At 55.5% G+C, this 71,083-nt stretch overlaps 2 protein-coding genes across 2 annotated transcripts; both read right to left on the bottom strand.

Moving 5' to 3' along the window:
- Positions 1 to 29,161: 29,161 nt before the first annotated feature.
- Positions 29,162 to 37,811, bottom strand: LOC119104522 (protein Flattop). Its single transcript, XM_037228240.1, has 4 exons — positions 37,734 to 37,811; positions 30,569 to 30,797; positions 29,753 to 29,871; positions 29,162 to 29,565 (listed from the first exon to the last, which is right to left on the bottom strand). Exons 1-4 carry the CDS (start codon positions 37,758 to 37,760, stop codon positions 29,500 to 29,502), a joined length of 441 nt encoding a protein of 146 aa, XP_037084135.1. The 5' UTR covers positions 37,761 to 37,811; the 3' UTR covers positions 29,162 to 29,499.
- Positions 37,812 to 45,763: 7,952 nt separating this feature from the next.
- LOC119104502 (transcriptional-regulating factor 1) lies at positions 45,764 to 65,694 on the bottom strand. The gene is made up of 8 exons (XM_037228219.1): positions 65,561 to 65,694; positions 58,073 to 58,276; positions 57,554 to 57,657; positions 56,207 to 56,371; positions 50,184 to 50,390; positions 49,039 to 49,110; positions 48,366 to 48,523; positions 45,764 to 48,056 (listed from the first exon to the last, which is right to left on the bottom strand). The coding sequence occupies exons 1-8, from the start codon at positions 65,673 to 65,675 to the stop codon at positions 47,825 to 47,827; spliced, it is 1,257 nt and encodes a 418-aa protein (XP_037084114.1). The 5' UTR covers positions 65,676 to 65,694; the 3' UTR covers positions 45,764 to 47,824.
- Positions 65,695 to 71,083: the final 5,389 nt, after the last annotated feature.

Here is a 71,083-nt window from a genome sequence, read left to right as displayed (position 1 = left end):
TGCTCAGGGCTGAAGAGGAGATTTGGCGCGCCATGCCACTGGCGCGCTGGCTCACTTCTGCTCGTTCCGCTGGTGCTGGGCTGAAGGCAGTGCAGCGGTAGATCATGCCCCGGGACAGTGCCAACATGTAGCCGAGTGGGGCGATGATTCCTGTCTGGGTGAGAACAGTCACGGCTCGGGGCGGTGCGTTACCCCGTAGGCACACCGGCAAGGGTGCATCATGGTGACGCCGGCCAGTCGCGCGCAGATCGTGTTGCGGATATAAGTCTTGGAAGAAGTATAAGAGGTGCTGCTCGGGCGCGTAGGGGAGTCTCTCCCTGTCGGCGTCGTGTCCGGTAGTTCACCGTTGTGTGTGGAACAGTCTGACCGATAATTCTTTTGATCATCGAATACAGGCTATTTCGACAAGAATGCTTGTATTCGGCAGTTATGTTCGGGAGCGGCTGCGGGCGGCGTGACGACGTCCATCACGGCTGGTGGCGGAACGATACCAGTGTCAGTCAGCGGGAGCAGGGCTTCGCGGCGAGCAGCAGGCGTGGACGGTCACCTGGAAGTGGACGGACGGCACAGGTCCAGAATGTCTATGCAACGTGGTGACCTAGTATCCTGCGCGCGCGGACGCGCAGCAGGCGTGCGACGCAGAGATCGACGCATGGATCAGCAGTGGCTGGCTGACGCCATACGACAGACAAGTGGATGGACCACCGCGCGGTCTGGTGCCGCTGATGGCGGTGCGGCAGGTAAACCAGGATAAGGTGAGACCTGTCCTGGACTATCGCGAGCAGCAGAACAGCTTCGTGACGGCCCACACGGTGGACGCCGACGTCTGCACCGACCAGCCCCGAAAGTGGCGGCGACGTTGGACGCTCGTGGCCGTGGTGGTCCTGCGCAAGGCGCACCTGCAGCTGCGCCTGGAACGCCGACCGTGGCCCTACCAGACGGTCATGGTGCGAAGACAGCGCCACTGCCCTACCCGTCTGGGGTTTGGGCTCAACGTCGTCCCGCTCATCATGAAGGCTGTCATTCTCGCAGTGTTGGCGGAGGACGCCGACATGCAGCACGACGTGCTCCCGTACGTGGACGACCTGCTGGTCGACGAGGACATCATGAGCGCAGACCGCGTGGTGCGTCACTTCGTTCGCTTCAGCCTGACCTGCAAAGCGCCTGAGCGTGTAGCGGACGGCGCGCGCCTGCTCAGCCTGCGCGTGCAGCTGGTGGATGGGAAACTGCACTGGTCGCGCGACAATGGCGTCGCTGCGCCACCGGAGCAGGTCACGCGGCGCGCTGTGTTGGCATGGTGCGGCCGGCTGGTGGCTCATCTGCCCGTCAGCGGCTGGCTTCGCCCTGCTGTCGCTTGGCTGAAGCGCAGGATGAATGCCGTCACGCACGGATGGGACGACGCCACCACGGACGTGGCACTCCTCTCCCAGATCTCTCAGACCGCAGATAGACTGAGGACGAACGACCCGGCCCGCGGCCCGTGGCGCCTGATAGGTAAAAGGGTCATCGCTTGGACAGACACCAGCGACATCGCTGTAGGTGTGGTTATCAAGAGCCCGGGCGACGGCGTGGTAGAGGATGCCTGCTGGCTGCGCCCTGAAACCACGATGTCAATACACATCAACATGGCGGAGCTAGATGCGGCAGTGCGCGGGATCGACCTGGCCATCGCCTGGGAGATGAAGATCATCGACTTCCACAATGACTCCGCTGCGGTCCACCGGTGGATTGACGACGCACTGAGTGACCGCGCGCGTGTTCGCACCAAGGCGCATAGCGAAATGCTGATTTGACGGCGCATTGACGTCATCCGGCAGTTGGTGGATGAGCTGAGCCTGACGCTGGCGGTCGCGCTAGTGCGGTCAGATGAAAGCCGGGCGGATAATCTGACCCGTGTCCCAAAGGAATGGCTGCGCGGGACGCAGGTAGACGACAATGTGCCAGCTAGGATCCCGGCACGCACCGAGGGTGCAGGCGCCGTGGGACGTGGTGAGAGCACGCGCATCGGCTCCGGGGCGGCAGCTGTCGCCGTACATGATGGTGCTGACGCGGCGAAGGGCGGCGATAGCATGGACATCGAGGCGTGGATCATGGCTGCACACGGGAGCGCCGGCCACCCAGGAATCCGCCGGGCGCAGTACTTCGTGATGCGCGACTGAGCCGCCGTGCGGTCGGTTGTGGGTCGTTGGGATGTGTGCCGAGCCATCGACCCAGCACCAACGCGGTGGCAGCATGGCTCGCTGCACGTCCCCGACACATGGACATAGACATCTCGCGATAGACGTGACCCACTACCAAGGTGGATCGAACCAGTCCCTGATTGACAGCGGCCCGTCCCGGTACAGCTTGTGGCGGCAGCAGCTTGTGCCGACGCAACGGCAGTCATCCAACATCTAGAGGCGGTCTTCCACGAGCGCGGTGCGCGGGCAGAAATTCTGACGAACAACGACACGGTCTTCCGTGGAAGTCAGAGGGCTGCTTTGGCGTCAAAGTGGAGCAGAGCTCTTCGTTTCCAGGCCGTCCACGAGCCAGGCCGCAACGGCATCGTGGAACGGAGTCGTCGCACGACAAAAGTGATCGCTGCAAGACGACGTTGCGCCATTGCAGAGGCCGTGCACCTGTGCAGCATCACCCCGGGTTCCGGCCACTCTGCCGCGGACGCACCGACCGCTGGCACTTACCAGTACCAGAAGCGAGACTGCGTGCAGCCCAGCCAGCGTGACCCGGTCGACGACTCGCAGCGGCCACCGCCGACGCCAGACGAGGCGCGGCAACTGCTCAGCAGCTCCACGTTCCAAGCTGGCGACCTCGTCTAGATGCGCTGCCGTGGTACGCGATGTACGGCAACATCTCGTCAGGGCGTCGTCACGCGGATCGTGTCATTGCAAGTGGCCGAGGTGGATGGCGTACTGTGACAAGTGCGGGACCTGCGGCCTCGGCACAGCGATCCATCACGATTTGACGCCAGTGACAAGGGAGACGACAAACCCCTATATCTGGCCGCGGACCCGTCACACCAGGACGCCTCCGGTGCAGTCACTGACAACCCGGACAGCGCAGAGGACGCACCAACGGCGACTGGGACGGAATCGGTGGGCTACCTGGCCTGTCCTGGCCAGCCGGCGGAGGAAGTCGCGACGATGCCGCTGCGACGCAGTCAGCGTGTGCGCCGGCAGCCGAGCCGACTTTATGGACAGAGTGTGTCGAGTGACTGGATAGCATGAACGTTGGTATGACTGTATGATCTTTAAGATCAGGGGCGGGTGTAGCGGTAGATCATGCCCCGGGACAGTGTCAACATGTAAGCAGAGTGCGGCGATGATTCATGTCTGGGTGAGGAGAACAGTCACGTCTCGGGCGGTGCGTTACCCGTAGGCACGCCGGCAGGAGTGCGTCACGGTGTAAGTCTTGGAGGGAGTATAAGAGATGCCGCTCGGGCGCGTAGGGGGAGCTTCTCCCTGTCCACGTCGTGTGCGACAGTTCACCGTTGTGTGTGAGGCAGTCCGACCGAAAATTCTTTTGATCACCGAATACAGGCAGGCAGGCAGCCGCTGCTGCCGGTTTTACAGCCTCCGTGCTGCGACGCTCTGCCCAGCGCCTGCTGTCTCCCAGTCGGGCCCTCGTCTGTGTTCAGCCGCCTGCGCTGGCCGGTGGCACTGGACGGCCGAATATAAGCAGAGATGGTGGCCTGCTCGTCTGCTGCTGGCGTTTGGTGGCGCCTGCTCGTGTCTGCTGCTTGCGCCTGGTAGCACCTACTCGTCTGCCACTGATGTTTGGTGACGCCAGCCCGTGTCTCTTGCTGGCACCTGGTGACGCCTGCTCATCTGCCACTGATGTTTGGTGACGCCTGCCCGTGTCTCCTGCTGGCACCTGGTGACGCCTGCTCGTCTGCTGCTGATGTTTGGTGACGCCTGCCCGTGTCTCCTGCTGGCACCTGGTGACGCCTGCTCGTCTGCTGCTGATGTTTGGTGACGCCTGCCCGTGTCTCCTGCTGGCACCTGGTGACGCCTGCTCGTCTGCTACTGATGTTTGGTGACGCCTGCCCGTGTCTCCTGCTGGCACCTGGTGACGCCTGCTCGTCTGCCACTGATGTTTGGTGACGCCTGCCCGTGTCTCCTGCTGGCACCTGGTGACGCCTGCTCGTCTGCTGCTTGCTTGGCTTGCTTCCCCAGCAAAAGTTTTCGCTGAGCCTGGCCCCCACGTTTTGAAACATTCCGCTTATTATGACGAACTAAAGCACCTGTCGTTAACTTCTAGGCCTCATTTTTGACTTCTAAAAACCACATGATCACGCACCCCCTGCCCAGCGGCAGCAAATCTCCGTCTTCTGCCAAATGTGAGTCGTGTCCCCTGGTCGCGGGCCGATGGTCCAGCAAGCCCCGTCCACTGACAGTGGCCCTGGAGCCTCCGGAGCCCATCCACTGGCTGTGGCCCTGAGGCACACGAGCCCCATCGGTGGGCGGCACCATGACAACAGCCGTTACATCACGCACCGACCGTTTCGCGTGCTCCGCAGTCTCGCTTGCTTTTTGTTCACCGCGCGCGCTCGTTACAGCGTCACGTGACCGGAGGTGGAATCTGGCGTAATGATGATGGTCGCCCAGTACCCGTGCGAAATGGTCGGCGGCTCAGAAGGTAGACGGTTGTATGGGAGGGGAGGAGGAACACCTGGCGGTGTCACGACATATACCGCTTAACTTCACTATATTGTCGTTACGGTTATGCCCGCTAAGAGGACTTGGTATTTATGACAACAGGTGTCAATTTCAGGTTCTGTTCGGCACGGACAGAAATCAAATATGTCTCATGATTTTTTAGAAATTGCTGGTGAAACTAAGGTGCAGACCGTGTACAGGGTAAAGTGCACCTGAATCCGCAGCTAGCAAATCCAAACAGTTTTGGCTGTTCACTCCGAACCTGAGCATCACTGTCATCTAACTCATGCAACATACTGGTGCCAAAATCTTTCCAGAGCTTTCACTTCCCTTTACTCGTCAGTCAACAGCAGGGTCCGATTTAAGCGCTAACAAGCAGGCTGTTTAAAATGATCTTCAAAACATCGCTAACCATTCTTAAGATGTGACTTGAACGTTGCCCTCGTCCTCTGTTAGCAATCACGGCGTGAAACATATTCCCCTGGCCATGTCTGAAACGCCTCGGCTCCAGACTGGTCCGGCTCTAGCTCTCCCAGCTTCCCGTTCTCCGTGGAGAGCCGTGGCCATGCGCCAGGTGGAAGCAGCGGCGAACCATCAGCAGACGCCCGCAATACGAGCAGGGCCGCCATCCTGCCCGGGTGCTCGGTGTCCCTAACGTGGTGTGTGCGCGAACGTGTGTGTGTTGGTGTGTGCTTAACCTAGAGTTTCCTTGATAGTTTTATGTCATTCGAGTACTTCATTAGTAGGTCGGGCAGATCCGGGTGGTCATCACCGAGGAGCACCGCCTGGGTGAGCTGTACGTTTGCCCGACGCAGCAAGTAGGCGGTGCCGGTGACAGCCAAATTATTTGCATTCTAGCACGGTGTGCCTTACGTTAAAGGGAAGTTGCACATTTGTAGGGGGCGGTTGAACTGAAATGACCATCTTGAAGACCATTCGGTGCAGTTTACAGTAGTTAAGAGAAAACTCGTCTCGTTTCTGTGCTACAAGCCTGCGAAAATGTGCAGACTTTCATGCAGACTGTCAAGGCCACCAAGGCATCCGTGGCGTCATAATAACGTCATTCAAATTTTCCATTCCATTGGTCAAGCGGCGATCAAGGTAAAAAATAAAATTGTTGAGTCATTCACATCTGTCATTTGTGGGCACAATTTCCAGACAAAACGGCTGTCAGTTGGCTCTCTATGAATGCTGCGCGAGGTACCGTGACGCAACGAAACAATGGCGTGTTAAGGAGCATGTTTACTAAGCAGAAATATTGCGTTGTCCTGAACAGTCTTTCCACTTCAAAGTATACCACTAGTTGCAAGTGAGCTTATTTCATCGTAACTCATACTGTCAGAATAACTCACTGAACATACACTTGCAACTATTCATTTCCCGGCCAGCTTCTCTCTCCCCCTCTCCCTCTCGGCAGCGCATTCACCTTTCCGGACGACCCACCCCAGGGAGGTTTCTTGTGCCACGGGTCCCCATCCAGCCTCATCTCACCTTGTTTCACAAGATCCCAGCAGTCGTCCAGCCCCACCAGCATGTCCACCGCCAGCTAGCTGCCTGTCTGAGGGCGGGTCAGCCAGCTCCAAGTGGCGGGAGGACTGAAGGACTTTAACAGGCAGGACATGGCGCTGGAGAGGGGTGCAGATGACAGGGATCCTGATGGCCTTGATGGAAAGGACAGAGGGTGAGGCCATGTTAGAGCTGAACATGTCAATAGGGTACATATCCTGTGCTCAACTGATGAGCCAGTGCCCCCAAACGCGGCACACGATGCACTTTCAGATCCTACCCACACAGGCTCTGCTCGCTTCACAGGCCTCCCAGCGACATAGGTCCTGTCACCGCCTGTGTCGACAGCACTGTGGCCTCCACACACTGCCCTCATTGACCTATTACAGTCGCACGAACAATTTGCAGCACTGTGCATCTCGATGATGATGAGGATTTGGGCTTTGGGGCGCACCGACTGCGATGGTCACATGGCGCCCTTAACTTGCTTTTTGTCTAACACGTGTGGGAATGACATTGGCGCAGGAAGTGAACTTTTTGGCGCTCAACTGGACTCTACTCAACTGGACTGTGGCGCTCAACTGCACTGTTTTGGCTTCCGTTTTGGCGCCGTGCGAGGACCAAATCGTAAGAGTGTGTGCTGTGTCCCGACAAACCACTGTCTTGAATGACAGCGACCGTCTTCAAAGTGTCGTACTCGACAGCATCCCTTTAACACGTGCCTCTTGGTTTTGTCACATTCGTTTAGCCCATGAGATAAGAAAGACATTTGTTGGACTTTGGCGCCGTAAGCGTCCACAAGACCTTTGTGCCAACATAAATAATAAATTCCGTTTTTCGCTTCGGGCAAGCAAATCAGTTGGTATAAGCGTGCATAAAATTGTGCTGTCCTTGTTTTAGATACTCTTAACTATTACGTCGCAATCATATGCTCTCATATTCTTGTAGCACATGTCCCATTTTCGAATTCCAAGTTTTCGGTGAAGATCCATGAGGATCATATAGCTTTCACTTGCTCTCACAAAGCATCTTCAGTTTTAGGTTTTGGTACCAAAGAGCGTACGGACAACCACGAATCTTTCAATACGTGGAAGAATAGCTTGACAGCATATCAGCTCAGGACAGTTACGTTTACTTTGTGATGGGAATGGGCCAGAAATTGGTATTTTCCATTTTATGAAAGAAATACGTCCGGTCTCGGCGCCATTACGGCGCGTTCTTCTCCTCCTCGCACGGCGCCACTGAGGAGCGCCAAGGCACCATTGTGCTCTGTTATGCTGATTGTTCACTGACAGCGCCTTCAGAGAGCTACATTTGGCGCCGTATGTGGAAAGCATCCGAGGGTATTTTGTTAGAGCAAATAAGTGCATCTAAAACAGCACACGGATACCCATGAAACTTCAGCATTAAAAAGAGGATACTATATCGCTTGCGTGAAAACACTGCCTTCATTTCGAAACAGCGCAAATTGCCGGTGCCAGAACTACCGTCTGGGGAGTCAAAATCTAGTTCGTTTCATTTCTTGTCACTCTGTTGACCTCTTTTGGCGCCCGATGATGAAATCCTAGTTACAGGTAATGAAACAGCAAGCAGATAAGGCCACATCCATATGTGGCATGGAGTTGTATGTATTCAAGACAACACACTGAACATCTCCTTCCAGGACCGCTACTCTTACAAGACAATGACAGCTGCTGTGCTAGACCTGGGTCACTGATGGGGGTCTCCTGCTTGGTACCTCCTGTGAGGCCTGTACGCTCTGCGCTCCATCACCGTGCAGCTTTAAGCAGCACACAACATTGTGATGTCCTTCGCACTCAGCACACAATTTGCCACACCTGCGAGCCATAAATACGAAAAACTAAGTGTAATACGAAGCCGTCTTCTCTGAGCTTAATTTATTGACGATGATCACTGGGTAGCTATCTCCCCTAATCATGCATAACAATTGGCACTCCTCTCCTTATGCCACCATCACATGTTGGGTTGGGCCCGCTCAATACTGATTCCTCCCCTCAGCTACCATTTCTAGCTGGAAAATTACGAAAAGATAGGAGAAAAACTAACTATGGCACACAGCCATCTTCTCTGGACTTAATTTATTGATCATGATCCATGGGTCGCTATCTCTCCCTAATCATGCATACAAAATTGCCACTCCTTCATTTTGCCACCACCACACAAACTACATTGATTTTTACTGCCAATATAGACTGCACATAAGGTAGGCTGTCTGCCTTCACAGTTGTGCTTAAATGAATACGGCGAATATGCCAATGGTTCCGTCAGAATAATTTTAAAATTCACTGCTAGCAAAAACAGTAATGAAGCATACCATATTTGCATCCATGGAATGCTATGCTCACAAGTGCAAAGAAAATATGTACATGAATGAGCACTGCAGAATGAATGACTCCAGAGATGTCTTGTTGCAGTAGGGGTGCCATTATCAGCAAAAAGCCAACATTGTCCTCAGAGACAACAAAATGCAAACCTTTCACTGACCTCATGGGACAGTTGGACCACAACACCATAAAACATCATGCTACTTAAAGTTAAACTCTTGGTGAAGGGGACATGCCAATGAAACTTGCACCCTTCCCCTCCTCATTACCTAAATTTCCTACGCCACTCCACGTCTCACTTTTATCACCTTCTCATGGCCTACATCAATGGGTATCATATAGATTTCTAGCAACCATGATTCATGTTAACAAAATGTTGAACTGTGAATAATTGCCTAGAACCTATCAAAGCATTGCTGAAATAATTGTACTTCAAGCAGGGGCATAGTTTTTGAAGACAGGTTAGGGAGCGGTAAATATGCAATGTACCCCAAAATATGGATGTCTCCCAGATTAGCACACTGCTTTACACTTAGGGGGTGGGGGGTGGGGGGTGGGGGGTGGAGCACTGAACTGAATAAGAAGTAAGGAACACCACTGATTTAAAAGCCTATGTGACTGGTAACCATCCCAGATCAGGACAAGCACAAAAATGGCATAAATTGGCATTTCAGAACTATTATCACCTGTTATTCTCCTTAATGAGGAGTACCAACAGGCTTCAACATCAAATCCACGGCTCTTTGAAAAGGAAAAAGGCTGGTTGCTTGTGACTTCTTCAGTGAGTCAACAGCCAGTTCTGTGTGTTGAAAAGGCGGTTTGGATAATCACAGGTCAATTTCTACCTTGATCGGATCATCCCGCTGACTTACCCTGAACTGTCAATGCCTCTCGTCGCTGAGGACAGGATGCTAAATTACGGTTCAGTCAACGAAATATGCATGGTCAGAAATTAAACCCTAGGCGGGTATTCATGGCACTGCAATACGAGTGCCACGTGCAGAGTTGGACTGCATTGAAAGCCACCGCCCACCGGATGCGTATTAAAACGCCCAGAGCTCATAAAGCTCAGTGGTCAAAAAGTCCATGATCGCAGCATCCAGCGGTCACAGCATCCAGAAACCGTCCAAAATCCCTGGACAGAGGAGAATCGTACATTCCAGGCTCGCAGCACCTAGAGTTCATCAAGTCCAGTGTTCATAAAGTCCAGCGTGTGTGAGGGCCACGGCTTGGGACACTGCCCACTTCCTCGCAACTCTTCACCTAATGGTTCAGATATTGCCCGATAGAGGGCTACCGGAGCCGATTTTGTCTACCTCAGCCGACAAGTGACGTCATGCGGTACAGTGCTGCCGAGTTAAACCACTGTGCATGGATATGGACAACGTTTTATTTGAGCGCACAGACTTTGCCGCGTCAGCACGCCCTTGGCAGCAGGAGCATTAAATAAATCAAAACTTTGGTCCCTGGCTCATGGCATCGGAAATAACTGGTTACTCCGCAGTACCTGCACGGTAATCGTGGAAAGAATATGTCGGGGTGTCTGCTGCTTGGTATTGTGGGCTATGGGCAAAATTCTCCGCGGTATTTAGTTCCGTTATCAACTGTATGTCTTGGTGATGTTTTTCATATTTTGAAGAAATTGATGACTGATGTGTAAGGCGTCAATGACTGGCACGGTAACCTACATTGTTAGTGATTTTATTTGGCTGATTCCCCTCCCTGACCCAATTCCAAATTCTTTCACACGCTTCTGCAAACGGGGCGTTAACGAGAGGGGGTGGGGCTGTCTCATCAGCTGAATCCGGATACTACTCCCTGGTGAGACACGTTTAATGGCACAGCATACAAACAATTCGTCTCTTCAATCAGGTGCGTTTTAAACTGATGTGGCTTACCAAAATAAGTCAGTTAACTGATAAGGGAACCGCACTCCTCGTTGCAAGAAAATGGGAAGTAAAAAAGCAAAAGTTGACTACGAATGCATCCAACTGACTGCCAAACGTCACACAAAACACTACGCGCGTGCCGCGCTTTAAGGCACTGTTGGTTCACCATCTGAACAGCGGAGCCGAGTGTATGTCATTGAGCTGGCTTGCGATACATTATCTGAATGAATTGGGAGAATCGTGGGATTATATTCGTATTTCCACTTCATTAATCTTGACGTACTTTATTCCTTTTTCTAAAACCTCGCGCGTATAGAATTTGGGCTCCAGCAACACCTGTCTGGAATTTATCGAGACGGGTACAGTTTGCGCTGCAGAGGGACGATTGAGGTCATGGTGGTTAGTGGTTAGCGTGCTCATCTCTGGACTTTTGTATCCTGGGATGGAGTCCTGGCCACATCACTACCGTATCCCACGTACCTAATGCCTGATGCGTACGTAACAGAGGCGTTCCGCCTCGAAATAGCCATAGCTGCCGGTGAGACGTAAAGCCCCAATCGGATTACAGCCCGTCTCGACAAACAAACCGCCGTCCGCCAGATTTGCGGGCAATGCTTCCGCTCAATCACTGTATATATCTAAGAGTAATTATGTGCAATGGGCTGGACGCGAGGTTCGGACACACACGCCAGTCCAGAGGCTGCCCAGCTCCACGGTCCGGCCGGCAGCTACACCAGCGGCGGGCCGGCGGACGAGGCAGCCCGGCCGCCAAATAAAGAATGCATTCACGCGCGCGCCGTCCCTCGCCCGAGAACGAAACCCCGGCTCACGCGCGCGAGGCCTGTCCGTGGGGCAGCCCGTCCGCGGTCGAAACACTGCTAGCTCAGTCGAGCACGCCGCCATCCTGGCGTCAGAGCCCGAGGCCCCTGACTCGGTTTCACTTGGTTCGCCGCGGTACGCACCCCGGCGGACCTGACATCCGAACATGTCGGACATCACGGGATCTCGCTCATGCTGGACCGGAGCCCCCCCCCCCCTTCTTTTTGACAGGCGCATTAATGGGAGAGCCTCGTGTCAGTCAGCAATCAGCACCGGACAGGGCCTCTCTGCCTTTTTTTCTAGGGCCCAAATGCGTCGAACTGGGATCCCAGTGCTATTTATTAAACCCGCTACGCTTGGGACGTTTTTGGGTCGGTGAGTGGCCCCGCGTTGATCCAGGGTCAACCATTCCGGTCAGAGAGCCTTCGGCGTCAGAGAGGGGACCAATGTACCACGTGTATTAATAGCAACCGATTGAAAATCTGAAGGGGGACGGAAAGGGGTCTTGGCTGAAAACTCTACTGGGGTCTGGCTGTTGAAGGGGGAGGGGGAAAGGTGCGAGGGATCCAGGAACCCCTGGGAGGAGCTCTTTACTGAACCATGAAGTCCAAAAAATGACCATACTGAATGAGAAGGGCAAAAATATTGCTTAATACAACTTCTGACAATACCGTAGCAGCGTCTAGCAGTCTAGGAAGCCCCCTTTGGTAAACTCGTGGATTCCCTCTAGCCGCTCAGTCGGGACTTCCTGGTCGCCAGGGGTACATTGGTATTTAAGGGCCCTTACAACTACTAAGACCTCTGTTGCCCTTCAAACTATGGACACTAAGGGAACAGGAAGAGACTTCTAGCATACCCGGGTCGCTCAGGGGTCGCATTCACCGCTCAGGTACCTCCAGTAGCGCACACAGGAGATGTACAGGGACCCGCGCCCCTGTATATACCCTGTACATCCGCTCTAGGCTGGGCATTTTGCATTAGTCACCGAGAGGGCTAGTAGTGAGTGGTTGGAAGACTGCGTCGGGCTAGTGGGTGAGCTGGTAAAGGGTGTGGATAGGAGGGACACTCCTGAAAAAGCCCGGCGGCATCGGTGGATACGGTGGGGATCGGCAGAATGCCCTGACAATCGGGGTGGCTCCACGGTCCAAGGCAAGGATGGGTGCTGCCCCGGCCAGGCGGGAAAGCCGGGCGGAAGACGGAAGCCCAGTGACGAGGAGCACGGGCCCAGTGAAGGGAGCGAAGCGAGGGGTGCCGGAGCGGGAGGGGGGGTCTCTGCCGAAGCTGCGGTCGGGCACGGCAGGGTGAGGGAGTCGGAAGCGGCGAGGCTCTTTGCCGAGATGCGGTCGGGCACGCAGGGGTGAGTGGAGCGGGAAGGTCGGGTCTTGCGAGATGCGGTCGGGCCGCTGAGGGTCTTTGCCAAGATGCGGTCGGGGCACGGCAGGGGTGAGTGGAGCGGGAAGGTCGGGTCTTTGCCGAGATGCGGTCGGGGCACGGCAGGGGTGAGTGGAGCGGGAAGGTCGGGTCTTTGCCGAGATGCGGTCGGGGCACGGCAGGGGTGAGAGGAGCGGGAAGGTCGGGTCTTTGCCGAGATGCGGTCGGTGACGCCGTTCCAGTATATCGGCCGCCTGTATCCGCGCATGCGACAAAGCTCGCCATGCATGCTGCCTCTCCATGCAGCGCGAACAGCGCGGGGTTCGGGCGGTGCACGACCGTTCCCTTTGCACGTAACGGAGCAGCACCGGCAGCGAAGCGGCAGCGAAGCGGCAGCGGGGTAGAGGTGCGGATCGGGAACGATGCGTAGCCGGCCTTTGCGTATGACGTCTGTGTTGTGTTGGATGTGAGTGTTGGGATGCCCTGGCGGGCGCCGGCGGTGCGTGATATTGTTGCGATGTTGTACGGTGCCAAGAGCTCCCAAGGTGTTCAAGCTTTTTGTTGCAGACGTCCGTTACGAGGAAAAGAGCACGCGTTGTGATGAGTGTACGGTGCAGCTCGATGCTCGGCGGCCGTCCAAGAAACGACCCGGCGTTGAGAAGGCCTTCTGTCCATTTGTAGTAGTTGCAATACGGATAGCTTGGCCAGCGGTAATATTTTTTAAAACTTTTCCTGCTCGTAAGCTTGATGAGCTTGCTCTCACCTTGAATCACGATTTACGGCGGATGCTGGGTCCACCGATGGAGGATTCTGTTGCCTAAGTAGCCAGTGACCTTCGAGTTTTTTGGGATCGGGCTTGGCCCCACCGGAATGAAGCCTGGTATGGCACAACTGGTCGGAGCGATAGGTGTGACCTTTAACGGCGATCGACCGGCGCACAGACACGCTCAAAGCTAGGACAGGGTTGTCGCGCGTCGGAAAAAAACTGGCGGAACCGCCGCCCTGGACCGGTTTTTTGGTGGTCGGGTTTCCGCCCTGCGTTAGGTGTAATGTGCGTGGGCCGGGACATTTCTATTCGTTTCGATTCCTCTACTTACTCTTCCTCGCTCAGCTTGGCTGGGGCAGCGCTCCGCCGTTGGCATGCACCGTCCTCTGCTGTCGGGCATCCCGCCGCTCAGCCCCACTTCACCTTGGCGTCGGAGCTGTGAGCTGTCGTGCCTCACGCAACGGCAGGCGCCCGTGGGTCCCGTGACTGTGACATTTGGTGCCGTGACTCTGACGTTTGCGCATGCTCGTACCAATACCGTGCGTGACGGCGGGCGTGGGCGCCGCGGCGTCACGCTGCCGCGGCTCACGCTATCGCGATGGCCACCAGCATAAACACTCAGCGTATTGCGTGTGTGCGTATAAATATTGCTAGATGTTTACAGTTCAGCCACGCTCGCCGCGCAATTGGAACCGGTTTTCTGATGCAATTTGGCGTAGTTTCTGGCCTACTTTGAACTGGGGTCTGCAGTGAATTATGGATTCCAACAGAAGGTTAACATTGTCGGCCGCCGCGTGCTTACTTCACCGACTTTAGTGGCCAAAATAGCCCCTCCCCACCACTAGTCCTGGCCCTACATAGGCGTCTGCATGCATGCATGCGTGCGTTTGATGTCTGACTTAAACTGCAGTCATTATCAGCCGTTGGCCGACTACTAAAGCATTGATTTTAACTGTCGCCTGCAATCAGCCGCATATCCTTATGTCTTAACATTGCTTAACAATGTCCTAGCAGTCATGTGTTGAGTACGCTGTAAAATAATGTCATAAGTATTTCTTCGGTGGCACGTTTGATTCAAAGCTGACCACATGCGGCGAGGGACCCAGGCACTGCCGTGGCCAAGGCTCGTCATCCACTGGTCAACTCGTCTCTGGAGTGGGCGGGAGTCCCCGCGCTGGTTGAAGGAGTGGCGGGAGTCCCCGCGCTGGTTGAAGGAGTGGGCGGGAGTCCCCGCGCCGGTTGAAGGAGTGGGCGGGAGTCCCCGCGCCGGTTGAAGGAGTGGGCGGGAGCCCCCGCGCCGGTTGCAGTTTGGAGGTGGGTCATATACTGTCCCGAAAGGTCTTTAGATATGGAGACGGCATCCGCCTGAAATGTCGCGCATCACTTTTCATCAGAAAACGTACCCATGCACCAACCAAAGCTATCAAATGTATTGCTGGCAGTGGATTGTTAGCATGCACGGTCTACATCGCACTATAAATCACCGCTAAACAGCTGGATAATGCAGATATTTCCCTCCAGTCTTTAACTTGATCACATCACGGACATTGCGAAGAAAATTGGAGAGACAACACGGTATGTTATCAACGTCATGCTTCATATTGCTGCATCTTCGTATTGTCAACCACACGACATATAAGGGAGTTTGAAAAAAGCATAAACAGCATGAAAGCACTTAAGTGTGACTAAAACCTTTAATGCGCGCCCGGGTGGCCGGCTAGATATCCTTCGCTCGGGTAGGGGGGGGGGGGTCAATTTGACCCCCTCTGAGATCTTGGGAACTAAGAATGCTGGAGACACCATATTTACGAGGTGTGTTAGCCTACATGTGAACTCACTTAGATCAAAGTTTTAGGCTCCCAAGTCATGATCTTAAGGTAAAAAAGGTCAAACAAGGTCAAGTTCCAGGCTGGTCTCCAAAGTGCCCACAGAACCTAGATAACCGTTTCCTAAGCAAAAGGTCACATTCTCATTCATTATCAGTGACTTTGGTGGACATTTTGAAGGTTCAAGGTGACCAAAATCATACACGATTGCTTTGAGCTTTGCCATTTGACTAAGCGACACAGATTACGTTAGACAGTATGTTCCTAAAACAAAGCGTTGACCTGGGTCATTTAGTCAATGACCTATTCTGACCTCTAAGAAGTCCATGGAAGATATACAATGCGGTTCCTGCTATCAATATACTCGAAATAAGCACTAGAAACTATCCTCTTCATCAAGCCCTAGAGTAACAAAATAGGTTGATTTTGACCTTGGTGTGACCTTTTACCTGATCTGAGGTCAATGTAATTTGTTCACACAACTGTCGTGTTGCCTAGGAAAGCATCTCAGAGATGGATGGCTTTGCCTAACACTCCGTTGTTGGATCAGATTGAATGATCCCCTAGAAATTGCCTTCGCTGAAACCATGGCCTGAATTTAACGTGCCATAGGTCAGCGACCGTACAAGGTGCATCTAAGTTGTTTGATGCCAAACGATCCGCTATTCAATTGTCTACAGCTATGCAGAATTTGGCGCGGCTTCTCCGCGCCGTTCGGAAACCTTTTTGGACAAACCTTCGGGGTGGGGGGGGGGGTCAATTTGACCCCTACCGAGCGCGTGTTAACGGTGTTCCAAATAAGGTGATTTAAACTGCCCAATGATCATCTACGAACCTGAGAGTTGGAAGCCTACCCGTAATTATTCGTACATTAGCGACACGTAGTTAAACGCGAAACTATTTATTGCCTGCCAGATCGCAAATACAAAAGTTTCCCTTTGGCTGTTTATGACCGTAGCAATTTCCCTTCCGATGAACCGCAAGGCATGCAGCTCAAAAATAATTCAAAGCTAGACTTACACAGATGCGTGGTTTTAGTCCCCAACCATCTGTCATTTTGGTTATGTCGGCGACATTTTGCTCAAAGGTGATAAGTAACACATACTTGTCGCAGCAAATGCTCTTTGATGAGGTTTTCTTAACTGCCTTCCTTGACTTTAGCTCTCTGGTGGCTTGTTTAGTTTTTGCTCTAGCCGGACAGGCCAATGCAAAAAACCTTAACACATTTGACCTGATATGACATCAAGGGTCGCACTCGTCGATGTTCATTAGAGCTCACCTAACGGAGTTTCAGAGCTATCCAACACCGTCTTCCGCGTTGTGCTACGCCCAGTTCTTGAAATAACAGGGAGGGGCTTATATGAGACCATTTCGACCACTTTGGGTTGATTTTAACTGTCAAAGGTCACATTCACCGTTGTTCAGTCACATCTGCCTGATAAAGCGCGGCGAGGGGCTTCCACGGACGTTCTCCCCATGACTCTAACTTGCTTCATTTTCTAGACGTTAACTGCCTCTAAGGCACCCACGTAGGGCAAAGGTGAGCAAAACAGATGTCCTCGGGGAAAGTCTTAACTCATAGGCTGTGCACCGAATGCATGAACGTCAGCTGATCGCAGTATGCCTACGGTTCTGGTTTAAACGTAAGTCTACATGTGATTCAATTACAATGATGAAATGATCTCCGTCGTCATATAATGCAAGTTAAAGGACTTGAATGACTTTCAGTGGCTAAGCATATTGCCAAGTATGTGGTCTCTTTCTTCACCGCCCAACATGCTTTTCTTATCATCCAAATCTTAATAGAAACTTGTTTTCATCCAAAACAGAACCAAACATCAAGCTTCCTGTTTAAAACAGGTTTTTGCTGTTCTCTGCCTCTTTGCTAAATCTTTAGTTATTTAGTTCAAATAGTAAAGAGATCGAAATACACCTTGCAGAGGGAGAGGGTCCACGAGTCACTAGAGGTGCGAAGGTTCACAGATAATCACGAAAGCACATACGTGGCACCTGTCACAACAGTCGGTGGTCACAGGGGTGCGTATGTAAACAGCGGGAGTGTGGGGACAGGAACCATCATAGGCACCAACAGAGGGCGGCAGTTACCATATAGTCAGGAGAGGGTTACGTATCACCAGATCGACTGCCACCCCAATACCGCCTCCGTCCCAGCGCACCGCACACCAGCAGCCGCCGTTGCCGGTCGACTTCCCACCCGGCCCGCCTCTGCCCCATCGCACCGCACACCCGCACACGCACAGTCGCCAGTGCCGGCCTCATTGGTACACCAGGGTCTGGAAGGACCTCGCTCGCCGCGGCTGCAGCGCGCTACGGTTCATCACACCGTACGTCGTCTTGAGCCGGTCCCGCGCCGGGTACTCGTCGTTCCGCCGGTCCTTCCACATTGCGAACGGCGGCGTGAGCGTGCTGATGACGTGCGTGGGACGCGGCTCGGGCCGGCGCACGGCCAGCCGTGGCGGCCGCCGGCTCTGCGGCAGGTACGCCGCGCTGTCCGGCCGCCAGTTCGGCCGGCCCGCGCGCAGCGCCGCCTTGTACTCGCCGCTCACGCACGGCACCGGCCGCTCCGGCCGCCGGTGCAGCTGGCACGCGCGGCACGGCCGCACCAGCAGCCGCCGGTTGGGGTTCAGTCGGCAGCGCAGCGCCATCTGCGAGTCGGCCGTCTGCGTGGCGGCGCTGACGAGGCAGGGGGTGCTGACGGTGCGCCGCGCCGGGTGCGGTTCACAGCTGCACGTGAGGGCGCCACCGTCGGCCGGCGCGCCGCCGCCGCCGCTGGCCGGGCGGCTCTCGCGACGGCTCGGTCCGCCAGAGGCGCTGGCGTCGCCCTCACGCTGCGACCCTGCGCCGCTGGCCGTTGACAGGTCGCTCCGTTCCGGCTTCCTTGCGGTGGAGAGCTTCGAGCCTGCGGTCTGAGCCACAGACTGTGCGTACGGCGACACCAGGTGCTTGCGCAGACCATCGCCGCTTCTCTCCAGCTTCCGCACATCGTCGGGTGAACGTGACCTGACGCGGATTTTCGCTCCGTTTCCATTATCGTCAGCGGATGGCACGTCCTTCGGCGACCGGCCGTCACTGAGCGTCGCGGGCGACGAGTAGCCCGACTCTGGCGGCTTCTGGCCGCCACCGCCGCCGCCGCCGCCGCCGCCGCCACTGCCGCCGTCGTCGTCTCCGTCGCCTCGCCGCTCGTCCCGCTCGCCCTGCAGCTGGCCCAGCCGGTGCCGCAGCTGGCGAGAGTCGGGCCCGAGCCAGGCCTGGCGAGGCGTGTGCACACCCGAGTCGGCCGAGTCGGGTCGCTCGAGAGTCCTCGCGCGTCCGCCGGTAGGCTGCAGCTGCCAGCAGAGCGCGTACTCGATGTCGGGCACCTTGCGCGCCAACGCCGTGGTGGGCCGACGCGCCAGCAGCGGCGGCTTGGCCGCCGGCGGGCCCGGCTCGGCCGGCGCCGTGCGCGGCCGCACCACCACATTTTTCGTGCAGTTGGTCGGGCCCGGGTGCAACAACGGTCGGATGGCCACGGTGCGCTCGTCCGGCTCCACCAGCAGCGCCGCCTCGTTGACCGTCTCGCCCACCGGCCAGTGCGAGAAGTTCTCGCGGCGCATGGCGCGTGCAAACTGGCCCGGCAGTTGGAGCGGCTGGTGCTGCCCCTCCAGCACCTGCTGCTGCTCCGCCTGGTGAGACTCGCCTTCCCGCGAGCCAGCAGAGGTCAGCACGGCACGCCGCTCCCGCTCCAGCTGCCGCAGCTGATCCAGCTGGCGGCGGGACACGCCGCCGGAAGACGCCAGGGACGCGGCGGCCGGCGAGCGCGCCGCCGCTCGCCCGGAGGAGCCGGAGCTGGAGGAAGCGCAGCGGGACGGTCGCCGCGACGGTGCCGGCGAGCTGACCACCGACCCGGTTACCTGCAGAGCGCACTGGTCCGACGCCTGGCGACAAGGGCACATGTACCGAGCCACGGCTATAGACCTCGTCACGGCGGGGGGGGGGGGGGAGCGACGGCTGCCACACAGTATCAAAAGAATCACAAAGCCACACATTTCGGGTCAGAAGCGTTAGCCATCAATACCTACAATGACGTCTTACGCAAAGGACCATAGTTTTCCATGCCTGTCTCTCGCTCAAAATGATACGTTACCGCCTTTTGATTGCACCTTACAACCACGTAACATAAGGATTACTGAAGATCGCCACCCTGTCGGCTATGAATGGCACCAATCTACGATAGTGTATGGTATGTACCTGCTACGACACACGGAAGTGCATACTTTTCCTTGATAGCCATTCTATGAAACAGTTGATTCCTAATGGCATAGCGGGACGACGATGTAGCTACGTTATCAGCAGCAATGGCGCAATGTGGAAACTATGAATGCGGCCGGCGATGTGACGGTGGTACGATGGTCAGACTGAGCATCCCTTTGGCACGCGTGGAGGAATTGGAGCCACCCCTTGGAGAATACAGACAAAACGCAAATTAAACTCTCGGAGACTGGCAGACTCCATGTGGGCTCACGAAATCGGTTTCCTGGGGACCAAGCTAGAACCATGCGAGGAGGTGAGGAACCTGTGTGTCACCTCCGACCGGGTCATGTCGTGAGCGCACATGTGTCACTGCTGAGCCGCCGTTGTAACGGCACTTCCCCGGCCTGCCATACATATGCCACAGCACTCCAGAAGCTGTCAACGCCATCTTGGTCGCCGCCCTAGTTCTCCCACATGTCCTAAACTGTTTTACGGGTTGTGGAACCTGGGCAGAGTTAAGACAATTCTTGGCTTTGCTGCAAGAGCCGTTTTCGGCCGTTCCAATGCGACCACGCATCGGACCTGTGGGAGAGGCTGTGGTGGCTCACTGCACGACAGCTGGCGGGCCAGATCATGCTGACCCTTTCGCACCGAACTTCGACCAGCGGGTACTCCGAATCGCTGGCCAGCTGGCGGGCCAGAGCATGCTGACCCTTTCGCACCGAACTTCGACCAGCGGGCACCTCGAGTCGCTGGCCAGCTGGCGGGCCAGAGCATGCTGACCCTTTCGCACCGAACTTCGACCAGCGGGCACCCCGAGTCGCTGGCCAGCTGGCGGGCCAGAGCATGCTGACCCTTTCGCACCGAACTTCGACCAGCGGGCACCTCGAGTCGCTGGCCAGCTGGCGGGCCAGAGCATGCTGACCCTTTCGCACCGAGCTCCCACCAGCGGGCACCTCGAGTCGCTGGCCAGCTGGCGGCCCAGAGCATGCTGACCCTTTCGCACCGAGCTCCCACCAGCGGGCACCTCGAGTCGCTGGCCAGCTGGCGGCCAGAGCATGCCGACCCTTTCGCACCGAGCTCGGACCAGCGGGCACCCCGAGTCGCTGGCCTCCGAGCCGCCCTGGCGAGGTTAGGCCCGGACTGTGAAACAGGAGCTGCCGGCTGCCCGCCCCGGCGTGAGGTTAGGCCATAGGATCAGACGTAATTTTCATGCACGAGAGGATTAGTTTTGGCGTAATACCACGACATTGGGCGGTAATAATCACATAGGCGTGTGGAATGCTGAAGTACGAATACCGGCACAACCGCATAAACAACTATAATTCCCGAGCTTTTCTGATACCAGGTTCTCAATCCCTCCATGAGTATGGCATACGACCGCGGTATCAACAATCACTATGCGTGAACATTTATCGTTGATCAGGTCGACTCAAAGCATGACACAATCAGCGCACGTTTACATCGACCGTTTCACGATTTTATACAAGGCGTGCTTCTGTTCGTTCTGGTGGTCGTTCAGCCTGATGCCGTAATGCCATCGCCAAACACTTTTTACGTTTGGGATGCGTTGGTTTGATTTTATTTCGTTTTCTACCGCCATAAGCGCACGTTGTGACATGCAGGAAGGATTGGTAAAGCCACGAGGTTAGCAACCTGCTTGTCTTCCGGCGAAAACAGTCACGTAGTCTACGGACAGGTTGAAGGAATAGATCGTCGCCAAGGTCGCTTTTCTCCCATACATGTGGAGTGGAACTGCCAAAATGCAGGGACAAGAGGCCACCCTCTCCAAACGGTGTGGGGACAACCACCTCTGTGCTCCGGAACGCTCGCTTGTTTCCGGCGCTGTGATAGCGCACACAGCTGCCGTGACATCTAACGAAGCGATCTCGCGCCTTACCCACTAATGCCCTCGTATCTGGACGAAGTTGTTGTTACTGACCAAGTGTTGTTGGCCTCCAGCAACCTGCGGGACTCCACCCAATGCCCGCCCGCTTCCGCCAGCTACTTTTCTGCTCATTGCCACGCATGAACACATGTGTTAGCTCGCCCAAAGTGAAATGCCAGCGTCTGCGTGTGGTGCGATAGCACGGCTTCAGCGTCGGAGTTGTCAACAGATGAAACTACCTGCTGCAAGACATAGCAAACTCCCAAAGCTTCAAACAATCTAAAAACGCTTTTGACTGCCAAAAGTGCAGATACCGTCATGCACCGTGACGAAAACCTTATACGGAGTTTAACGTTGCTTGAAGGCTGTGTTTCTTTGTGCATTTCTCAGACTGCTGTCACATTTCATACCATGTCCAACGCGAAACACAGACTACGTCACAAGGGTAGTTATCTGAGCCTCAGCTTGCTCCACTCGCGAAGAGCTGGCTCACGGACGTGACGGCTGCCGGGAACAGGGAGCTGACCGTGCGGTGTACCTGTGTGACAGCCCGCATGACGGCAGGGCGGTGCGCCGTGGTAAGGAGGTGCAGTGAGAACGTGTCTGTATGACAGCCCGCATGACGGCGGGGCGGTACGCTATGGTAAGGAGGTGCTGTGAGAGCGTTCCTGAATGACGGCTTCTCGGCGTGGCAGTGGTGCAGTGTGACGAGGTGAGGTCGTCACGACGTGAAGTCGTGTCGGTGTGACATCGAGACAATGTCAGGACTGGACAATATGACTGGTGCACCAACGGACAGAAAGGCCGACAAAGAGAGCCCAAGCCTCCTCAGTCCATTGGCGATCTGAATAATTGGCACGGCCGGACGTGGACGACGAGCCACGTCGAGCTGGATTCGCATGGAGGTTGCAGTTTAGCTCACACGCTTACGCTACACGATTGCAGTTCAGCTGACACACTGGTGTTGCAGTTATTGCAAAGTCAGTTGGTATTTGCATGCTGAGAATAGTTTACCTTTGCCAAGAGTTAAATCAAGTGATTCAAACGAAACTAAGGCCTCACCACTCAAAAACGGAGAGAACAAATAGCTTTTTGCAACGAAAGTAAAGCTCAACCGGTGAGTTAGTGAAAGGTCCTTGGCTGGACCGCTTTTCTGTCTGTGACTCGATTCCGGTAAGTGATAACACATGCACCTATCAACAATAAAAACAAAATGTGCTAAAGTTCCCTTTAATTTTGTCGGTGGATTAATATAACATAAGGCGTGACAGTGGTGGGGAGAAACAAGTAATAAGCCTCTATGGCGGTTACAAGGAACAGCTCGTGCCCGCTATTAATAGACAATATACGCAGAGGTACGCTGAAATCTGTAAAATGCTAACGACGACGTAACCGTTTTTTCTTTGCAGACATCTATCGATCATTCCGAAATGTTGGGACGGTTTAACGCTTCTTTGCATAAGCTAACTTCTAGAGCAGACAGATACGATTTCCCAAGGAGTACCCACGAAATGCGAAACACGTGATTGTGCGCAGTCCAGGTATCCGGTGCCACGACCTTTGGTCTGATGTTAATCCGTGGCGGCATTCCGTGCACCTCCACCCGAAGCACTTCTTCCAAAGCTTTCTCCCTCCGGCACCTGGAACTGCACCACGGCGATGATGTAGGTCAGAATGGACGGACATGATGTCGAGGAGAGTGGAGCGCTGCAGTCGGTAGCAGCCCACGTCGCCAGTAGTGCCCAGGTGACGCTGTACCGACTTCAGCACCAGGGCTACCTCCGGGCTCAGTTCGCGCCGCTCCCACTCCATCTCCAGCAGCAGACCTCGGCTCTCGCTGACCAGGCTCAGGATCCGCTGGCACGTCCCGCATGGGCCGGCCACCGCGACCGTGGTGAAGAGCTGGCACATCATGTATACGGCGATCGTAGGGACGGTTACCTGGCGTGTGGACGACGGTTTCACATGGCAATGCATAATACAACCTGCACAATGATGCCGCGTGCAATGGCTACGACGAGTTCGGCCGTCACGCCATACATGAGCAGAGAGAAACTCTGCGAGAGGCGCCTCTGCGATTAGCGATAGTCCTCTGCGATAGTCCGATTAGCAGTAGATCGGCGCCGTCCGACTTACCATCTCCGTTCATCAGGGTGCTGAGATCGGCATTTACGGCCCTAAAGCCATTGGCCAACAAGCCTCCGGCAAGCATAAACTTGATGGGCGTCAGATAGAATCAGGACAGTATCATAGGCCGTTGGCGTTACTAACTAGTTAGCCTGCAAGCCTTGCAACGCAGTCTAGGGACAACGTCTGACATACGCGAAAGCCATCGGCGATTGCACGAAAAGCAATCAATATGAGGACAGCGATAGAAACGTGCATGGCCAACAAGCAAATGCTAGTCTGTTCTTGTTGGCAGCTGGTCTAAAAAACCAATGACAGCCTGTCCATGTCATCGAGAATATTGCGAATGCGCTGCACTGCAAATGCAACTCGTCAACGTACCCACACAAATGTAACGGTTAGGGAGAGCCACACCGAGAAGAAAGACAGACCGAAGAGACTTGGGATGCTGATTGCCCTCATCAGCGATTCTTCTCTGCTCAGAATGTTGAGACCCGTGCGAGTCTGGAACGCGAGAGCAGCCCACGCGAACGTCGTCAGCAGGCCGTGCACAACGGTGGCGTAGAGCAGTGCTCTCCATCCGGCCCGCCCAGCAATGCCGGCGACCTCCAGTTGGCGGATGAAAGCTCGAGCGGCCCCAGCGAACGCGCTGGGCCGCTGGACCGCCTCCCCGGCGCCGACTGACTCTCCTGGCCGGACCACGGGCCCTCCAGCTGGCTTCCAGGCGCCCTTCGGCATCGTGACGTAGAGGTGGCCGCGGCAGCGGGCCTCTGTGAGAGTCAGATCGTCCGCAGACCACTCTCCAGTGCCGGTCACCTCCTGGTCTCCTTGTCTGTCTGCTGCAGTCAACAACTGCCAGGTGCACGGTAGGACCTGGCTTCAGGTGTTCGACCCTCCAGCCAGGAGGGGAGGTGCACTGCCGCCGGCCGGGCAGCGGGGGCCGTGCACCCGGAGCAGGGGCGTCGCAGTTCAGTGCATGAGCACGTCCCTGACGCTATCCCACGCGGTAGACACCTCCGCCCTGAGCTCAACCTGTGAGGAGCCTGACGAGACTGTCTGCCGTCGGTGTGGACAGGGCTTTCGCCGTGCAATCTTCAGTTCGGTCCTGAGTGGCCCTCGACACGTGCCGTAAAAGACTGTCTGCCGTCGGTGTGGACAGGGCTTTCGCCTTGCAATCTTCAGTTCGGTCCTGAGTGGCCCTCGACACGTGCCGTAAAAGACTGTCTGCCGTCGGTGTGGACAGGGCTTTCGCCTTGCAATCTTCGGTTCGGTCCTGAGTGGCCCTCGACACGTGTCGTAAAAGCGAACGAATAGGCAAGCGCGTGTTGTACTGTCCGCAATGCTGGAGTTTGCGAGGCAAATAAAGAGACGCTGGGCTTGGTGCGTGTTTTGACCCGCTCATGTGCCGGTGTCATGTTAACTGCCTTCTTTCTCCTGCTGTTCCCTCCCTGCTGCACCAGCGTGTCGACTAACTGATCGCACTCTGTTCACATTATTTGTTCCTCCCTGTTGCAGGACCAAGGCCGGTTCTCTGCCAATACGTTCATGCCTGCGTTCTGGAAGATATTCTGGACAGATGTGCAGTATCTTAAAGCGTTTCCAGCCGTCTTCCTTCCAAACTCTTAGTAATTCACAGCGATCAGGGCAGCGGCCAGCAGTGAGCATGTGATACATCTTCGACGTTTTGAGAGGTGTTGAACATTCTTGAGCATATTAAAGGTGCAGCCACATCTCCCGGGCTTTTAGGCAGTGAGAATCAGACATGTGTGTCGAAATATGCGTCAAAACCTGAACAAATGTCGCTTCCAGTTCCACACGGTACAATAACAACCTCCGCCCGGGTCCATGTGCACCCTGTGTACGGCATAACCCCAATTCCCTTCCATTCGCGCATGACTAGATAATGGGGCGCTCCAACGAGAAATATCGAGCAGCAGCTATACTACGTGTGCTTGGAGGACACCTCATCCTCAGTTGGTGCGCGCTCCCGTTGGATGCTGTCAGGACTGCGTTGCAGGCACCAGGTCATACCAGGCCAAAGACCAGGCCATACAGACGTGTTAATGAGTAGGCTGCGAGACACCCCGGATCGAAAACACCATCTTTTTAGGAGAATTGGTCGCGAGGATGCCAAATACGTGCCCCAATCGGTGTCGAGACCAAGCCGTTCCCCAGATTACAGCGCTGCCCGTTGCAAAGCTATGCTCCTGCTGGCTCGGAGATGAGATATATTAAGTGACGATCGAACGCAAACGCTGGGATGTTCCTTCAAACCACGGCGTCCATGATCCGCTGAGTCCGTGAAGCGGAAAAAATTCCTGGAGTGTTTTCAAGGGAGTCCACGGTCTGCAAAGTATCACGATTCCAGAACCTGCATAAGTGATGAGTTTGCTGCCACGTCGTCATGTTGTCAGTATTTATCTCTGACGGGGAGTTTACCTGAGGGTGTCGCAAAATCCCTCGGACAATGAGTTTCTGTTGCCATTTCTGATTCTTCAAAAGACATTGTTTTATCCTTGGATCCAATGAACACTACCAACATCCTAGCATTTGCATATCTAGTTAAAAAACACTTTGCCAACACCGAAGGATACAGCAACCCAATCACACCTTATCATGAAGTCACACACATCACCATTACACATCATGACACCACACACATCACCATTACACATCATTACGTCACACACACCCCAGGCTGCCAACGACACTCCGTACCCCAATACGCCAGCTTTAAAACTCGAACCGCTTTCCCTCCCCTCCCCCGAAATACCCTCACCACTTACACACAACGCATGTCTCAGTCGATCTGGTGTTCTGCTTTCGTCTCTTCTCGTGCCTGATGTTATAATTTCCCTTTACCGTTGTTGTGTGCGACATTTTGCACTAAGGCTTTCATTGTTTTCTCCTTGTGTTTCATTGTGTGTTCAAGATCACAGTTAAGTTGTATGCATGGTGGCCATCGATAATTCCCAATAAGTCAGCTGCCACGTAGATATTTTATCTGCTATTCTATTTCTTAAACATATGCGCCCATATATTTCGTAATGATTGGCAATCGTACAAAAGTCAGATATTTTATCTATAGCATCGCAATAACGGCACACTGGAGTGCTTATCACATTCCTAATGCACCAATGGCTAGTAGGTGTGATGCAAAATTCGGTGTGGCAGCTATTGAAATTCTGTGGATTTCAAGCAAGCACAAAGAGGTCTAAATATTTCCTTTCAGCCTTTTATATTATACCATTCTCGATATGGGTCTCAAAACGATTCTACATAGTTCAGCCAAGTAAAAATCAGAGTTAGGTCCATCAGTGATTCTTCGACTTCCTCACCCGGAAATCACAGAACTAATAGTGCGACCTTTAAGTCGCGCTTAGCTGGCTGCCTGGATCGTCAGCTATCACATTTCTTTTCACATTTGTGGTGTAACCCGATGCAAGGGCTTGTACATTAGAATGTTAACGCTTTCAACTTGATATTTTCTCTGAGGCTCATTTATCCTAAACAGTACCATCGGACCGAACCAGGCCAGTAATAATGCTCATTCCAGTAAAGTACATGTCAATTTAAGACACTGGTTTTTGAGCCGTGTGGATGCTCCTTTTCATGCCATAACATATTGCAATGAATGTCGTTGTTTTTTACTAAACCACTGGTGCCAGTGTGGACGATAATCAAAACGTGCTTATAGAAATGCAGTATCCGCAAGCTAGGACTTTGCTTTTTATTCCTCTTCAAGACTGATAATATTCGGACCCAGTGTTACCTTGCACACGTCTGCTCCAGCACAACCTCAATGATTAATGGAAAAGCTCTACATCTCCGACCCTCAAATCACTTCACCCTATACTTTGCGTAAGAGCTTGCTGCGCGGCTTTAAGAGGATGACCCTTTCTCAAAGAACTTAATGATCTTTCTCTGAATTTTCAGCAAATTTACTGAGGCAGTATTACAAACGAACATGCAAACGCCCAAGACCCTATATACCGGGTGCGGTCATCCGGCCACTTGACCGCTAAGTCACGTGGTCCTGTGACGTCATCGGTTGTCCGTAAAGCTGGTTCGAGGGCTGCGCCACGAGATGCGTAGCGGTCTTCTGATTACAGAGGGGTTGATGACGTCAGTGGAATAAGTGTGGCTATGGCCGCTATGCCTCTATGCCCCTATGTCCCTATGTCCCTATGTCCCTATGTCCTTATGGCCGATGAATGGATGACAGGGGCCTGCATACACCAATTGAGGCGCCAAGGGTGCCTTAAATAGCGTAGTGCTGCCTTTTAATGTTGACAATTGCCAACTCCAAACCTTAATTGCTGTTTCTATCTTCTTGCAGGTCAGTTCGAAATTATCTGCAACGCGCTAATTACTAGCACTGGACCATTTCCAAGATGTTTACTTTATAACTTTGTGCAATGCCAAACACTGTGTTTTTTTCGCGCGCCCCATTTGCCCCACTTGCTCCACTTGAAACTTGTAAGTCAAGATTAGTCTTTCGGGCTGGAATACCACCTAAGCTTTTGCGGGAGCCGCGTTTAATGCATGGCACGGCACGGACGTAGTGCAGGCCCGCTCATACCCGTGCACTGTGAACTTTGTGCGGTGTGTTCTAAGCGCCAGCTGAATGCGAACCGCAGCTCGCCATGCCGAGCATCGGCTCCCTCGGGCTCACGTGACCCGGCCGCCGGACATCCGCGCCATTTAGAGAAGTGTTGCGTAACATATTGTAAACCACTCTATCACCACTGGTCGAAATTGTTGCCGGCAAACCCAGACGAGATCACATCGCGGAATCCCGCAAACAGCTAAACTGACCCAATTTCGACGAGACTGTCGAAATTGGGCCAGTTCATTGGACACCCTCGACTGCATATGTTTGCATCGCGCCATTTACGTGCCTGATGGGCCACAGGCTGTCAGTACTCTGATCAGGCGCCGATCTTAAGTATCTCAGTGGCACACCAGAATCACCGATGACGAAACTGTACTGTACACGAGCGCTAAAAACACCCTCGCTTAGAGTGCGTGACAAGGAAATTTCGCTATCGAGCTGTAGCGGCGCGGAATTACCTCCCTGCTGCCGCGCACCAGGCGAAACAATTTAATGAGTTCAAGGACGAAGCAATGTTTTTCATCAGATAACTTACCTAAATTGACCAACTGGCCATGACGTGCAAGTGCTGATTGTATCATCAGTCGCTCATGTTTTATAACATCGCATGTGTATCGCTGGCGTTGCGTCTCATTTGCATGTGTTGCGTGTTCTCTGTTTATCTATGTGGCATGTACTGACGCCGCGGCGTTAGAATGGCCCCTCGCTGGATTTCGCCAAGGTTCGGAATGATGTTAATGATGCTGCTGCTGCTGCTGCTGCTGACAGTGATAATGATGCTGATGATGATAATAATAATAATAGTAATTATAATAATAATACTAATACCACTACTACTACTACTACCAATAATAATGATAATAATGTCCGCCGTGTCCTCCAACAATGGTTCATGGATGCGAGTTCACGACCTTCCCGATTCCAGCGACCATCGCGAAATGCATCACAGTAGGTTTCAACCGGAGAATGATGACAAAAGCTGGTGTGATAAAGCTGCAGCAACGAGCATTTTTAGACGGCATGTTCAAGCCGCGCCAACTTGAATGGAAGATGATTCAGTCGCTAGTGCACGAGTCATATCACGTCCTCTGCTAAAACAAAACAATGCGGTAATTTTTTATACATATGAGCGATATATCGAGGCCACCGGCGACATTTTAACATTACCTAATGAACAAGAAAAAATTTGATTCCCGACAGCCAGTCATCTGTTTGTGAAACCATGTAACTCAATACCGACGCGGTGCATTTTAAACACTTTACCGCCAAAGGGTCATAGACGGATGAAGGAGGAAGTTTTGCGGTGCAGTCTGTGCAAAGCACGTTCAGCCAGATACGGCCGCAGGTCGTAGGACAGCTCCGACGGCATCCTCCCCGTCGATGACGGAGAAGGCACCTCCAGACGTGAGGACGCCACCTGGTGTCACGCCAGTCGCGACATCTACTGGGAGCATGCGCCTGGCGCTCCCGCTGGGCAGCAGAGGTAGGCATGCTGGCTGACACAACACTGCCGGAGCGCACAGTTCGGTCGATGTTTGACATTGCCACATGCATGCATTAGGCGCATCAGAGTGCATACAGTGATAAGGAAAGTTTTGACCATCGCGTGCGCTAGGGCGGGTTATTGGAAATGCAGGCTAACAGGCATGCAGTCGGTGCATAGCGAACGGAGGATGCCCTCGGCCATCGCTTACCTCCGGTCGGCCTTTGGTCACGTCCGTACTGGCTTCGACATGATGCGTGGCTACAGCACCCTTCGGGCGACTTTCCCTCGCCTGACGTCCCTGGGGCGGCTTCAGGATGTTCTGGTAACCTGAAGGAGAGCAGAGCGTTGGTTTAGCGAAATTTGTGAACATCCGAATAAGAGGTTCAGACTGCCCAATTCCATGCCAAAACACTGGGTGCCGCAGCCTCTGTTCCCAAATTCTCCTTTCTGACCGCTTCTCTTCTGACATTCCCACTCACGACAACCTCTCTCCTGCCGTTCCTCTCCCGAAAGATCCTCTCCTGATGGTCACTCTCCCGACAGTCTCTCTTCTGACAGTTCCTCTCCCGAAAGTCCCTCTTCTGACAGTGTCTCTCCTGTCAGTCCCTCTCCTGAAAGCCCATCCCCTGGCAGTCCATTTCCTGGCGGTTCTCTCCTGACAGTCCCCCTCCCAACAGTCCCTCTCCTGACAGTCCCACTCCCAACAGTCCCTCTCCTGACAGTCCATCCCCTGACAGCCCCTCCGCGAGCAGTGCCTCTCCTAAAGGACCGGCCGGTGACCCGACAGTGCCTTTCTGACAGTCCATCCCCTGACAGCCCTTCTGACTGTCCATCCCCTAACGGCCCCTCTGCGAGCAGTGCCTCTCCTGAAGGACCGGCCGGTGACCCGACAATGCCTTTCCTGGCAGTCCATCCCCTGACAGTCCTTCTCCTGACGGTCCATCCCTGACGGTCCCTCCGCTGAGCAGTGCCCCTCCTGACAGGCCGGCCGGTGACCCGACAGCGCCTCTCCGGTGACCCGTACCCGGCCGGCTGTGACTGTGAGGCCCGGCCGGCCGGCGCGGCCCGTCCCACGTGACCGTCCGGCGGAACCCTGTCCAGGGGCTCTCCTTGCTCTTGCATGTGTTCTCCAGCAGGTGGCCGCGGTCGTTGGCGATGAACTTGGTGCTGCCATGGCGCATGCGCGGAGCAGAGTCGGGTGTGTCCGGCAGCTCCCAGTTACCGATCCGTTTCGGGTCGTACTGCTGCTCAAACTGCCAACAACGACGCCATGTCAGTTATGTGCGGTCTGGTTCGCCAGCATCCACTGAAAGACTGCGGCGCATGTAAATAGCATGCGATGGTGATTGTGGCGGTACTGTCAGATGATGTCCTGATATCCTCAGGTCTGAGTCCACCCTTTCCACACTACGTGATCCCGAGCCCGAGTCCGGGCAGGTGATCTCGGTAGTCTCTGAGTCCGAGCTAGGGTTTGAGGCATTAAAGATGAGCTCCGAGTTCAATTCCTTACGTGACTTTCTGAAGTAGTGAGCCCGGGATCATCATTTTCTTACGGAACTGCGCAAGGCGGAAAACTTCGCATCAGGTTGTCGGGGAGAATAAAAAACAAACGTAAAATATACAGACTGTAAAGAATGTACGTTGGTAGCAGTATAAAATAACGTTTAATTCAACCTCACGTAGACCCTAAATGTAAATGCTAATAAGCCTGTAGACTTACATCTGTGTTATTGTAGGAAGTACTTGCAGGCCTGCATTGACTTATGGTAGCAGGCTTCCGTGTTTAAACTGTGGGCTAAGCACGTTTTACAAAGTAGCGTTGGCCAATACCAAGTCTTAGAAACCTAACCTAACCCAAACCAAGTTAACCTAATCAAGCTCAGCCAAATCTAACTGAAACAAACGTGACAGACCTGACCCAAGGGCACAGTCAATATTTGCGACGGGAGAAGCTACCAGGATTTGCAGCCGGAGTGACTCGGAATCCTCAGGGCCAAGACCCGGCCCCATTCACGATACCTACGCGCTACGAACAGAATGCAGACACACAGTCGCTAATAGGAATAGCAACTCATATATCAAAGGGCCATCAATGCCAGTTTGCCCCGCCGTCCAAACACAATGGTCTGAGCTGTGCATCTTATATATCCGTTCAGCAATCCAGTGCCTTTGTCACTAAGTCAAAGCTATTCACTGCGCATGGTAGACGACTGGATTTAAGCACAACCATCCGACGCTGGAGTAGACACTGATGTACATAACACCAAACTGTCTTCTTCAGAACATGTATTATTCTGCTATTAAAACGCACATTCCTCTCCCGGCTCAAGCTCGAATGAAAATCAAATTAGGTCGGAGTCCCAGCTTCCTCAGCTCATTGAGTCCGAGCTGGTTTCCGGGTCTTAGCGCCTCAGGTCCCCGTCAGAATCCATGGTCATTATTCCCCCAAATTTGTGAGTTTTTGATGGGTCCAATTCGTTCCAAAATGAACCGATGCGGGTGCACACAGATCCAAAACATTGTGAGTATGTGATCTCCGAGACCGAGACCGAGACCGAGACCAAAACCGAGACCGAGACTGAGATCGAGACCAAGACCGAGTCCAAGTCCAAGTCAGAGTCCGAATTCAGCCGCACTAGGGCCCATATCTCATACGCAAGGCAAGACCGTGGGCACGCAGTCGTGTCAATGTTTTTCCTTGTTGCAGAAAGTGGTTTTACGCCGTCGAATGATGCCTGGAACTTGAAGCTGTTGCCAAACAAGGTATTTGCCAACATGCCAACAAACAAGGTATTTTCAGCTCCTTTGTTTACGTTCGTTTTTGGCGCATGGATGGGCTCCCAAAGGTTAGGTTGAGACACCAGGTTTAGGGTAATTTCAGATGCAGGAAAAAATAAAACGAACATTGAGCGCACTCCAACTAAAGTGGACCCAATCCATGTTTTTATGGAAGGGGGGGGGGGCCTGGAAATTTTAAGTTCTTTGCCTCATCCCTTCATAGGCGAAACCGTTGGGTTACATTGGTTACACTAAGGCCAGTAGATCATGCTCGCAGGCCAGCGGTGACGTGCCCCACAGTTTTCCTGAGATGGGATTTCGTGGTCCCCATTTTTCGTGCAACGGACATCTTCGCGTCTTTACATTCCATATACCACTCTCAGGCCAGGATTAGCCCAGATTCCAGTTTGACCCACCGATCTTGATTTGTCCACATCATCTCCGAGACGGGGCTAAACCCAAGCCTCCCCTTCCATTGCCAAGACTCTTGCTGCACCATACCCATGCCTTCGTTGAATTACGGCTATCTTACAGAATAAGTCCGCATATTTTAATTGGTGAGATTAGCCACAGAATGCACGCTAAGTAGTTTTTCCGCTTATACCTTGAACCTACCGCCCAGGTGATGTCATTCCGCTTGTAGATGTAGATTTTGTAGATTATTTTCCTTTGGCTCTGTGTCTTTTTCAGTGTCATTTTTCAGTTCAGGGTCTTTTCAGTGTCATACCGCGCTGTAACGCGCCGTCCTGCGGCATTGCATATTTCTGACGATAGGCACGCTGACACCGGGCTCAATGAAGAGATTGTTCTGCCCACGGAAAAAACCTAGACGCGAGAAACTTGCTATTTGCAATCTGCAGCGATCTAGAACGCTTTCGTCGAGGTGTAGATTGACCATCTTTGTGCACCAGCACTGAGCTCACGTAGTCTACTCTTCTGAGCGGCCATAAAGTGATCTGCCTGAGGCCGGCGGTGATTTAGCGGGGCTTCAGAGGGCTGTGGCAACTGGTGCCGTTTCGGGCCCAGACTGCAGGTGGACCCGGGTCGTTCCGGCACCGGTAAGGTCGACCCGGGTCATCTCGGCACCGGTAAGGTCGACTCGGGTCGTCTGGGCACCGGAAAGGTCGACCCGGGTCGTCTCGGCACCGATAAGGTCGACTCGGGTCGTCTCAGTACCGGTAAGGTCGACCCGGGTCATCTCTCGGGTCGTTCCGGCACCGGTAAGGTCGACTCGGGTCGTCTCAGCATCGGTAGGGTCGACTCGGGTCGTCTCGGCACCGGTAAGGTCGACTCGGGTCGTCCCGGCACCGGTAAGGTCGACTCGGATCGTCCCGGCACCGGTAATGTCGACTCGGGTCGTCCCGGCACCGGTAAGGTCGACTCGGGTCGTCCCGGCACCGGTAAGGTCGACCCGGGTCGTCCCGGCACCGGTAAGGTCGACCCGGGTCGTCCCGGTACTGGTGAGCACCGCCATGTGACCCTTGCGCGGTGCTTCGGCACACATCGTGAGGTACGGCCAGCGTAGACTTGACGCGCGGATCGTTGCAGAGTTCGGAGCCAGGGCATTACACCAGAACACCATAAAATCGGCAGACCCATTACGACGACAAACATGGGGGTAGTCCTGTTTAAGGAAAACTAATCATCAGCGTTTATATAAACAGTTGAATATACATCACAAGGGATGAGACGCTTCAATTATTTACGTTCGCAAGCGAACCGCCACAACGAAAGAACGTAACCTGGCAAACAGCAAATAACAAGAGCAAACAACAACAAACGAAATCAACAGTGGAAACGGATTTTATCGCTACGAGTGCACGACTTGGCCGATCAAACAGCCAGAATTTATATAATGAAGCAGGCGAAGCAAAGCCATCATCGCACCGCCTCAGTGCTCGTCAAAGGACATGGAACGTCTTAAAATGGTAACCGTTATGCAAAACCACTGCACACAATTCCGCAGAAGCCTCAATAACTCTCAGATACCATGGACGGGAATGCCCTACTCCATCGCGGTCGCCGAAGGACCCTCGACTCGGGCGGGCCGCAGCCCCGGGAGTCGGCGCGGACTGAACAATCCGCCGGTCTGTTGCGTCCGCCTCAGCGACAGCGCAGTTCATACAGCCGCTAACTTAACTTTGTATTTGGTAATGTCTTTCAGGCTAAGTATTCACTACTCACCAGAATTACTGAAAGGAGGGCATGTATATGGGCTCAATAAAAAAGGAAACAAAAAAGGAGCATTCTCAAACAAAACTAACCACGGACCAAAGCCTTATTCCCTTGTTTATTTTGAAAACAGATTGACTGAACGTCTAATCACGTGACTAATCGATCACTTCTCTCTGAACAGCGGAGTGGTTATAGAACCAGGTACAATACACAGCTGCAGATGGCTTACCTTATCTGTATCCATGGACGTAAAAACACAATAAAATTCCAATCTGACCAAAGTTGCCGGGGTAAGAAAGTCACCGACCCAGTGGTGATTACGCCCGTGCCAACAATCGCTACATATCATTTGATAACGGATTTGACTTCACCGCTGCCTTCTTGGACATGATGAAACATGCCGACAAGATTTGGTGCAGAGCTTTTGAAAAAGACAAAATTGTATTTGGAACGATGCGAACATTACTTAATTGGCCATGCTCATATATGAAAGGCAGAAACCAAAGTTGTTCTCGAGACTCAGTTCTCAATATTAGGACCTCTTTTGGCAGTTTTGTATCTAATATGGTAGATTGCCTTATGGCCAACAGTATCCTCCTTTTCGCAGACACATTACTCCATAAACAACACTTTACTGCCAACAACCCACTAACCACACAACGGTCACTGCAGAAAGATCTCGACGCAAACCTCCATTACAGCAGACAGTGGGTCATCACATCTAACGTAACAAACAACAGTACAGTAAACATTTGCACATAAATTCAACATACGTAGTTGTTAGGTACATGTGCGAGGAACATTATTCACAAAGATAAGACAGTGATAATAGCCTCATTCCTTGAAAAAACAGGATATGTCTAAGCAAAAAAAAACCTTTACCTCCATTCTCCTGGTTTTCTCCGCGGAATAATGCTGTTACTACTCTTGCCTATGTTAACTCAACATAGCTTCCGCTAGCCAGCCTAGCGTTTGTTGTCCAACATGGCCCCAGTGCCTCAGCACACAATCCCTTGAGATTAATTTTTTAATGGGACGTTAAATTTCAGATTTCTTCCAACGAAACAATTAATACAAACCAAACAATAAGCCAACCTTTGCCCGAGCTCGAGAATGCATCGGCAGAAAATTCCTCACTCAGCACCACGCACATCCCAGCTACTCCCGACCATTGCGACGACGCTCGCCGACGCGAAACGATACAGCATCGGCAGCAAGACTGATCGCGGGACCCGCGACACATGCTTCGGTCACATGCTTATGTCCTATGGTCACATGCTTATTTTAACCTTGTTTGTCCTTTTGAAGGTCAAGGTGACCAAAATACGACAAGATTGCTTTGAGTTTTGCATTTGACTGGGCGACAAAGATTACGCTAGGCAGTATGCTCCTAACACAAAATGCTGACCTGGGCCATTTTAAGTCCATGACGTATTCTGACCTGTGAGAAGTCCATGGATGATGTTTAATGCGGTTCCTCCTATCAATAAATTCGACATGAGCACCAGAAACTATCGCTCTCTAAACTTTCGGGGGTGTCAATTTGACCCCCACCCGAGCGCGTGTTAAACCAAAAAAAATAAAATAAAAAAGCAGACTCCCGGCAGCTGCGGGCCTCCCAGTCTCCCCATCTGCCATCATTCATCCTTAAGACGCCATGTTTGGCAAAACTGGACACTGGACTCCGGCAAGGCATTTCCGACTTGATCACCTATTTCTTCCAATTTGAAAATCCGCTCCCCAGCTTGTTATTGTAAACACAATGGGGTAAATATGACACACTTTGTTCGTGGTCGACAATGCCAGCATATCAGGCGTATTTCCTTCCGGAATGTGTCCGAAAATTTGCGAATTAACCTACCAGCACTCTCCATTCAAAACAACTTCATGCTCTCTTTCATGGTACTAATATTAATACTCAGAGCACGGCAAGGTCGGCACCTGCTTCTAACATTTTTTTATCCACTCTGCGCGTTTTCATTAATGACTCTGACTTCGCCGTGGCGATGGTCTTGAGAAGTGTGTGACTAAAGACATTTAGGACCGCTGGGACCGGTAAACGGTGGGCAAAAATGGAAAATACGGTTTTTACACGAACTAGATGAATGTGTTGTAATCAAATCGTTATGAATCAAGCAGCAAACGTCTCTGGCAATGGCGATCATATGCAATCTTTTGTGTTCCCGCAAACCGATTCTCCAAGTTTGTGTACTCGACTTGGATCGAGAACGATCCAAATAGTTCAAATCACGTTTGTTCGCCCAGCCAGCTAAAAATGAAAACAGTCGCGGGACAGACTGAGCAATACACTTTGTATACCTATGACCACCACGCACGCATAATTTTGGAAGGTTAAACCGACAGGCTCTGGTGTGCGGGACTGACTTAGGTCAGCCATGATCAACCCTCCCCATCCCTCAAAACCCCAAGAATACGTTATACGCCCATGGTCCATGGCTTACTAGTGGGATGGAGCCCGCCATTGGCCACTGATTTCCCTCCCGAACTTGTTAGCTGATTGCGCGTTGCGGAGGCAGGACAACTTGGAAAACGCAAGGAGACTTCTTGGAGGCTTGGACACTCTAGCTGTCTCAGTCAATTTAAGAGATCAACACTCGTGGAAATAAGCGTGCAGCAGGCCACGAAATATTAAAACCTGGCAAAGTTGGAGAGGCACGTCCCCCCCCCGACCCCCTGTGGGTCATGTGGGTCTGTGGGTCAATGAGCCAATGCTCATTAATATAAAACCCAACAACCAGTAGCACCCCAGATATTAATCCTGCGTTTAACAGTAATCGCGCGCGCCTCACTTTCGACACCAAAGGCGAAGACAACAGCTGATCCGCGGTCGAACAGCTGACGGTCAGGATCACTTGTTCCCAGCAAAACCACGCGTTTCTCACTCATTTCAGCCGGTGTTAGAGTGGGAGCGACATTCCTGGCCGGGACCAATAACTGTTCTTCTAAGCCATCCGTTATCCTATCGAATCATCCGAAAGTGATAATCGGCTAGCAGCATGGGGCTTAGTAGTGAAACAGGATTTGAACGGATGTAAATATTTAGCTCGTAATTGCCTTATAGCAGATCAAGTATCAGGTCAAAATCAAGCCAACTCGGATCACTCCATTCAAGATCGCTCGCCCCGTCGCTCCGTTCGCCTCACCGCAACACATACCTTTGCTTACAAATGCATCCTATCTGCATAAAACCCACCAAAACACCTTCGTACACGTACCTGAGTAGCTCCTCGCGTAAGGGCCATCTCGCGCCTCCTCAACGTCGCGCTCCAGCCCGTCCGCTCACCAAATTTGCCTCCCTGGCGTCACAAGCGCACGACAGCGTAATTTTGGCAGCATCTGGTCACGTGCAATTGTTGGCGGCCGCGCCGCCAGCTCGGCCGCACGCTATCGATCACACGCGCCCGCCGCCGCCTGTCGCCAAGGCAACGCACGCGGCGTCCGCGGAACACTTTCAGCGACATCGGCGGCAGCGGGCCACGAGTCTCCGGCATCGTATCTTAATGGGATCCATGAGTTTTCCGCCGCCCTGTATCAGCGTGCTGAACGTCAGAGCGATGACCCGGTTGCGGGCACGCTGCTCGCGCACGTGCCCTCTTGCGAACATCTGAAAGGCAGATTGGAGTGCCCGGGCTGCTGACAGCATTCCTAAAAATTTGCAAAAGCTCGTTCGGAAACAAGTTCATCGCCAGGGGTGTGAGTTTCCTATTCAGCTACAGGAAGGGGAGAAGTTTTGAAAAATGATGTCGGGGAAGGTGTCTGAACAGTAAGAAATTACCCTACCTGCTCCGAAATTACACGGGCAAACGGGTTTCTCTACAGATTGGGCCCACTGTTCTCAAAGTTAGAGGGCTAGTTCCCACCCCATCCCCACCCCCAACCGAATAAGCAACTACACCCCTGATTAGAGGGCTCCAAGCCACTCCCCAATCCTAAGAAAAGAAACGGGACAAACCCGTGGAGAAAAAGCTTGCTGACGTATTTTGTGGACAGGCTTCGTTTTTTAACGCTTGTCCCTCGGCATCCCGTCTAGATGCCAGTACAATGCCCCCACATTTTGCGGGACTACATCCCCGGCCATCGCAAAAACCAGTTCGCCACTCCGTGCGGCGTGGTGAAGTGGTGACGGGGAGGAAATCGGTTATTGATTAGCATTATGTTGGTGACGCCGGATCCTAAGCTAATAAGGGTATGCACTAGAGTTGCAAAGCTTCGGAAAAATGATGGGCTCTTATTGTCATCTCTAAGTCCGGTAGGTTATGAGTCGGTTACAGCATAGTGCTTGATAGTGCGGTAAAGTGCTAGATAGTAGATAGTGGTTACAGCATGGTGATGATAGTGCTTCAGTATTGTATATTATAATAGGGTTATTTAGGCAACGCCTTCATGTCAACACACATTACAGCAATAAGGCAAAGCACGGCATCAGGGGCGGGTTTGCCGAATGAGTTGGTGCGGGGGAGGGGAACTGAGCCGTGAATAATGACGAAACCTACCCCTCCCCAAATACACCAACAAATGGTTTCCTCCACGTATTTGGGCCACTTCTTTCTCAAAGGTGGGGGAGGGGCTAAAGCCCCTTAACTGAAAACAGTTCTCAGCCCTGCGCACACGGTGTCGATTTGCATTCTTCTGCGCGGGGCCTTACCCAGTGTTAACTGCCCCCCCCCCCCCCCGCTCCGATGTTGGGTTGGGACTCTCATATTTTTGGCTGGAATATTACAAAAACGAAGGAAAGCGTTGACCAATATACAAAGACGATCTTCTTTGATATGTCCTCGTAATGATGTAGCCATGTAGGGTGCAGCTGGGTAACTTGAACTCATAACTTCAATATCATGTCCTCAATTGAGGGGTTTCTTCAGACATTAGGGAAACCATTTTATGACTTGATTGGCCTTTGTTTTTCGGTTAAATGTAAGCCCGGATACTTTATCTCGCAACTTAGCATGAATGATTGATTGATTAACACCACTGATTCTTCTGTCTTGTGAAGACTCATTCATTCCAAGTGACACATGGTCTTCTACCCATCATAGACTACAAATCTAATATTGTGTTAGATAAGACAGTAGTATTAGCCCCATTCCTCGGAGAAAAGCATAAGAATGAAAATATAGTTGGTTTGATATTTCGACAGCATGCATTTATCGAAACAATAGCAGAAGTGAATTCTTATTCCATTGTTTCAATAAAGGTGCTGCCGAGATATTAACCCTATTGCTATTGCGTTCGTGGTATGATTGCATTAAGCTCAGTATCCTCCCACAGACATACAGATCCGAGCAGCATCTCGCGATAGTCCAGGATATTCTCAGCGAGAGTCAGAGTCACTTTAGTTTTATGAAGAAAACCCTCTCGAAGAGCGTTAGCACATTCTAACCAATATGGATGTCTGGCGACGTAAGGAAGGACGTTGTCCAGTTTGTTGTGCGCACCTCGCGGGCCATGCCAGCCTGCTAGCGTGGCAAGGTGCGTGAACAGCTGAGCAAATCCATCCATGAGAACATCGCCGAACCGCTTGTGCCATGGAAAGGCACCGTTTTGAGAAAGCTGCAATGACATTGGTGTTATCTGGGGATGTCTCCAAACAGCGAGGTGATAACGCATGGCTCCGGGTGGCGTAGCACAAAGATGTAAGTCTGTGATAACATTATCACCTGGAAGGAACACTGCAACAAGCATTTGGAGCATATGTAGGACATACGTAAGTGCTGTGACGACAGCGGCGTCACGTTGAACTCGGCGAAGTGTAGCTCTGCATCCGAAGGAGTAGACTTGTGATTGCAACATAGGGAGCTAACGACTACACGTCTGACGGGAAGAATTCGGCGGCAGCCTCCAACCTCCCACATTGAGAAAATCTGACTAAGTTCATGCTCCTCCTTGATCTGTTTCACCCAGATAAAATTGTTCTCAGCGGAAGTCGCATGTGCTGCAAAGCCTCTGTGGCAGCAGCTGCGTCCGAAGAGCGCATGGTTGTTGACGAGGAAACACACCAAGGCTTTCAGTAAAGTCAAGGCAGCGCTGGTCAAATCGCCAATTCTTTGTGTCTTCGATGCAGGGAGAAGACTGGCGCTCCAGACAGATGCAGCACGTCATAAATGAGTAGGAGTTTGCGTGGGGCAGCACGAGAAAGCAGGGAAGTGATGCTTCATTTAACGTGCGTCGCGCTTCCGGCATACCATGACAGCACTTGAAATGCTCCCGACCTTTGTGTAATCAACAAGTGTTCCATCTAATTGCAAGGAATGCAGGTTTTCAAGAAGGCCGCTGGTGCCTATTCTAAGCACAGCCTCCAGGAGATTGCAAACCCTCGTTTGCAGCGTCTTCAACAGCGTCTTGCGCTTTCGGATTACGTGACGGTTTGGCGTCAGGATCAAGCTCCGCTGCATGACTGACACACTGTCAAGACATACAGCTGAGGCACCCAGTGAAGTTGACGGAGTAGCAGAAAGACTCCTCAGACCTCCGACCTGATCATGTGCATGGTGACCAGCGTTGAAGAAGACGGAACACAGATCATGTCGCTTTATTTCGAAGAAGCGACATGGTCAGCTGTACGAGATACATCCAAACGCAGTCCTGAGTCCTTGTGCTGAAGAAAGTTGGGTTCACTGACTTTCCGTACCATCAGTCGGAAGCGGAGCCGCAGCTTTGGTCGTGCTGGAACGTGCGAGGTCGTTTGGCAGCATGGAAAACAACTTAGTCGTCTGCGTGCAGCGACTAGTTGTACTCAGCACCTTTCACTGTGAACTTTCCATAAGCTGCATGCGACCAACAAAGGAGAAAAGTAGAAGAAAAGGAGAACACGACAAATGATATATTCACCAGACACAGACCACGCTGTCTCCAACGTGGTTAAGTCTCGGCCAGAACACCAGCTGTGCTGGCCAAAGCAGTGAAAGGAGCCGATTCTGCAGGTGCCTTGGCCAACGAGAGGCCTTAAAAGTCGTCTCAGCGGGTTTCTTCGAATACGCTGGTGGCAAGTACTTGGCTTATGTGGACACGCTGTCAGGCTAGTCATGGGCCTGTCACTTGGGCGTCTGGGCAGCTGAGGGCCAGCTGAGGAGCAGTCTGCGTCAACTATTCGAGTCTGCCGGGGCTCCGAATCTTCTTCTGAAAGACGGAGGACCTCCATTTGCTGCCAATAAGACAAGAGACTTCCTGGAGAAGTGGGGCGTTATCGAGCACCAGCTCCATCCTTGCCGCATTATCACCAAGGCACCGGACATGCTAAAGCCGCCTTGAAGGACCTCAAGTGGCTGATGAAAGTGGACACTAGACGCAATCTCGACACCCACGCACTTCCTGAGGGGCTGCCAAAGTCTTTGAGGAATTGTTGGCGTGTGTGTGTGTGGGTGCGGGGGGGGGGAGGGCGGTGGTGTACATCCGGATGACTTGAGCGATCTGAGAAATGTTAACCTCAAAGGACAATTTCAGACAACTCAGACATCAACTCAGACAATTTACCCAGCCACCTCAATTCCGTTTTCTACTCAGATCTAAGTCACTTTATTCCTGCGCTCAAGTTAAAAAAAAAACAACAAAAAGGATGTAGCGTATTGCCTGCAAGATATGATATATCTTGCAGGCAATATATAACAGGACTAAACCAGCTGTAAATGGAGGGTCGGGGGGGGGAGGTGTGGGGGGGGAGAGAATTTGATCAAGGGCGGGACATTTTTCCGCAGTTAGATGTCAAAAGCGGTTCTGGGGACTGCTGCAAATGTGCAGCTCTCCTTGGCTCGGTCGACGATGTGGCTCCCAGGTTTGTAAAAACCGACCAAATATCGAGGAGACAGATAAGAATGAGTTATGGCATCAACATATGATACTCCTCAATAAATGCTGTGATTAAAACGTTCTACTCGTGATCAAAGGATCCCGGTTCGGATCCCATTAGCTCCATCGAAAGCCTTGGGCGTGTGACGCGTACACGTCCAAAAGCCAAAACCGTCCAGTCCCTTTAAGAACTCAGTAGCACCATACGGCCGAATCGACTGGCTGAAGCGTTGTGAAGATGCCAACACAGCAATCGGTACTCATGCTGACACATAACGGTACGAGGACGATAATCCGAAATAATCCGTTGTGCAAGGTCGAAACAAAAGGATGCCTGGTCAGGCCTAAAAATGACAGGTCACGATGACAAACGTATTGATGTAAAAAAGCCAGACCATGAAGACTTGCATCATGCCTCGTCGCAGCCTTGCCACCATTTGGAGAACTCCTTATAGCGCGCACTCCAGGTACTCTCGGTTCCTCTTTTTGTAGGGGGCAGAGGTCTGCGCGCCTTGGCGCTTCACCACTAGCCCCTGCGCATGCATCGTGTGTGATATTGCGTGACCTGGCCGATGATACTCTTCAGGTTACCGGGGGCTCTGGGATATCTGTGGATTACGCTGTGGATTGATTATTTCAGGAATCCCATGGGTCTAATTTTAGAGGGGTCAGGTCCAGACAGTAAAGCACCCACCGGTTGTCTGTCTTTCAGCTGAGAGTACGCCCTATGAGGTGGTCCTCCTGTCAGGTCAGCGCCATCCTGGACGCATGCAGAGTCGCCCCGTCACACTGGGATCACATTTCCTCTCTCTCGCCTTCGGGGCCTTGATACAGCTGCCTCCACAAGCATTTTAATATGCTGACGTACCGCTTATTATTTACCGTGACCACAGAGCCGTTTGCACCTTGGAAAAAAGCCCCAATGAGGTGGCTGAAACTCATGGTGCACCCCCCGTTACCTTCGAGGTGTGCAGGGGGCCCTGCAGCATGACGTCTCAGAGCTCAAATTTCAAACCATATTTGACCCTATCGCGGGTTATCGAATTGACAAAAGACTCAGAACTGGACAGGACTACACAAAGAGCTATCTTGCTTAGCCCGCAAATTGGTGTTTGCAACCTAGAATCTATAGCGTCAGTAATGCACATCTGCGTTTCTACTTCGCGCCTGCTCCTTGCTAGACGAATAAGCCGATTGAACTGTTTAAAGCGTAACACTTAACAGGCAGCTACATCCATGCGTCAAAAGCCATTGTGGCATGATACGCCTAATGGGTCAAGTTTTAACACATTATGTAAATGATGCGTCGAGCATGGACAGCAGCGGTATATTTTCTACGGCGTGTGACGTACCTGTTGTCCGATGCCATGGCCGAGGCGAACAATGTTGCCCGGAGCAAGGCTGAGAACAGCAACGTTCCTCGAGTCCATTTCAGAGGACTTCAGTGACGTGGTGAAATAAATAATCTACTGCTGGTACCAACTGATCAATATCTCACTCAGATTATGATACAAATCCGATTATATGATAGCACAACATAATTCGTAGCTGGTTTTTCCGCTGGGGGCTACAGCAGTGCGTTTGGTTAACGCCAAAATGGGTCCAGCTGGCGACGGGCAGCGGGCTTGACAGCGAGCTCAGTTCAGCAATAACGTGACGTGGGAGGCATGTGCGTGCCAAAGCAGCAGAACATTGCTCTCCCAGTGGCATGCGATGGGACAAGCAACAGTGTGTCATGTACGCTTACAACTGAAGTCACTTCAGTTTTACCATTTTCAGCAGCGTTTGGCCAATATTTGAGAAATGCTGCGCAAGGTCGGGCATCAGAAACGCGCGGGACAAGGTACGAAACTCGCCAACTCTCCTGCCTGAACTGCGGGAATACAAATCGGGACCCAGCAGCAGACACTGGTGGCGCAACCTTAGGTATCTATAGATACCGTAGCTAGGTTGTCCTGGGTCATACCAACTAAAACTCCAAAGCACATGGCATCGAACGAAGCAAAAAAGATGTTTAGGTGCTACAAAGTTCCGTCACATGCGCATAAAATTAGATCATGTCTACCCCTCGTCTCAATAATAACGTGACTACTGTTCTGCCGTGAAATGCACTGTGGTGCTAGCAAGAACAAGCTACTTGCCAGCAGGCTACATTAGAGACGGATGCGTCATCGTGGGTCATTGAAAACGGTCCGGATTGTAAGTGTCTAAGCCTATGGCTGACCACATCGGTCTGGGCTGTCCCTGAAGAGCCTGATGAGTCCAGCAACCACGAGAATAATCGCCTACTGTTTGCTTGCTATCGCTACCGCTCCGCCGAGCCGCGGCGTACACCCAAGTAGAACAGCAGGCCTGATTAACCGGTGGAAACGCGGCTGTCGACTGGGCGAGTGCTACGCTAGTTGAAAAGTAAGCTTTTACATGATGCTGCCATTAAAAAACACGTGTCGGTCAACGACAGTCAATGACAAATGACAGAACCTGGGTTCGTGCTCCACAAGTGGGTTTTTGCTGACGGAAGCTGTAAAGCTGTACAATAAACGCATCTGTCAAGTACAAACACACCCGTATGGAGTGGCACAGCGGCGGCTAACCGATGTGTCCGCGTTGTGATGTCTGCGCCGGTGACGCTGTTGCACAGCGTCCCCGGCTCTCCACTCATGCCGCCTGTGACTCACGCGGCCAGTGTGGCCGGTGAGGTAACCGGCCGGGTCGAGCCCGTCGGCCCAGCGCCGCGCCCACGCCCCTCAAACGCGCCGCTTAGCTCACGTATTTATTGTACCGACTTCCATCACATTGACTCACACATTGAACTAGTGGATGAGACGGCGATGCCAGGGCCGAGTGGCGGACGGGGCCGGGCCGGGCCGGGCCGGGCGCGGTGGACGGCCGGGCCACGGCCGGCCCCTGGCCCCCGGCCCGGCCGGCCGCGGCCCATCCCGCCCCCACGGCCACGGAGACAGGTATCACATCAAATGGAGCCCGGGAGTTCAGACAATGGGTGTTTAGGTCTTTAAACAAACAACATAACGGTACATGTTGGCACAACAAGATTAACAGCGATATAGTAAAGACTTCAAAAACCTTACCCTACCAAATACAAAATCTCCTTAGTTAAAATAGTGTGTCTATATGCCAAATATAGCAAGCGAGGGTAGCGGCAGACAGGTGGATTTTCACCAGTGAAACAATCGTTTTATAAATAGCCTCTAATCATGATTTAAAATACAAAAGTTATAAAAAGGAAATGTACACTCGCAAGAACAGCTAGCCTGCCAATGCCTGCTTATAAAACGCACTTAACAATACACAGCGCACGCCGGCATGACCGAGCGCAACAGCGGGCGGCCGCGGCCGCACACGCACACACAGACAGACGGCCGACGGTGGGCCGCCGAGGTGGGCGGGGTCGGCCGCGCGGCCTCTCGGGCGGGACCCGGGCCGGGCCGGGGCCGGGGGCTGAGATCTGCGCCGCGGCAGCGCGGCCGTCCCCCGGCCGGCTACACGCCACACGACGCCCGCACGCACACGCGGTCGGCTACAAAAGGCAGTGACGTCAAAGCAAGGGAATAATACTGCGAGTGAAACTGAATACACAAGGCACTGCGGGGCACGTTGGGTTGCACCGGCGGCTGACCAAGGCGGGAGGAAGCAGTCCAACCTGGCATTCTGAGCGGTATGTTTTACTGGGCGATCTCCACTGTCTCTACAAACATACTTGCTCGCCTGAAAGCCCAGAACCTTTCCAAGTATATGGTATAAAAAGGGAGCAATAGAATGTGTGAGCACGACCTTTGTACATACATAATGACATTGGCATCCCCAGCATAGTGAACATGCAGAACTACCTCATAAGCTTCAACATTTTGATTTTAAACGCAACAGCTATAGGCAGCCCGGCAGGCGTCGCGCTGGGCGTTCGAGCACAGTGACCACACGTCGGTAGGTGCTCTGGCAAGGGCAGCAGTCTCGAAGATCCGGCTGATTTGGAGCGAGAAAATGCCGAGGAATCGATCCGTGTCGCTGCGCCCGCAGCATCGACGGCTGGAGTCAACTCCAGGCTGCTTTAACCCTACGCGTTATGGCCACACTGCTGCTACACGTTGAAACCGCTACGCTACCGGCAACGATCACCAGTGTTCTTCAGATTCAGCTCGTCTGAGCGCCACACAGTGAGAACACGCAACAGCCAGAAGCCACCGCGTGGCATTCGTGGCCGGTTTTGATTGGCTGGACGCTGTGGCTCTGAACCGATGTCCGAAGCCGCCGCCGCCGCGCCGGACAGCGCACGCCGGGGACGCCGCCGCTACCTCCTCCTCCGCACGCCAGCGGCGAGGAAGCGAACAGTTATGGGTGTGCGCTAGACGACACGCTGCTACCCTTGGCCTGGACTCCGAGGGGCCGACCTAACAGCGAGGGCAGGCTCAGTACGAACCACGCCACAAGGATCACGCTAACACTTGGCCACACCACAGAAGGCCGCCCTAAGAGTGCGCCGCGCAGCGGGCCCGCGCCGGGGGCGGGCCGCACCGCACGGGGCCACGCTAACAGCGACACTGCACACAGGGACGCTCCAGGAGCGGCTGCCGCCGAGCGGAGCCGGCTGGGGCGGGGCCGTGAGCCGCCGGACGCGAGCCCTCCCGGCGGTGTAACACCACAGAAGGTCACACCGGGCGTGAGCAACACCACAGAAGGTCACTTCAGATGTGAGCCATACCGGCGAGGGCGGCGCCGAGTGTGGCGCGCACCGCGGGCTGTGCCGCGACGAGTGGAGCAAGCCCTGCGGGCACACTCTCCGGCTGAGGACCACACTGCAGTGGGGCCTCTGAGTATGAAGCTCACCACTGGGAGGACGTCTGACATGAGCCACCCGCTGAACGGCTGCGATCGACGCAAACTTTCTCTGGATGGCGGACCGTTCAGGGCACCGAAAAGGACGGGCACAGCCAAAGGGTGGACAACGCCAGGCGGTCGGATTTGGGTTCGGCAACAACAACGTCAAGCCTCGGTTGAACTACGGCAGACGGCTATGGTATATGGTTCTTGCATATGATCGAGCAGTCTCAGTATCGGCGCTAAGCCCGCCTGGCGCAGTCATCGCCTCTTGAGCCAACCGGGACACGACCACCTCTCACAAACGCCTTGAAACATCGTAACCACCCGTGCACAGCGAAAGCGACCATTCCAGTGAGCGACAGAGAAGGGTTCGGGCCGCGCGAGCGGGCGGCCCACCACACCTAGGTGTGGCCTGTTCGGGACGGTGCGGACCGGCCCGGCAGCCCGGGCCGGCCGCGTGCGGGCGCGCCGCAGAGCGGCCGGCGCCCCGGAGATGGCCGCACGCCGTGCCGCCCCCGGTTAAAGCTCCGCGTTCAACGGGCCTCTATCACATTGAACACCAGCCCGGCCGGCGCCGGCCGGTCGTCGCCCGAGCGGTCAGCGTCACCCTGCGTCGACCCCGGCCCCGACCACGCGCTGCCGTGCGACCCTCAGGGCGGCCCGGCCCGGCCGTCGACCGTCGGCGCTATCACATGTTGGGGATGACGTAGCCCTGGTTGGGTAACGTCAGCATGGAGGGCTCGAGGCAGGGCAGCTCGCTCATGTGGTGGCCGGCCGAGAGTTTGGCGCGGCCCGGCGGCGGCCGCTGCGGGTGCGGCGACGGAGAGTGGCGCTGCTGCGAGCTCTTCCGCTTCGACTCGGCGTCCGGCGGCCGGTGCGACTTCATGTGCGCGTTCCGACTCTTGACCTTGTAGAACACTCTGCGGACGAGGTCAAGAGCGACGCGTCAGGACCAGCGACAGGCGGACAGGCCGCCTCGGCGCGGGAGCAAAGCGTCATCGGCGGAACGTCGCTGCGACAGTCGGGCGGCGTCGCGAAATTCAGGCACAGGCGAGGACATGTGCACCGGCACACGCCCAGAATCTGGGATTTTGCGCATTTGTCGTTGTTTAACGCATCGCAACACACACTCAGCAGGCTTCGTCGCAGTATTTATATCCGCACGCAGACCGAGCGAGCTTCGACGGAACAACAGTGTCCGGCCATCGGACGAGCGCCGCCTTACTCACTTTCCGCACAGTTTGCAGGGGAACTCCTCAGTGGCGTCACCCTGGCTGGAGGCGGGCGAGGCGGCCGAGGCCGACCGCTTGTCCGGCGTCGGCGAGCGCGTCTTCACGCGCGACTGCAAGCGCGCGTGAGCGGGCAGCACGCCCCGCGAGGTGAAGCCCTGCCCGAGGCAGCCGGCCGTCAGCGGCCCGAACAACACACATCCGACACATCATCATCCGACACATCCACATTCGACACATCGTCATCCGACCCATTCACCTACCGTGAGATAAGTAACGATATGTCCGGCCGACACCGACCAGCACGACAGGACAGCCGACATAAACAGCATGTTGTTTCAAAGATGGCATTCCTTACGGATATTCAGATGGCAAATTACGCACACCAACAGTGAAACAGTACCTACAAGACGCTTAAGCCGACTCCACGGATGTGGTTTCGAGACAAAGCGCTTGCTTGATTCTTCTGCGGGTGGCCGGCCACGGAGCGGCCTTCAGATCGGTGGTGACAGCGCCAGGCAGGGTGTACCGATCACCACCACCATGCGAAGGTCTTGTTTGGTCCGCGCGCTGCCCGCGCCGCCGGGCGCCGTGATGAGCTCGTTGAAAGAGCGTCGCCGGTAGCTGGCCTGCAGAGAACGGTGCGGAACCGCGCCGGTGGCAGCCTACTCACCGGGTTGGGGGAGCCGTCTGAGTACTCGCACGGGTACGACAGCGTCTTCACGTCAGCTCCGTAGGTGTCGTACTGCGAACAGCACGCGCACACGTTAGCGCGGCAGCAAGGAGGCAGCTCGGCACTGGCTTCTTCGACACACACCATACACACGCTGTGATAATGCCGTGTGAGCTGGATTGGCGTCACTGATGCAAAAATCTGGCGGAATCAGCGAGTTTAATAAATAACGAAATGGCCTATCCTAGACAAAAAAGCCACCGCTGGCGTGACATTGATGTCATCAATAAAAAGGGACAAGCCCGTCACGTTAACTAGGCATGCCTGCGACACCGACGAAGCGCATATCTCCTGGCTTCGCCGTAAGCACCACGACACAGAGCGGTACCTATGACCGGGGCAGTTGCACGTGTCGTTGCATAATGCAACATTTCAATCGAGATCCAGGTTTCATCTTCGGCGCCGCGCCCACATCTGCCCGCACAGCGCCCGTCCACAAATCCCCCTCTCGGCCGGGCGTCGGCGGCTCCGTGACAACCCTTTTAAGGCGCCCGGGCGGTGGACAAGATTCCCGATACAGGTCGCATCGCCACGACCTTGGACGCCGCCTTGGACCGTGGAGGGCAGCCGGCAAGCAATTAATAACGGTAATTGTTAATTCATCGACGCATGTAGCTGCGAAGGCCATCGGCCCCGGCGCGCTCGGCGCTGCGTTACGGCCCGGCGCTGTATGCAGCGTATGTGAATCACGGCACGGCTAATGCACCGCCGGAACAAACAGGCGGCCAAACTTTGGCAAAGGGCCACAGCGCCTATACCTTCGGCAGCAGTGCAATGGACTCTGGATTGTCCATGGCGTGGTGTGGGGCAATAGAAGTCCTTTCAAGTTGAGGAATCTCCATTTTTGGTTATTCTTTCCAGGCAACGCCCACTAGGCCAATGCTCAATATTCAGGAAGTTGGGACTTAGCAACCCCCTGGTCATCGCACCCCCGGCCTCGTAAGACTGCGGTGTTCACCATACCCCGCCGCAGTCTACCCGTTGTCGTGACACCGCCCACGAAACACACACGTCACACAGCACGTCACGGTCGACTCGGACCGCTGCGACAACACGCGCTGCGGCGCGGCGGCCGCGTCCCTGACCGGCTGGGTGGCGCCGATGGGGCCCGGCGGCGCCTGATGCGCAACCGCCGCCGCCGCCTCCTCGGGCGTCGGGCCGGCCCGTAGCCGCGACTGCTGCTGCTGCTCCCGCTGGCGGCGCATGGCGCGGAGTCGCGCGTAGTCGTCCACGCAGACGCGCTTCCAGAAGAAGTAGAACTGTACGCACTCGTTGGTGGTCTTGCTCAGCACCTGCGGGCGGACGGGCGGTGAGCGGCGCCCGCGTGACGTCACGCCGCGCTCCGCCACGCTGTCTGCAGGCCGCGGCCGAGCACATTCCGCGGCGGGCGCGGCACGGCAGCGCCCGGCTGGCGTGCACCGCGCCGCCCGCCGACCGGTTGCCGCCCGGCGAGTCGTCCGCGACGGGGGCGTATCGGTGGATCGTGCGGCGCGGCGCGGCCGGCCGGCCGGCCGGCGGGCGCGGTGCGGACGTCCGTTCGGCCTCACGGCCGCCGCTCCACAATGGCAGGCCGGCCATTGTGGATGGTATCGGGCCCTGTCCGCGGCCCGAGTCGGAGCGTCACGGTCCGCGCCCGGCCGGCCGCCACGGCCGCCGCGGCCGACAGCGTGAGGCACGCACGCCGCAGCGAAACAACATTTGGGTGGGAGAAGCCATTTTTACAACTTTGCGCGACGATGCCGCGATAGTGAGGGAAATGGCGTTGATAAGGAGAGGTTGCGTCATGTTTACGAGGTCTGATCCAATGGCGGCGTTGAAAGAGCTCTGGCCGTGGAAATGTTTGTGCAAACCTTTGAACCCGAAGCATAAGCCGTGTGAAAGATGAGGTGAGCGTTGGGGCCGTCCACCAATAACGCTACGCATTTTTTATTGTAATTCTTCAACTTTCCCACCCGTAAACGTGCTGGTTACGCTCGGCGCCCCCTTCCCTACCTCTTGTGCTTACGCTGTGTGAAGCATGACGTCCCAAAAGGAACGTCCGCTTAGCCCCTTACCGATGAAGACTCAAAACCAATAACAGGTATCAGCGTAACAGATTTCTTGACAGAAGACCAACAATATCCAGGCTTAACGCATTAATTAGAAAACAACACTCTCCCATGACTTGCAACCGCATCTGAGCGAAACGTTGCGCTGTTCAAAACCTCGCCGATTCACCATTGCTACGCTGTCGTTACCCTCCAAACGCCCTCTCCATCCCCTTCATGCGTAACGTAATTTATGGTCGGCCCCTAGGATGAAATGCGACCTTCGTGATGGTGCATCGACCGCAGTATTCTGGCGAATTCGTCCGGCCCCGTATCAGAGATGTTGGAGGGTTGGTCAGCATCTCGAAAATTCATAGCAATAACTTGCGTTCGTCATCAGACGTGTCCGACATCGACGGCTCGGTAACAGGCGGTGTGTTGCGGTACTGCAGACTTCTCAGCCGCGCACCAGGCCAGAGCGAAGCGTCGCTCTGCCCTTCCTTTGACCCCTGGAGATGGGCGTGGCCGCGGTCAGGGCGCCCATGTCGGCAAACCGGGACCAGGGGACCGCAGTAACACTCACTAGTGACTGGGTGTTTCATAACGGCTGAGGCTTGCAGCATCGATCACGAAGGCCTTAAACACGCACAAACGTAAGGTTTTGGAGCTTTTCGAAACGTCGGAACGAGCGTATCCAGTCATCAGATTTGTAGAATTTTCAGCACTTCTGTCTTATTTCAAATAACACACAAATCGGGTAAGAGTTTGTTGTAAACACGATTGAATAAGATCACAGAACGCTGCATGGGTAAGTAACATTTTTAGAGCGTTTCAATGCCTTACGCATACTTTCCTCTAAGCTTCCGCGCAAGTCTTGTATCGAAATAATTCAGGTCCAACGTCGATGATGTCATACATTTGGCTCATACAAACAGCACTTTCAGCTGACCTCTTCAAAATGATCAATGTCTTCCCGTTATAAAAACAATATTGCGGATTTTGGGCCCCATTGTGTGGCATTGCTGAGCCTAGGAGGCCTTTTCCTTTCGCCGAAGTACACAGTCAAAACCATCATCACGAGAGCGAATCATCTAACGTCGCTTGGTTTTGAAGAAGCTTCTACTCCGCGATCGCCCTCAAGTTACGAAGCAAGACGGCAAAGACAGGACATAGGCTGCAGTTGCGCGTGCTATCAAAACCTTCAGGCAGCATGCCCACCTTTTAAACCATGTCGAAATAGACAATAGAATAAAAATTAGTGCACAGTCACATACCTACACAAACTTGCATGTCGAGTTGAACATTAAGACAACTTTTTTGACCGGGAAAGGATTGCCCTCTTGGTTCTCTTCTGCAGTGGAAGTCCAAAAGTCGGATACTGGATACAAGGATGCGAATAAACAGGGATATATGATACGAATATAGGGCCCCGTCGCGGTAGGGGGGGAGGCATTCCGTCGCAGAGGCAATGCTGGGCCAAATACATACAGAACAATTGCTTTAATTAGTGGTAAAATAGGTAGTAAGTACCTAGATGCATCACTATTAGTATCGACTAATTTTGTACCACTGGTATCCTGCAGGTACCTGTTGTTTTTGTTACGCAAACTTCTTCATATGTGAAGCCAGTCTGCAAATGTTTAATAGGTTTTTAGGTGATAATAATTGGACAGGGATGAAAAACAATAAACTGCAATATGAGGCAACTTTTAAAAGTGCAGGGTGGCTGACATAAAAGTTGACTCATGTTTTCTCAACAATGAAAAGTTTCGTCATATAATCGTGGCTGTGGTGGTTATACAACAAGATCAGCGACGGAGAGAGTCATAAGTAATCCCTCACGAGGATTTACTAAGAGGTCTTTCTGTAATCTACACCCCATTCTTAGCTTTTCACATAAGGTATTTCACATTAGCTTGAAATGGACAGCAACAGGAAAACAAGTTTGAATCTGAAAAACATTCTTATTATTGTTTTAACATCGAGGACACAAATTTAGGTGACCAAAGTCCAGGGATAAATCAGTGATTCGGGTAGGTTAGGTCAACATTTTCGTCTGAGTCCGCCAATCGAAAGTGGAAACCCTGGGCTCACAGTTTGGTGGGGTGGGTTTGGTGAGTTTGGCTAATTTTGGCCCTGGAAAATGAGAGACTCGCATTGGAGCCTTGGCGCAAGGCATCCAACGTAAAAACACTAAAACACTGAAAAGTTTATGCCAGCGATAAATGGGCACAGTTGTGACCCCCCAAAGTTGAAACGAAGCAGGAATTAATTTGGCAAAAGCTCTGGAGTTATATGCGTGAATTCGCATTTAATCCCCGATGTTTTGCTTAACTTGGCACAATATTTGCGCTTACGTCTGTACTACGAAGGATTGTAGGCCTTTGTGACGCAATACAAAACGTGGGTACAAAACAGAGTCGTGAGGTTAGCTTCTGGACAAACGCACACTGCAGTACGTGTTACTTGCCGTATTGGGTTGTTTAACAACAAAACAATGGCACATGGTTCAAACGCGCCAGAATGAATGTCAGGCCGCAATGATGTAATTCAAAAATGCATTCATTTGATACAACGTACACGGCTATTTGTTTATACAACTATGCGATCTATTTTTATGGAGCAAGCTGCTCTGTCTCGGCACTGAAAAAGATAAATCCCAAAGTTTTCGTTGGATGGATTATTGGAATCACAGCCCATGCTTATCAGCGCTCGCGGCTTGAAATCTGCCCCCACCACCCAATCGTGAAATTCCAGATCAGCGGGAGCATCTTTGAGACGGAACCCTAATGTGCCATCATGCTCGGCCCGTTCTGTCCTACCCTGTGCCGTCATCGTCATCTGACGTCTTTTAGGCGGACAGCTGCCGCCATCCGCAGGCCATTCCAGCCAGAGGCGTATGTGAATATTGCTTAAAAATTTAATTACACACACACACACACACACACACACACACACACACACACACACACACACACACACACACACACACACACACTATATACTATATATATATATATATATATAATAAGTAGTGAATGCCTAAAGTGGCTCGAACCAATACTACGGGTGTTGGTTCGAACTACTACGGATGAATGAATTCAAGAAAGACGACACGCCCACGATGCATGAAAAAACATGCATCTGATGCCTATCTGATGCCTAAAAACATGCCTACGATGCACACAAAAAACACAAAAAACAAGCAAAAACAAAACGAGGCGAGAACTGAACGCGGCTGAGCGTCTAAGGCAGTAAGAGGTCACGAGGATGGGCATGGACTCCGAAACAACCAGCGGCTCAGACCTCCGTGACCTCTCTGAGCCCTCTGACCTCTCAGACCCCTTACACGTCCGCCGGCACGGCTCTCCGAAGAAGTCAGAGCTGTCTGGGTTACGTTGACATGTCTCGAGACAACCAAAGAGACGCGCAAGCCTCGCGCGTGAGTCTCCGAAAAGAACCTCCGGAAGTTGCACTGGTCAGCAAATAGTCAAACAACTGGTGAGGTGTGTGCGAGGCCCTGAGGTCCAGCCGTGAAGCCTGTCACGTCGCCGGTCGCCCAGGCGGAAATGACACGCAGGACAACTGACAGAAAACCCACAGGAACCTGTCACCTGTTTGTTCACTGGGTTTTACAGCTTACTACGTCAGAAGCAAGGCGGTTAGCACTTTTCAGCAAATGCTTGCTAAAAGTGCTGCACCACAGGACCGGTTACAGGGCCGTGTGTATGTACAATCCGCCGCTTCGACGAACGCACCCCTATTTTTCGTTTCCCAGTCGTCCAGTTAATGGCCGCGGTGACATCATTCCTGCATTGCGTTTGCCGAGTCAGCCCATTCTTAGCCAAACCGCAGGGATCAAAGTTAGCCGGGCGCAGGGTTCCACGCTGAACCGTCTGGTGCGGTTCATTCGGTCAAAGTTAGCCGGGCGGAGCGTTCCACCCTGAACCATCTGGTGCGGTTCATTCGGTCAAAGTTAGCCGGGCGGAGCGTTCCACCCTGAACCATCTGGTGCGGTTCATTCGGTCAAAGTTAGCCGAGCGCAGCGCTCCACGCTAAGCCGTCTGGTGCGGTTCATTCGGTCAGTTAGCCGAGCGCAGCGTTCCACCCTGAACCGTCTGGTGCGGTTCATTCGGTCAAAGTTAGCCGAGCGCAGCGCTCCACGCCGAATCGTCTGTTGCCGTTCATTCAGGTTACTTCGCGAAACGTACCGGCGCACCTGAAGCATGCCCTGAAATACCAAAGTCCCCCCCCCCCATTCCCCCGGGCGAGGAGAGAACGGTTGTCCTCACACCATGTCATCTGGCGACAGCCCGTGAGACGAAAAATGGCGGCCGGTATTCGTTGCGAGAGCGTGAGAGCCGGCCGGAGGCGGGCCCCTGCGACCGCCGGCTGCCGGCCGCCGGTACCGGGCGCGGGCAAAAATTCCCGCCAAAAATGAGTAGAACAAAGGCGCCTGACCTGTTTACAGGAGGCCGTACGAGCCAAACAGCGGCCAGCGCCCGGGCCAGCGATCGGCGGCGGCACCGACAGGAGATTATCGTCCGGCGGGACATGGTGCGGACCGCAGCTGAACCGCCCGCCGCCATTTGCAGGCCGGCAAAAATATCAAACAACGGCTGGCCCACTGCTCGCAAAAATTCCAACAACGTCGGCCCTCGGCGGTGCGGGCCGCCTGCCCGCTTCTGCTGGGCCGGCCGCGCAACAATGGAGGAGCTGCGGTCGCAGACCGGAGGCGTGGCTTCTCGCCGCCCGGAGGGGAACACCGGCCAGCAGTCGGGCGGCCGCGGTGGCCCGGCCCGGCGCGGCCGGCCGGCGCGATGGCCGCGTGGGTCCGTGGTAGGCTCGGATAACCACAGCCGCCACAGCCGGCGTGGCCGTGCTGACAGCTGAACGCAGATCAGATAAGCTTCCGCGGTGCAGACGCCGCGTACGGACATGGCAGAGTGAGTGCACAACCGCTGGTGACTAGCGCTGCTGTGGGCGGGCTTGGAAGAGAGCGGATGGTCCGGGATCCCCCACCCCCGATCCGTCGAGTCCCAGCCGGCCACACAACGCCGCCGACCGACGGCTGCGCTCACCTCTTTGGAGACGCGCTGGAAGTCCTTGTCGTACTTGGCGAGCGCCTGCTGGAACGTCTGGATCTCGCGTGCCGTCCACCGGTTGGCGTCGGAGGTGGCCAGCGCCAGCAGCGGGTGGTCGCTGGGTAGGTGTGGCGTCGGCTGCAGCAGCCGGAACATGGCGTCCTGGCGGCGCGGCCGGTCACGCTCTCAGAGCTGCCACCGGCGGCGGCTCAGCACCGGGCCTAGCGCATCAGCCAGCCTTATTAGCCTGAGCGGCTCGACCCGTACAAAGCGAACGCGACGGGCGCGGGGGGCACCAGGTCCACGCTCACGGCGAGCCAGCCGCCCGCCGCCCGGCCAGCACCAGCCGTCAGGACGGGCCGGGCTCGACCTGATCAGTCATCAGTCGTCAGGACGAGCCGGGCTCGACCTGACCAGTCATCAATCGTCAGGACGAGCCGGGCTCGACCTGATCAGTCATCAGTCATCAGTCGTTAGGACGAGCCGGGCTCGACCTGATCAGCCAACAGTCATCAGTCGTCAAGATGAGCCGGGTCCGACCTGACCAGTCACCAGTCATCAGTCGTCAGGACGAAACGGGCTCAACCTGATCAGCCAACAGTCATCAGTCGCCAAGATGGGCCGAGCCCGACCTGATCAGCCAACAGTCATCAGTGGTCAAGACAAGCCGAGCCCGACCTGACCAGTCATCAGTCACCAGTCGTCAGGACGAGCCTGGCTTGACCTGATCAGTCAACAGACATCAGGACGAGCCGGGCACGGCCTGGCCAGTCATTAATCTTCAGCTACCAGGTCGAGCTGGGCTCGACCTGACCAGTCATCAGTCGTCAGGACGAGCTGGCTCGACATGATCAGCCATCAGCCATCAGCCATCAGCCAACAGTCGTCAGGCCGAGCCGGACACAACCTGATCAGCAATGAGCCATCAGCCAACAGTCATCAGTCGTCAGGACGAGCTAGGCTCCTCCTGTAACCGACGCCGCCGCCACACCTCGGGCTGGCCGACCACAATCGGGCGCCAGCTGCCGCCTTGCGGGGCGGCGCTTCCGGCGGTCGTGGCCAGAGACCACTTCCAGTCTGGTACAGCGCCCGCTTCCTGCCCGTACAGGTGCGACGTGCGACAGATGACAATCTGACGGCCTGTCGCGGCCGTGTGGACATGTCAGCCGTCACGCCAGCAGGCCGTCGTCCCGCGCACACTGTCAGCGGCCGTTCGGCGGCTCGCTCTCGGCTCTTCGGCTCATCTGGGTGTCCGACGGTCTCTAACACACTGACGTCACCGCTTCCCCAGCAGCGCTAACCAGCACGGAGGGACAGTCCGGGGTCAGAGGTCAGGGGTCATACCTTGATGCAGCCTCCGGTCATGTGCAGTACGTGCAGGGCGTACTCCTTGTTACGCCCGCCGGCCGGCGCCGAGGCGCAGCACGCGAACTCCAGGTACATGTCCACTGCCGGCGGCACACCCGCAGCGCTCAGTCAGGTCAGCTGGCACAGTTGTGACAACAGTGGTTCTTTGTTTGGTTCCTTGTGATTATGTCATTTACAAATGTTTCTCCTCTACTTTATGGTCAGACTGTGGGGACGGGTGTCTCAGATCGGTCAGAGGCTAATCGCATTCAGTCATTGACGAACGACACGATAAGAAGTAGTAAGCATACACCCCGAGATGGCAGCCTCAGCTCGCTGTCATTCTGGAAGATCACACAAAACGCGCAATGCTTCTTCCTCCCACCTGCCATCGCTCGCCATTTCCAGTCACACCAGAGGCTCGCCGCAGCGGGCCTGGACATGGCCCCCCGTCCACCCAGCCCCCGCCCGGTCCGGCGCCCATCCCGGCGAGGCCGGTGGGGGGCGGCCACTTACGCTCGCGCTGGTTGACCTTCTGCAGCGTGCGCGGGTGCCAAAGCATGTCGGCGCGATGCACGTCCAGGCCCACCGCCCTCGAGTGGCCGACAAACTCGGGCACCTGCGCCTGGTACTTGGGGCCGACGTTGATGTGCGCGATGACGTCCGTCTCCGGCGGCAACTCCATGTAGATCTCCATCTGCTGCTGCTCCGACAGGCTGTCTGTGGGAGGCCAGGTCGACCGTCAGTACACGGCGCGGTGAGCGTCGCCCGCGCCCCGGCCGCAGCGGGGCCGACGGCGGTCAGCTGGGCTGCCGATGTGGACATCCGTCTCTTAACACCCCCGGCCGCCGGACAACGCCGCGTCAACGGCAGTTCTCGGCAGCAGTGTAGCTTCCGTGGAACTGATAGCTTTGATGGGTCCGAGAGCTTCGTTGGAACTGAGGGGTGGCGGCTACTCGATTAAAGCAGGGGTACAACCACGCCGGCACGGTGCCTCCGCCCCTGCCCCAAATGGCTGGCCTTTTCAAGGGGCTCCGCCCCAAATTTGGCAATGCCGCACAGCGCAGGGCGACAGCGCACAGCACAGCCTGGTAAAGCTGCCCGTGTTTCTTTCCACTGGCTGCGGCAGGACAGCGCAGTACATTTGCTGCAGCGTTGACCCATGTCCGTGCCCCGAACCGTGAGTTTGAGCTTGGCTACCGGATTGGTGTTTCGCTGCACCTCATTAAAATGCCAGTGAATAGCGGTGATTACCGCAGCGGTTACATGCATCGTAAAATAGCACACAAAAAATGCCACGCCCACATAAGCACAATGATTCAGATTCCAGTAAGTGATCACCGCGAGGTATGATACACGTATTTTCCTTCATTTCTTTCATGACCACTGAAGACGTGATGCAGTTTTTCTCCATGTCCTGAGTCAGACGGCCGCTCGCCCGGTTGCCGCGGCCATCTGTGACCGGCGGAGGCCATTTCGCGCGCCTCCCGCCATTTCCGCCGGGCCGGTGGCGCCATCTGGTGGGGCGCCGGTGCTGGCCGGCCAGACTGGTCCGACCAGCGGGACGGACCCACGCCGCTCCGCTCCGGCGGGCACCGCCCGGCTGCGCCCGCCGGCCACCAACGCCGCTGACCCGAGCCAGCCATGATCGCCGCCGCTGGCCGGAGCCAGCCAAGGCCGCCGCTGCTGACCCGAGCCAGCCAAGGCCGCCGCCGCTGACTCGAGCCAGCCACGGCCACCGCCGCTGACCCGAGCCAGCCACGGCCGCCACTGCTGACCCGAGCCAGCCACCGCCGCCACCGCTGACCCGAGCCAGCCGCGGCCGCCGCCGCTGACCCGAGCCAGCCACGGCCGCCGCTGCTGACCCAAGCCAGCCACGGCCGCCGCCGCTGACCCGAGCCAGCCACGGCCGCCACTGCTGACTCGAGCCAGCCACGGCCGCCACTGCTGACCCGAGTCAGCCACGGCCGCCGCCGCTGACCCGAGCGAGCCGCGGCCGCCGCCGCTGACCGGGCCGGTCACGGCCGCCGCCGCTGACCCGAGCCAGCCACGGCCGCCGCTGCTGACCCGAGCCAGCCACGGCCGCCGCTGCTGACCCGAGCCAGCCGCCGCCGCCGCCGCTGACCCGAGCCAGCCGCCGCCGCCGCCGCCGACCCGAGCCGGTCACGGCCGCGTACTGAACACCAGCGACCGACCGGGGAACCCGGCCAACATCTCAAGTAATTGCTCCAAAGCTGTCACCCACCTCCGGCAAGCGAACGCCTCTAGCACAACCCAGTGAACTCTGCCACCACCACCTGCAACCTGCCTTCCTGCCCCAGCCCAGATACGGACCCGGAGGTCCCGGCCAGCCATTCTCAGCCGCCGCCTCGGCAGCGGACTGGCTTCAGCTGCCGGTGTTCAGACCGGCTGGTGCTTCCGGCTTGCAGACGGTAATCTTGTATTTCAATGCCAGACTCGACATGGCACCGGCGACTAACGAGCCCCAAAAATAAGCACATGCTCTACAGAAGTGTCGTGGAAATTGGCTGGGAACCTAGAGTCGTCTTACGTGGCGAAAGCTGCTCGAATTATGTGTGTGGTTCAAAGAAACGCTCCAAAACGCATTGCGCCATCGACGCTACATAACTGAACGTTTTACTCACCACCCTCCGTCCCCCCAGAGGCAAACACCTGCGACTATTATATCACGCCGAGCTTACAAGGTAAAACACGGCGGGAATATTCTTCGGCACAACACTGCAGTGACGAAACCAGTGGGAACATGCCAGTGCGTGCGCGGGCCGAAACGCCGGAACAGTACATCGCAAACACAATTCCAGAAACCAGCAGAAATCGGCATCGGTATTCCAACATCACGTGCTCCTGCTGGCCGTGGCGGTCATGCAGGTTTGTAAAGGTTGTGAACGGCCCAATGCAAGGGGAATGTGTCAGCACACCATGATCCCTATGGAAACAGACGACATCTCTACCTTCCATCGATCGCAGGAATTCCGAGCACTACGATGCAGTTTCACTGAACATAAGCCGATCTATGTTTAGCATCAAGCCCCGTTACATGCAAAGCAACTGACTGCGGAAACTAAAAGACTGCAGTAAGCAGCTCATGTCTCGTGCAGGCCTGCACGTGCGCATTAACACCAGCATCTGAGCGCCGGCCGCCAGCTGATGGTTGTCCGCCGAGCGTGTTGTCTATATTGGACGCTGCAGTTATTACGTGGGCCGAATGTTTACGCAACGAGTATAGTTGCCGATAGCCGCCGCTTTGATTCAGAGCAGAAGTCGCAATGCCAGTGTCCGAAAATAAACAGCGGAATATGTCCAGTGAAGTGAGCCTTTCAGTGCCGGCGCAATCCGGGATCAGCACGCGGTACGAACGGGATCAGGCTCAGCCCCAGTATTACGGGATCAGGGTCACCCGGAGCGCCGACGGGATCGGCATCACCCGCGGTATGAACGGCGTAAGGATCGGCTCCAATGCTGGCGGATGAGCATCAGCGCTCCAGACAGGCGGGATCATGATGAGTCTGGGCGCTAGCGGGATCAGAGTCGTCAACCGTGTCAACAGGATGGGGATCGCTGCCAGACGTGCTGCTGCATCAGATGAGCCTCGGTCGCTGGATGCTGGACTGATTGAAAACAGACCAGTCCCGAGTGCGTTGAGCGTCGCCGTTTTAGCCATGATTCCCACAAGCATATTAAACCAAGCCAAGCCACGTAGGCCAAGCCACATACAAGCAGCTGGACCTATTTCATTTCGTGACTGGAGCAGACTGGAGGTCGAAACGACATACAAAGGTGTATAACTGTAAGAGCTACTTATGCGTAGTCAGTGTCCAAGCCTCCAAGCGCACGTGCTTAATGGGCTCATCGAGCAGTCACTGGTAACTGTGCTCAATATCGCCAGACGTTTTCGCGCTTCAGCTGAAGTTATATCAAAAGCCTTCAGTAGGATTTGGTTTTCCAGCGTTCATGCTTTTGTAAAGAAAATATATGGAGACAATGAGTTTAGTTACTAATGTCAACAAGTATGAAAAAGCCAACCGACTGCACATACAGCGCTACCTTTGATTTTAAGGCGCTTCACTAACAGGAAATGGTTTCCTGTCCTTCGTTCGGGCATGGGGGAAGAACAATAAAAATTAGAAGGAACATTTCAACAGCAGGATGCATTATTCGGTCATTGGCCACGCCATAAAACGTCCAACCACAATTCAACCTTGAAAGTTATTGCAGCTCGAGTCGTGGAAGGGAAGATACGTCAGCAGAGGTACCAGTGGCAGTACACCATCACCAAATATGCCACACCCTTCCACTACTAGCCACTGTGCGTCTGGGAAGTCAGAGGTGCGGGGTTCGATTCCCTGCGGAACCCGCCCTTCCCGCCGGGGTGAGAGGCAGACGACGCCATAGAGCCTCAGCAGCTGAGTGCGTCGTAAAGTCCTGATGACGACGAAGCCTTCCACTACAGCGGGTGGCCCAGCCCGACCTGGCGTGAAGCCGCTGCACGAGAACAGCGGCCGCGGCACGAGCAGAGCCACCCAGGCACCAATGGGGTCCCTGAAACCGGCGAGCGACCTCTGCACGAGAACAGCGGCCGCGGCAAGAGCAGAGGCACCCAGGCACCAATGGGGTCCCTGAAACCGGCGAGCGACCTCCGCACAGCCGGCGTCGCTCTGCTCCTATAAGCCGCCCCTGAACTCAGCGAGCCGTCCCTGTATCGCCGCGAGCGCTCCTATGCCGCTGAGTGCCGCGTGACCCCCGCACCGCTGAGTGCCGCGTGACCCCGTGCCGCTGAGTGCCGCGTGACCCCGCGCCGGTGACACACCTGGCGGCCAGCGGCGCCTCGCGCCGGCGGATTAGGCGCAGCGGTCCCGGCCGTGATGGATGTCGACCGGGGAGAGAGCGCCGCGCAGGGGCCCGCCGGCCACAGGAAGTGAAAGGACATCGATTCCCACTCAGGGCAGACGCGGCAGGCGGTGCCCCTTACCCGACCCTCCCCACCTCCCCGCCTCTCTCTTTCTCTCTGCATTCCACTGCAGGCAGCCCTGTATAAATTCGCGTCCGGCTGATGGCGGCATGCGGTCCGACTGGTGCCGGCTAACTGTCGCAGGGCCGGCGCAGGCCGGACGGCCGCGCCGCGCGGCTCCCAGCGCGCCACTCGAAACGTGTACAAAGAGGTCAGCAGCGGGCCGGCTCTGGCGCCCCAGGACCGGTTAGAATTGCGCCAGTTTGGCCACATAAAGGCGGGAGAGGAATGCGCCAGGCTGGGCGCGTCAAGAGCGGCGTGGAATGCACCAATGAAGACGGTATGGGAAAGCATCAGCCATGAGATGTAAAGGCGGACCAAGAATGCGTCAATAAAGGCCTGTAGACACCCTTGGAATGCACCGAGCTGAACATCCGAAAGGGCGTTCAACATAGGCCTGCAGACATTGTGGAATGTGCCAGTAAAGACCTTCAAAAAGGACGCGTGGGTCCACCTTCGAGGGGCGGGGGAATGAGGCGGGTTATGCCGGCAGGACCATGCACGGAGTGTGGATGTCAGGGTGGCCGGTGTTCTAGCTGGCGCCGGTGTGGTAGTCAGGGTGGCCGGTGTTCTAGCCGGCGCCAGTGTGGATGTCAGGGTGGCCGGTGTTCTAGCCGGCGCCAGTGTGGATGTCAGGGTGGCCGGTGTTCTAGCCGGCGCCAATGCGGATGTCAGGGTGGCCGGTGTTCTAGCCGGCGCCAATGCGGATGTCAGGGTGGCCGGTGTTCTAGCCGGCGCCAATGCGGATGTCAGGGTGGCCGGTGTTCTAGCCGGCGCCAGCGATGTCAGGGTGGCCGGTTTTCTAGCCGGCGCCAATGCGGATGTCAGGGTGGCCGGTGTTCTAGCCGGCGCCAGTGCGGATGTCAGGGTGGCCGGTGTTAGCCGGCGCCATGTGGATGTCAGGGTGGCCGGTGTTCTAGCCGGCGCCAGTGCGGATGTCAGGGTGGCCGGTGTTCTAGCCGGCGCCAGTGTGGATGTCAGGGTGGCCGGTGTTCTAGCCGGCGCCAATGCGGATGTCAGGGTGGCCGGTGTTCTAGCCGGCGCCAATGCGGATGTCAGGGTGGCCGGTGTTCTAGCCGGCGCCAGTGTGGATGTCAGGGTGGCCGGTGTTCTAGCCGGCGCCAGTGTGGATGTCAGGGTGGCCGGTGTTCTAGCCGGCGCCAGTGTGGATGTCAGGGTGGCCGGTGTTCTAGTCGGCACCCGTAAACCCACGGCAGAAGGGGGGGGGGCGGTCAAAAATGACGCCGCCGTCAAGCGTGACCGCATGTGTAGAGCAAGCGTGCATCATTACTGAGCCTCCAGAAGCAGGGCCGCACCTCTGCTGCTGCCTATCCGGGTGACGGCACATCGACAGTGCACCCCAAGACGGACCAAATCACAACTGCACCCGCAGGGTGGCAGGCAGCCGCCGTGGCAACCTCAGAGCGAGGGCATCTCGCTACCGCACCCCAGAGCGAGAGACATCTCGCTACCGCACCCCAGAGCGAGCGGCGTGCACAATCCATTTATCCATTGATTTATTGTGCATCCTTTTGGGGCGCAGCGTAACTAGCAATTACCGTCGCTGGGCAATACTGCGTCCCCAAAATGAGCAGCTGGCCCAGTCGCCTCCACAGAATCAATGTCCGTCACTAATTCTCAGGAGAAAGGCGCCGGTAACATAGCGTCACCCAGCTCACCACAAAAGCGGTGCCCATCCGCTCCCCTTAAAAAAGGTAGATCGGGGAGGCCTTGCGCACTTGACAGAGACAACATGGGAAAATGAAAGTACAAGGATAAATTCCACCTTTGTGCCTGCAGTAGCGGAGCCGGAAAGGGGGGGGGGGGGCATGTCGGGGGACCGGGAGGAGGGGGGGGGGAGGTAGAGGTGGGAATGGTCATTATCTGATGTGGCAACCGAGCTAATCTGACCACCCATCGAATTAGCTCCATTGTGCTCGTTATCCGGTGCCCCAGGTATGAGCTGCGGATGACATTGGCAATTAAGCCGGCACTGGCTGCGGACTCGGCCACCTTTCATTGATTGATGGCCGTCGGGTCCGTGGCCATCACTGAAGCCCGTCAACGGTGCCGCTTATCACGACGCCATTGGCCGGCCGAAGACCACTGGCCTGCTTAAAAGACGCCCCATGACGCGTCCTGAGCTGGCGATCATCCAGCCGGCCGCCACAGACGAACAGCGCCAGTCCTCCCACGCTGAGCGACCACCCACAAAGGCCCGAGGACTTGAGACCACAGCGAAACGACAACCAGAACAGATGGGGGGGGGGGGGGGGGGTCACGCATCTCCCCATCTGTAGCCAGCATCAGTATTGCTAGCCTCTGACCGCGAAAAAGGGAAGGTTGTCCGTCCACACCATGGCGAGCATGAAAGGCCAAATGTCAGCAGCTCCGTTAAACCGCACATGGGACAGGACGTCTGCCTGCTTCGCTTTTACTCACGAGAGAACCAGACCAGAGACATCGCAGTCAACCAGCGATTCCGCTCCTCAGGCCAGCCTGGCTGACTTTGGCAGTCCGCAGGCAGCTTGCGGCCGATTCTAGTCCGGTGGAAACAGCTCTGGCTTAAAGCGAAATATCCTTATATTGATTCTAAGAGCAGCAGAAACCGATTTTGAGTCGGCTGCGGCTCAGACCCAATGTTTGCGGCTTGCCTGTACCGAAAGTCTGTTTTGAAAGGCGCCAACAAATCTGGCATTCTATTTGATGAACAGACAGCTCCGGCGAAAAGTAACTGCCAGCCATTTGCACAAATGTTGCACTCGACTTATCGATGATCCCTGCCAGTGCCCCTGATACGGCTCCGGATCCGACCTTAACACATTCAAAAATAGGTTCCTCTTGACTCCTTCCTCCTAAAAATCTGACCGATTTCAGTCAACTCCAACACCACAAAGAGCCAAGGACCAGTCTTCCCTGGATCCCCCCCGCCCCCCCCCCCCCCCCCCGTCTCCCGACCCGCCGGACCGACTCACTTCTGCGGACGTCCGGGTAGCGGGGCTGTGCCGGCGCGGAGCGAGGCAGGCCGGGCCCGGCCGCCGGCAGCAGGTTCCAGTAGAGGCCGGGCCCCGGCCGGCTGGGCGGCAGCATCGGCGGCGCCGTGTAGGGCGGCGTCGAGCGGGCCGCTGGCGCCGACGGGTCGTACAGCGCCGGCGAGCGCAGGCTCGACTGGTACTGCTGGCTGTGCACCTGCGGCGGGATGAAGAGCGGCGCCGGGCGACGCTTCCGCTGGCGCAGCGGTCCGGCCGACAGCCTGGCGGCGGAGGGCTGGTCAGAGACAGCAGAGAGCCTGTCGGCGGATGGACGGTCAGAGACGGCCGACACCCTGTCGGCGGAGGGACGGTCATAGACAGCCGACACCCTGTCGGCGGAGGGATGGTCAGGGACGGCAGACAGCCTGTCGGCGGAGGGACGATCAGGGGCGGCAGACAGCCTGTCGGCGGAGGGACGGTCAGAGACAGCCGACACCCTGGCGGCGGAGGGATGGTCAGAGACAGCAGAGAGCCTGGCGGCGGAGGGACAGTCAGGGACGGCCGACAGTCTGTCGACAGCCTGTCGGCGGAGGGACGGTCAGAGACAGCCGACACCCTGTCGGCGGAGGGACGATCAGAGACAGCCGACAGCCTGTCGGCGGAGGGATGGTCAGAGACAGCCGACAGCCTGTCGGCGGAGGGACGGTCAGGGACGGCCGACAGTCTGTCGACAGCCTGTCGGCGGAGGGACGGTCAGAGACAGCCGACACCCCGTCGGCGGAGGGACGATCAGAGACAGCCGACAGTCTGTCGAGAAAGGGGAGGCCAGAAAGTGCTTCAGAGACGCTCCTTTATTAATCAAACAGCCGCAATGCCAGCTGACAACTAAGGGACAGCGTGATTGACAGCCCCCCTGCGGGACCGGACCGGTGACGGCCAGGGGGACCGCGTGCCGCTTGTCAGATAAAGCGTGGGACTGATACTCAGCGGAGGATGAAACATTCACAGTTGCGCTGAAATGGACGTAACATTGGCGACCATATGCCCGGCGTGCTGCCATGCGGAACAGAGATTATATGTGAAACAACACCTAAGGCGGCTTGCGTGTGACAGCACCAGCTATGCCATATGACGTGTGACCGGATCTGCGAGACGTTTTATTCCAGAATCTAAGCAGGCAGGCAGGCCGATCCGACCATAGTGAGCGGTCACAACAGCACGGCTGGACGGACCGGACCGTGCGGCTACAACAGGAGTGTCAGCTGACGGAAGACATGACCATGAGCTTAGGGAAATCGATTGCTATCGTCCGGTCGCCGGATAATTAAAAAAAACTCTAAACTAGGGATTTCCAGCGCGGGTGGCGAGCGCCGTCACTTTCTGGCGACCCAGTCGGCGGGTTCCAGGAGGCGGCCGAGGACGTGCGATCAGTCACGACAGCACGGATCCGGGACACCCGTCCGGCGATCGGCCCGCGCGAGCAGAAATCAGAGCCGTCGTGTCAACAGGCGGACCAGCCCGGCATCGAAGCCGGCCGGGCAGCCGCGACACGCCTGCAGCACCGGCCGCGCCTCGCGACCTCGCCGCAGGCTGGCGGCAGCGGTGTTGCCTCACTCACATCGTCGGGCTGAGGAAGACGTCGTCGTCGCCGTCCTGCGGGCCGGCCGCGCCGTACTCGGCGCCAAAGCCGGCCTGGTACAGCGGCGGCCGCCGCTCTGGCGCCACCCAGTCGACGTAGCCTGCCGGATCGGTGCCGTAGTACTCGGCGCCGCGGCCGTTCAGCGCTGTCTTGGCGTCGCCCAGGTGGGCCGCCTGTGAGCTCATCAGCAGCGTGTAGCTCGGCTGGTAGCCAGACGAGGCCGGCGGGTAGCCGCTCTCCTGGCTGGTAGCCGGCTGGTAGGCGCCGTAGCCGCCGCCGCCCATGCTGCTGTCGAAGCCGTGCAGGTTGTACTCGTGCGCGGAGAGCGACGACTGGTAACCCTGCTGCTGCTGCTGCTGCTGCTGTTGGTGTTGCTGCTGTTGCTGCTGCTGTTGCTGTTGTTGCTGCTGCTGTTGCTGTTGCTGTTGTTGTTGCTGCTGCTGTTGCTGCTGTTGTTGCTGTTGCTGCTGCTGCTGGTGGACGTAGTGGACGGGCGACAGGCTCATCTGCCCGCTGCCGGGCTCGGTCGCCAGCTGCGCGCCGCTGGCCGCCGAGTACCCGGGCGACTGGTAGGCGGGCGACGCCAGCGGCGACTGCATGTGGCCCAGCCCGGAGCGCGACAGCACGTACGTGAACTTGTGGTGCGGCTCCTTGTGCAGGGCCGGGTTGTGGGCGGCGGCCAGCGGCGACTGCAGCAGCGGCGAGTGCCGCGCCGCCAGTGGCGAGCCCTGCTGCGGTGAGCCGTGCGAGTGCGGCGGGTACTGGAACGTCTGATGGTGCGCCGGCGAGGCCAGCGGCGAGCCCGTCACGGAGTAGCCGTACGAGCCGTACATGGCGGCACCCGGCGGCTGCGCCGACGGTGGCGGCGGCGGCGGCGGCGGCAGCGGAGGCGGCGGCGGCGGCGCCGTGCCGATCGCCTCCTGGTTGCTCTGGTTCACGGTCGGACTCTGCAGCGGCCGGTTGTACGAGGACACCTCGGAGAACTGCTGCAGGCCCGGACTGGCCGCGTACTGGCCCTCGAGCAGCGCCGGACTGACGTCGCTCAGCGAGCCGCTCTCCTCCAGCTCGACCGAGCCGAACACGTGCTCGTGCGGCATGTAGCCGGTCTCGGCGCCGCCGGCGGCCGCCGTCTCCTCCACGTGCGCCGGGTAGTCGCCCTGCAGCAGCGAGGACTCGAGCACGTCGGCGAGCGCCAGCTGCGGCAGCGAGTCGCCCGACTCGGACACGGCACGGTGCGGGCGCTTGTGGCTTTTGTCGGACATGTAGTGCGACAGGGGCCTCTTCATAACGAAGTGGTCCGAATCGGAGTGCCGGCGCAGCTTATCCGGCGTAGCGATCTTCAGGTCCTGCCGAGCAGCGCCGGGGTCAGCGACGGTCACACGGTCAGCCGGCGGTCCGCCAGCGGCGCGCGGCGAGGGACGGTGCGGTCACAACAGCACGAGCGACACAGCTCAAGGGTCACCTTACGTTCAGCTCCATGACAGCAACGGTAAACAGGTAACATTCACATACAACAGAGACCGCAACCGTGACAGTGGCGATGTTACTCATACACTGCCATCCAGGCCGACCGGACGCGTCACCTCCGCCGCCTCGGCCCGCAGCGCGGCGGAGGCCGGGTCGTCGCAGCCGTTCTCGGCGGGTGCACGGCCCGCGCGCCGAGCGCGGGTGCCGAGGTCACGGCGGCGAGGCCGGAGCGGGCCGCGGTGCGCACAGTCGGGCTCAATCAGCAGATCAGCGCGACAAATAAACACTCCCCCGGCCCCCACGGCGGCGGGCCGGAGCCGCCGCCGCCGCCGCCGCGGCACTCCCGCCTCGGCAACCGCCGCGCGGCCGTGTAGGGGCACCGGCGCGCCGGTACGGGCTAGTGCACGTGCCCTGGCGATGTGAGCGCTGACAAAACCATAGGGGCATGTTGGACCCTGAGCAATGTCCGAAACGAAATGGAATAGTTCACCGCGAGCCAGCTGCGTTATTCGCGCCGCTGGACGCACACGTCTCGTGGGCGTTCCCGGCTTGCAGTCGATAGAACATATTTTTTTAGAAGATCTTGTCTAAACCCATTAATGAATAAACTTCTGGGATCCAAGTCCCCGCTAAGCAGTCTTCTTCGCGGGCGCCGTAGCCTATCATTCGAATGTGAAATTTCAGGTCCGGGCAGAATTTGGTGGCGAAGGTTCAACGTTCGGCAGTGCTCGGCACGGCCAGTCCTGCCCAACGACACCACCTGATCTTTAGCGCGGCAGCTGCCACCGGCCGCAGAACATCAGGGACAAATGGCGAACGTCAAAAGCGCCTCAAACCCATCCCACCCACGGTGCCTGAATCTGAAGACTGCCGCTTCAACCAGCTGAACTTTCGAGACAGACGAGGCACTGACACGGACGCCATGTTGACAGCGATCAATCACGCGCCAATCCGACTGGGTCACATCGCGAACCGGCCGCTCGTGCTTGTTTCTCTGCCAAGATTGTTATGAGAACCTGGGCATCAGGCTATCTGTTATGGCGTTTATGTGCCTGCCGTGGAACCATTGGCACCGCTGCAAACCCGGTCATCGAGGATCACTATGGCGCCTAAAACCTGACCATATACCTATCCCAGCCCAATAGCCCTCCTGTGCAGGCTGGCGAAATAGGCACAGGGGGGAGGGGGGGGGGGGGTATAGACCCCATGCTAGCGGAGCTGGACCACAAGGTGATGTAACGCTGACGCACATAAGTCTCCTCTTCTAGTTGGCGTCATTTTGTTTATTTTAGCTGGTGTAATTTTGTTCTGTTTTGTATCATTTTGAGTTGTTGTCCCAAGGTCCCAACAATTTTGCTGCATGGTCCTTCTTGAAGGGTGTGAGTGGTTCTTTTTCCAGCCCACATGCAAGACTTATTGACGTTAAGGAGCCCGGATCAAGAACAAATGTAAAGAAGCAGCTAGAAAAATTTAATAAGGGAGTTTCGAAGCAACAATAGCAGTAGCCGCGGGGCTTTTCAGCATCACACTACCGTAACTATTATCAGCGCTGCAAACGCCATCAAAGCACAGGGCAACGCTGGAAGCCTCAACCAGAGGACGAAACCACGTGGCATGCCACACGTGGGTGTCGGCAGACATAAACAAATGTACCGTATACAGTCAGATGCACAGTAAACATCGATGCCGCGGTTGTCTTCTTTTTTAAGATCACCAATCCGATGGGCAGCCGCAAAGCGGCCAGGGGCCAGGCAGCGTCAGGGGCCCGGACCACATTGGGGACCCGGGGACGATCGGCGTCCGGGAGAGATCAGGGGCCCGGGCAGCGTCAGGGGCCCGGGCAACATCGCAGGCCCGGCGACAATCAGGGGCCTCGACGCCATCAGGAACCCGGGGCGATCAGGGGCCCCGGAACGATCTTCTATTCTGAAAATGACCAGGCGCCGCGCGGCCACTCTCGATTTTCCGATGCCGCTTGGCCTCCTGCGCACATCGTGAGGCGCTGGTCACCCCAGGATTCGTCAACCCCCATGTGAGCCCCACAGACGGCCTCTTCGCCGTTGACCTCATTCGGCTCACCCGCTTTCTGCTCAGTTGTGAGGATTCGGGAGTGTAATCACCCTCCACACCAAACAGCAGTTTGTCGTTACGATCGCGTACTGTGTTTAAACACACTATAACACGTCTCAGCTGCGTGAAAACATTGGTTTCACCAAAACGTTGATGACCACCACAACTGAAACTTACATCAGGCTTGTGTTCAGGCTCAATGAGATCTCTCTCACCATACTAGATCCGCTTTATTCATTTTTATTGGTGGTCTATTTTTCAACTATACGCTGACGTCAAAGAAGACCATCACCCAAAGTCGTGAGCTTTTACCTCATTTTTGCCCAAGCTGAAGGTGCCGCCACAATTGC

Source organism: Pollicipes pollicipes, unplaced genomic scaffold, assembly GCF_011947565.3.
Source record: "Pollicipes pollicipes isolate AB1234 unplaced genomic scaffold, Ppol_2.1 Scaffold_2555;HRSCAF=2994_pilon_pilon_pilon, whole genome shotgun sequence".
In the NCBI taxonomy this organism is placed as follows: Eukaryota; Metazoa; Arthropoda; class Thecostraca; order Pollicipedomorpha; family Pollicipedidae; genus Pollicipes; species Pollicipes pollicipes.
The sequence above is the reverse complement of the archived record's forward strand: the minus strand, read 5'-3'. Positions and strand labels throughout refer to the sequence as shown.

Bases quoted from the DNA above. Each gene is read 5' to 3' on its own strand.
- LOC119104502 (XM_037228219.1), bottom strand. From the start codon at position 65,675: ATGCTGCCGCCCAGCCGGCCGGGGCCCGGCCTCTACTGGAACCTGCTG. The intron at 57,658-58,072 runs GTAAGTGGCCGC...TGCCGCCGGCAG, and splicing joins GAAGGTCAACCAGCGCGAGC to TGGACATGTACCTGGAGTTC. The intron at 49,111-50,183 runs GTCAGGGACGCG...TGCTGTTCGCAG, and splicing joins CCATCGGCGCCACCCAGCCG to TACGACACCTACGGAGCTGA.
- LOC119104522 (XM_037228240.1), bottom strand. From the start codon at position 37,760: ATGGCCCTTACGCGAGGAGCTACTCAG. The intron at 30,798-37,733 runs GTACGTGTACGA...CGTTGTTGGCAG, and splicing joins TTACGCGAGGAGCTACTCAG to TTTGAGCAGCAGTACGACCC. The intron at 29,566-29,752 runs GTAAGCGATGGC...GCGCTCCGGCAG, and splicing joins TGACCAAAGGCCGACCGGAG to TGTTGTGTCAGCCAGCATGC.